The sequence below is a fragment of the Sarcophilus harrisii genome, chromosome 4 (assembly GCF_902635505.1).
Source record: "Sarcophilus harrisii chromosome 4, mSarHar1.11, whole genome shotgun sequence".
Taxonomy (NCBI): Eukaryota; Metazoa; Chordata; class Mammalia; order Dasyuromorphia; family Dasyuridae; genus Sarcophilus; species Sarcophilus harrisii.
This window is the reverse complement of record NC_045429.1, coordinates 422,718,906-422,786,888: the sequence shown is the minus strand read 5'-3', so window position 1 is coordinate 422,786,888 and position 67,983 is coordinate 422,718,906. Positions and strand designations below refer to the sequence as shown.

Genomic DNA, 67,983 nt, shown 5'->3' with positions numbered 1-67,983 from the left:
TGATTTTATCTCTACATGTTACAAAATGAGGAAATTCAGGCCCTGCAGGTGAAATGATTTGCCCATAGCTAAATAGAGATAGGGCTAGAATTTGAAACTCAGTTCTTTTGGCTCTAGAATCAAAAGCACCCTTTGCTTTTTTCACTACATAGTGAGAAATTTTCTCCTTGAAATGAGAATTTCATAAGGCTGTGCAAGTACAGATGTGCTTATGTATTTGGGGAGGAGGTTTGCAATCATTTAATAACCTGACTCCCATTTTCTTTCTTTCATGTCTCAGAATTTGGCCCATTTTACTAACAATTATCTGGTTCTTCTATTAATTAGTTCAGATAATTACCTTAGGTATCTTTCTCAACAACTTAGACTCCCTTTTTCCTGCTTTGCAGTTATGTTTGTAAAGACCAAGTGCTTCCTTTTGTGATGCTCTTTTTAACAAGAATTTCAATAAGAATAGATAGATCAATTAGAAATTAAAATGGAATTTTAAATGACTATGTCAATCTGCCTCTGTTTCTTTTCACCTATTCATTACTTCTGGTACTGCCTTCTGAGACAAATGTGAAATTTAATTTCTTTTCCACATGATTTGTTTGAGTTATTATGTTCATATCCTATTTCTAATGGCTTTGGGGGGTGGGGGAGAGGATTCATGGTTTTTCTCCTTATACCTCAAATAGTCAAGTATAACTGTGTGTTTAAAAAAAAAAAAAACCCAACACTTGGAGAATCTGAATTTTCATGTCAAAGAGTCATAGAACCAAAAAAATCTTTTTGGATCAGCAGAATTGATTCATTTATTCACTCAGTCAACACATATTTACAGAACACTCATCCTTGTGAAATACTGTTTTGAGGGTGAAATGAGGGGAGGTAAATTTTGAGCATCCTAGAAAATAGAATATAAAACCCATCAGTCAATCACTAAGTATTTATTAAGGACTTAATCTGTGCTAAAACCATACTAATAGCTAGGAATGCAAAGAAAAAGTAAAAAGATAGCAAGTGAAAAGCACAGAGAGAGTATATAGAGCATCCTGTGTGAGGAAGAGCAAGTAGATCAATAAGGATAGAGCTTCAGCAGGACAGTAAAGAGTAATATTAAAAAGGTGAGAAGGGCAAAATTGTTAAGAGTTTAAATGATCCTGGATGTAAAAGTGAGGAATTTATTGGCCTCTGAGGGTAATCAATAAATATTTGCTAAACCCTTACTATGTGCTTAAAATGAACATATAAAGATTTTAAATGACATAGCATATATCTTCAAGGCACTAACATCCTGTTACACTATAAGGGAGTAACAAAATGTTATGACAGTTGAGAAGAGACAAGAGCTACCCCAGTTTTAAAAGCTGATAAGAGAAGGGGGAATGGGGTTTGACCTGGAGACAAACTGTCTAAGGAGCTGAAGCAGACAAATGGTGAAGTGGGGGGAGTTTTATTGGATGTAATAGGACTCCAGGAGAGGAGTCAGTGTGTTATAGTTTAGCATGACAAAGCATGGGTTTCCAAGACTGTTTGAAGTACCTTGATTTTCAGGGATCCTAAATCAGTCTATAGGGATTCACCTCTTCCCCATATTGCTCTCCTCTTTCTTACTCATTGGCTAACCATTCACTGAGAGGTTAAAGGAAAGAAAACACAACTTTGGTTCTGAATATACTTCTCATATCTGTTTTCCCTCAATTATGTTCTTGGTAAAGAATCATATTCCCCAGATTCTACATAGCTGCCAAATGTGTCTTGGTGACTCAATACCAGCCAAATTGCACAATTTTCTGGCAAAATCTAAGATGACTTGTCTTGAAAGAAGCATTAACAGTAAGATCGGAAATAAAAATTAGGTTGAAAGTGATGGTTGGGTAATGTGAACATATTTTTGAAATATTAATTTTAAATCCCTAAAAACCACAGGACTTTGGGCTCTGATTGTGGATTTTAGGACCACAGTCATAGACATATTGTAATCATGATATTTTGGATGACATGGGTAAGATTTTTTCCATTTAAAAGAAATTATTTATTTTATTCCGAACTTTGAATGCTTAAAAGCATTATATTATATTATACCATAGTATAATAGAATAGTGGATGATTGCACATGAGATGCCAATCTAGTTTATCTAACTTACTACCTTTTTGATAGTTATATACAGTAATGGCAATACTGTTTTAAGAACAGCTTTGAACTACTAAGTCATTTTGACTATTATAAATACCCTAATTAACTAGAAAGGACCTGGGAAGGAAGATGCTATCTATATCCAGAGAAAGAACTGATAAATGGAAGTATTTATAGAACTATTTACACATATACATACATATAAACACATATTTGTAAAGGAATTGAGGATTTTTTTGATCCCTTTTAGTTTGGTGTTTTTATGTTTCATTTTTACAATATATATATTTACAGATTATTCTCACTTCATTAGAGATCTCTTATAATAAGGTTAAATTATACAATGAATACATCTATATCACAATTTAGTGAACTCACCTGAAAATACAAGTAGTATTCCATATCTGTAACATCTCCCATTTCTATTCTTTTAAAAGAAGAGAAATTTATTTTCTTTCCCTACCATCCCTTAGTACACCGGGGAAAAAAAGAAAAAAAATTCATATAATAAATATGCATAATGAAGCAAAACAAATTCCTTCAACGGCTAAACAAAAAAATACAGATCTCTGTCTCACTCCAGACCTAAATTCATTACCTTACAACCAGAGAATTTTGTAACTGGAAGAAACTTCACAAATATTTAGTCCAGAAAGCTGAGAGAATGAGAGGTCATAATAATGTCACAACAAAGGATGAAAAATTTACAGATTGAATGAAAGAGTGCCCCCTGAAATTCTAATTCTATCCCTGACTCTGACATTAGGAGACTTTGGGTCAGAACCTTTACCTCTCTGAAACTCATTTTTCCAATTTGGAAAAGGAAGTAGGTAGGTGAATTTTTGACCAGAAGACTGAATTTAGAGCAACTGGTTTGGAATGCTGGATCTGCTCCTATTACTTGTGTAACCTTGGGCAAACAGTTTTCTTATTAAGAAAATGAAGAGATGAATGAATGAATGAAACATTTGTTAAGTCCTTGCTATGTTTTAAGTCCTGGGGATACAGAAAGGAAAGTAAACTGCCCAGCTCTCAAGGAGCTACCTTCTAGTTGGGGGGGTTGGGACAACCCATCTAGAAGGTTTCAGCTGTGAGTTGATAAAGAAGGTCCTATGTTCCTTAGGAGGTAAGTGTAAAACTGATTGTGACGCCTCTTTTTTCATGTAAGTTCTACTAATAAAATCACATCTGCTTCTGATGTTGAACTATTTGATAGTGCCAAGGACTCTGGTAACAAAAAACCTTCTTTTCTTTTTTGAGGTATAGTGGATAGAGTCCTGGGCGTGGAGTAGGAAACCCATCTTCCTGAGTTCAAAGCTGGTCTCAGACACTTCCTGGCTATTGTAATGCTGGAGAAACTGAGGCAAGATAGAGATTAGAGAGTTTTTAATATTTTATTAATTGGAGAGTTTAATTGACTGGACAGGACTCTGGTCTCAAAGTATCCAGTGACGAATATGAGAATCCCAAGTCTTTATGAAACAAAGAAAAAAAAGAGTGGGAAGTTTTCAGAACTATTTGATTCTGTCAGGATGGGGGGAGGCTATAAATTCTTACTAGAAGCCAGAGTTCAGGATGTCTGAATAAACAGAAGTAAAGATGTCAATGAGGTATCCGGGATAGTCTTATCCTTTGGAATATTTAGAGGGGGTAGTGCCATAAATTCTTGAGGGCAGAAGGAGTTAGGAGCCAGGAAGTCTGATCTCCCCCTCATCTTGAGTTTCACATTGACAATTTATAACCTTAGAGCAACCGGTCCTCAATCTTAATGAACTGAGGGGGTTTTACAACTAAGGGGATTGAGGCAGAACAGTTAAGGAAACTGAGGTAGAACAATTCAGGGAAACTCAGGACAATTAGGGAAACTAGTGCAGGGAAACTGAGGTAGAATAGTTCAAGGAGACTGTGGTATAACACTATGTGACTCTGGGAAGTTACTTAACCCTGTTTGCCTTAGTTTCCTCACCTATCAAATGAGCAAGAGAAGGAAATGGCAAAGAGCAGTATCTTTGCCAAGAAAATCCCAGGTGAGGTTATGAAGAGTTGGACCTGACTGAGATGACTGAACCACAGCAATATTTGGTCCTGTTGGTAACAGGAAGCCATTAGAGTTTATCGAATAGAAGGAAGTGACAAGATTAGCCCTGGGCTTTAGAAATATCAGCTCAGCAGCTGAGTGGAAAATGGGCTGCAATAGAAAGAGACTTGAGCAGGCAGGCCAACCAGAAAATATTGCAAAAGTCCAAGTGAGGTAAGAAGGACTTATATCAGGGTGATAGAATATCAGAGAAAATGGTTGAATAAGTCATGGCATATGAAATATTATTGTTCCATAAAAATGAGGAACAGGCTGATTTTAGAAAGGCCTGGAAAGATTTACATGAACTGATTCTGAGGGAAATACACAGAACCAGGAATACATTGTATACAGCAACAGCAAGATTTTGTGATGATCCACTATGACAGACTTGGTTCTTCTCAGGTTCAGTGATTCAAGGCAATCCCAACATACTTTGAAAGGAAAACACCATTTGCATCCTGAGGGAGAACTGTGGAGACTGAATGTAAATCTTGACCTTTTTGTATTTTTTCTAGGTCATTAAAATTTTTTGGGAGTCTGATTGGTATAGCACTAAATAAATAGATTAGTTTAGGTAGTATTGTCATCTTTATTATATTCTGAATGTAAATCAACACATGCTATGGCCACTTTTTTTTTTTACCTTTTTCTCCTTTTTTTTTTTTTTCCTCTCATGGTTTTTCCCTTTTGTTCTGATTTTTCTCACCCAATATGATTCATAAGGTAAATATGTGAAAAAATGAATATACATATATAACAAAAGGAGGGTGTTTTTTTTTTTTTACATTTAACTGAGAAAAGCAAATTAAAAAAAAAAGAAAGGAAAAAATCAACTTAAAATGAATAAATGGAGGGAAAAACAAAAGAAAAAAAAAAGAAAATCCTGTCCTTTATACCCTTGATTAAAGAGAAGAAAGAAAGCCTATGCACACATACAATAAATGGTAAACAGTTTTGACATAAAAGACACCTTTTTTCAAAACAGAAGAGACAGACCGGAAGGAGAATGGATCTCAAATGCAAAAGATCTGGACATTTCATCTCTGAAATGAACTAGCTTTGTGACCCTGAGCACACCACGGAACATCTCCATCTTCTAGGCATTTCTCTTAAGATTACAAATTGCAGAGAAGGTGCTATCTGCACTGAGAGAAGCAATTTCCTTCCCAGGTGATTCTCTATACAAGTGAAATTACAGTTCTTGTCCCTATTTTTATACCATATGACTCTTGTCATGTCTTGGAACATTTCTCCTTTTACAAGTTAGACTGTGCTTTTGTAAGAATGGCTGTTTTTTAAAAGAGATTATTGCAGCTCTATTTCAAATTTGTATTCTGCTCAGAATTATGTATCCACTCATTCCTGGTACTTGATTTCCATAGGGCTGCATTTTCCCCAGATTTCCTCTCTTTCTTGTAGCCGAATGATTGGAAGGACTCATATTCCTGATGTGGAGGGAGAGAGAAGAGTTGGATTCTCCACCCTTGTCCTGCTTCTTGCCTCAAATAAAATTATTTGGAAAATAATTTTATTTGACTTTCCCATAGGACTTTATAACTCTCTACCTTTTTTCTTACCTGCAAAATGTACAAAAATATTTTGTCTAGAGTGGGGTGTGGGAATCCAGGGAAATTTCTTCTTCTTCTCTCTCTCTCTCTCTCTCTTTTTTTTTTTTTGAAGCAATTGGGGTTAAAGAGCCCAGGCTCACACAGGTAGGAAGTGCTAAGTGTCGGAAGTCACATTTGAACTCAGGTCTCTTGACTTCAGGGCTAATACTCTATCCACTGCTCCACCCTAGCTAGCCTAATCCAGGAAAATTTCTTAGATTTCAGAGCAAGATTAGGACAATACGGTGAGAAAGGATTAGCTCAGAGGGAAGGACAGAGAACCCAAGAAAGAGAATTGAGTCTGGATGTTTTTATTTTGCTCTGTGCAGGCAGGAACATTTCACTAATTTCTTTGATGCACTTTCATTTGCTTTGACTTTCAGCCCTCCCAATGGAAACAGCCTCGGTGCTGCTGAGTTCACCTGTGGGATAATCATGTATTTCACCAGGTAAGACCAGCAGAAGCAGGTTGTCAGTCCGAAGCACTGAAAAGATCCAGTTAGGGAAATACAGACCTTTCAGTCATTACTGTAATCCTGTTCTGAGGTTCAGGGATTGTGTTGTTTAGTTAATGTTGACTGACTCACACAGAAAATTGTTGTGCCACAGTTCCCTTTTATTGTCCTGACTCAGTTTCCCTAAATTGTTCTGCCTCAGTTTCCCTCCCCCTTTTCTGCTCATTAGAACTGAGATAATTAGGGTTGTGGAGATCTGACATTCCAGAAGATGACTCCAGATGTCCTATCTCAGATAGCTAAGTTTCAGACTTCCTGGCTCTAGTTGAACCCCTCCTTAACTCCCAGTTAGTAAGAATTTATGGTCCTACCTCCAACCTGTCAGAACTGGATTGATGGTCCCTGCCTGGAGATTCCCACTCACCAGAATTTGGACTCCACTCCCTGCTTTTGTTTAGCTACCAGAGCTTGGAGCCAAGGACATATATTTCATAATAAATGGACATTTGCTGCTAGATGCTTTGGACATCAGCCCTGGGGGCATCATGCACCCAGTACAATCTCTCCCTCTCAGAAATCCAAATAAAATATTAAAAACTCTCTAATCTCTATCTTGCCTCAGTTTCTCTGGGATTGCAAAATGTAGGGATGGGTAGAGGGCTATTCTCAGCTTGTTCTTCCCCAAACTAAATTTCAAAAATGTGATAATGAAGTGTACTAGAATATCAAGAATATTGAAGGAAATAATGAAAAATGGTAGAGATAAAAAACAGATAGCAGTTTCAGATTTCAACTACATTTATAAAGCAGCAGTCATCAGATTTACTTGGTATTGATTAAAATATAGAAATGTAGATCAATGGAATAGTATGCAAGAGAGAATCAGAACTCAATAAGTCTGGAAATAGAAATTACTTAGGGAAGAGACCTCTATTAGATAAAAAAAAAAAAAAAGATTGAAGTGAAATCTGGCAGAAATTTGCCTTAGACCACCACCTTACTCCATATTCCACAATATATTCTAAATGGATACATTACCTTAATATTAAAAGTTGCACCATAAAAGGAAGTTCTATATGAAAAGCAAGTCATATTCCTTTCCCAAATTTGGGTAGGTGAGGATACAAGGGACAGAGGCAATTATAAAAGATAAAATGGACATTTGTAATTATATGAAGCTGATCAGCTTCAACACAAACAAAATTAATGCACCTAGATTAAGAAGGGAAGAGGTCTAATAAGAAAATATCTTTGTATATATGCTTATAAGGTTTTGGTATCCAAGATATGTTAACAATTAACATACACATGTGTATATATGCTTATATATGCACATATTTTTCTTATATTATATCCATATTATACATTTTTGTATATTATATATTTATATTTTATAGCAAGTCACTTAACCAACAGTTGGATCTGGGGTTCCTCATCTATAAAATGAAAAGACTGGACTAGAAAATGTTTAAGACCCTTTCTAGCTCTAAATATGATGAAGTTATATTTTTAGTTAAAAAAAAAAAACTGAACAAAGATAATGTGACCAAATCATCATTAGTAGGGAATGTTTACTGCTGTTTTTTTTTTTTTTAGTGATGGTCTTTTTAGGTCTTCTCATGTTCTTACTTTCTCTCCTTTTCCTAGAATTCTAGTCAATTAGAGAGAGAGAAGACAGAATTCATAGCCATTCATCTAGTCTTTCTGCTTCCAAAGAGCACAGGCACATCCATGTCTTTGGAGATGGCCAGGAAAGAGAAGTTGTATAATGGAGGGGATAGAACAGTGATCCAGAGGGTCAGAAGACCTGCTTCTAAGCCCCAGAATTGTCAGTAAAAGAACTGAGCAACTTTTGCCATTGAAGGAGCTAGTGCTGACGTATAGGAATTGGGTGACCATGGATGGGTCAGACCTGCAGGATGAAGGAGAGAGGCCATTGAAAGGGGAACAGGTGGGTACCAAAGACAAACTGTGGGAAGGTCGGTTTGATTGAAGGCACATCCTGCCACTGGCACACAGGATGGCATATTCTTGAATCTATCAGGATCTCTGGGGTGAGATCCCTATGCACAACCCAGCACCACAATGATGCCCTGTACCCAACAGGAATTCAGTGCAGGTTAGTAAACTTATTAAAATATAGAGACAAAATAAGGGACAAGAAAGATAAAAGACTAGAATCAATCCCTTCTTCCTGGAATCCAAAGAAAGAGAAAAGGAGGAATTTTAATAAATAATTTATTAACAATTTTAATAAATACATTTAATTTTCATCATTTTAATATGGTGGTCTCTGAAGCAGTTGATGAAAAGAGGAGGTGAGCATCTTCTCCAGTGTCCTTGCTGCCATGCCCATGAAAGAATACTCCCTCTGTTCCTCCAGTGGTCAACCAGAAGCAATAATGCTGTCTGAGAGCAGCAAGAACCCTACCCGAATATAGTCTTCCCTGGAACCAGGAGATGATGAATTCTTTGGCCCAACAAGCCAGGAAACAAAGAAAATCACACAATGACCCTCAATCCTTCAGTGACTGTGATGAAGTGATAGGAAGTAAAGAGAGAGTGCTAAGGATTATACAGGTTTTTTTTTTTTTTTTTCAATGACCTATAATCACTGATTTAGCCCTTCAGTCAGTCAATAAAGATTTCTTACTTTTACTTTTCATTTATTAAGCCCCCATGATGTGCTAAGTGCAGGGATAAAACCCAAAAAAGAAAGACAATTTCAGCTCTCAAAGAGCTTACAATCTCATGGGGGAAGAAACACAAAAGGAAGTTTAAAAGTGGGGGGAGGGCAAGGGGCAGGTAAATCATTATGGTAGCATGATTGAAAATTTTGAAGTAAGAAATGAAGAGAGAGCTTACTGTTCCTCTCTGCAATCAGAGGGCCTGGGGTCAGTGATGAGATGGGATTTACCAAAGCTGATTTGACACTTTACTGGGTGATGTTACAATGCTATTTTGATGGTGTTAAAACTTGACCAGAATGTTCAAAGGAGTGAGCCACAGGTGGTAAATGAAGAGGGTGGAGATATGGAAGGTCTTAAAGGTCTTGTGAAAAGCAAAATCTGAATTGTGTCAAACTTGCTATTTTCCCTGTGATTGAAATCAAAAGACAAAAGGAAGTTATAGCTGGATGGGAAGGTGGCTCACAAGTTTTCCTTGGGTGAGCATCCTAATATCCACTATCTTACCGAAGTCTCCCGATAATCCTTAGACATGTAGCATTTTGCCTATTTTGAAAATGAAAAAAATTGAAGAACCAAGAAGGGATTTGATATATTCAGTCACATAGATCATTTTGTTGGAACTATGTCTAAAACCCAGGTTTCTCAGCTGGGAGTCCCTAAGTCTTATTCCCTCCCCTGCTTTTTTTGGTGAGGCAATTGGAATTAAGTGATTTAACTGGGATCAAAATAAGTATTAAATGGATGAGGATGAATTTGAACCCAGGTTCTCCTGACTCCAGGATCAGTGCTCTACCCACTGTGCCATCTGGCTGTTCCTACAAGCCCCTTTTAAAATTAAGTTTTCCTGCTTCCTCCCCTGTTCTATTGTAGTTCATGGAAGCTGTATGGGAAAATCCTGGGGATTCTGGGATTGGGGAGAATTGGGAGAGAAGTGGCCATCATATGCAATCCTTTGGGATGAAGGTAATAAACCTACCTTGGGGAAAGAGGAAGAGGGAAGGAATCAAACATTTCTTAAGCTCTTACTGGGTGCCAGACTCTGTGCTAAGACTTTATTTGACTAAACTTTACTAAGGACTTTTGGGTTCTCACTTTTCTGTCTTCTCCCCTCATTATCCCCTCCCTACTCCTGCTCCTTCTGGCTCTGGAGTCCCTAAGCATCCCTTATTTAAGTTTGAGAAGAGGAGAAATCTTCTCCCTTGTTTACTACCCCTTTGGGATTTCTGTCTCTGGTCATATTTCTTGTGACCCTGGACCATCCTCTCACCCTCCCCCTTCCCATTCATTTGTCTCATTGCACAGGAGGAAATTATCAAAGCACATTGGGAAGATTTACAGGCCCTTTTAAAGTGGGCACTTTAGCATTATTTATAGATGTTTGGGTTGGCTCCTAAGCTCAAAGCAAATTTGTTTCCTGGATGGCCTCCAAAGCCCAAATCTATGATCTTATTAGCTTCTTCCTATTTATTAGATACTTATAAAATTGCTGGAGCACTTTATACTTAGAGACATTAATGAAATAGGGAATCCTTATGTGAGGAAGCACCTTTTACTAGTACAGACTGATAATTGCTCTGCAACAAATATATAGTCCAGTATTATTCAGATCTAAAATAAAAATATGCTTTGATGTATACTGTGAGTTCTTCAACTTTCTATTTGGTAGTGTCATCCTGGAGCTGGAGTTGGTCATGGTGTTGATCAGAATTTTTACAATGCTATTGTTAATAGTATAAACTGTTCTAGTACTTCTCACTTCACTCTGCATCAATTCATTCAAGTCTTCCCAAATTTCTCTGAAATCATCACCATCATACTTACAGCACAATAATATTACATGCTATAAATGGTTCAGACATTCTCAAATGATGGCAATCTACTTGATTTCCAATTTTTTGTCACCACAAAAAGAGCTACTATAATTATATTTGTACATATAGGTCCTTTCCCTTTTTAAATCTTTGTACCTTTTGTATCTACTTATAGAATATAAACAACTTGAGGGCACATATGTCTTGCATGATTTTTTTTTCTTTAACCCCAATGCTTAACACTATGCTTTATGCACAATCTTACCCATCCCTTTCCACCCAGTTAAACCTTTTCCTAATAAAGGATCTGATATCAATCACTTACACTCTACTTGTCTCCTAAGTGAAGGTCCTGAATCCAAACTAATGTTACTAACTTATCATCCTCCAACTGTCAAAGGTCTATTTCCTTCTGTGATTTGGTAATAGGGAAAAGTACTGGACTTCTGGGCATTTTTTGTGGTTCCTGCACTGATGCCAGTTGCCTTTTTCTTCCTGTTACATCCTCTCTCAAGCCTGTGCCCTGGGAATCTGGGATAGAAAAGCCCACAGACCTAAAGCAGGTCCAGGGGACCTACATCCATTGCATGGGGTCTTATTCAAATCATAGATTGATTTTCTCTTCAGATGATAACTCAAGGAATGTTTGGAATTGGGATCCATGGAAAATAAGAATGTATAGGAATGTTAGGTCAATCCCAGCCTGTTGGAAGGGAAGTTACCTTTGGTGACTAAGATTTCCTCCTAACGTGGTGTATGCTAGAGCCAACTTTAACCTTCTCATAAGAAGTCATTTGTTCAATTTTCAGTATGAGTATTTACATGTCAGAAATAGATAAATAAGGGATTGATTTATTGTTTTTTGATTATTTAGACTTAAGAAAGTGATGGAGAAAATATTAGGAATGCAGATTAAATTTAAAAGTGTGTCATAGGTACTCTTACTTTTTCTAAAGAACTGGTTATACATATATTAAGTGTGTGAGAGAGAGACGCACATTTACAGATGCAGAGAGAAAGACAGCGGAGAGAGACGCATACATAGGGAGGGAGGTAGAGAGAGGGAGAGACAGAATGTGTGTGTATGTGTGTGTTATGTACTTAGTAGCTTTCTGAATTTAATCATACGTGCTTACTCACATCCTGTTTATGTGTGCCCGATAACAAAGAAATCAGAAATAAAGGCATCCCTATGTTCCCCTGGCAAAAACAAAAACAAAAACAAAGCAAAGAAATTGGGGTTTCAGTAAAGGAAATGCCCATCCTTGGTCACCATAACTGAGCACTTGTTCTAAGTATAGTCTGCTCCCCTGCCTAAAAAGCTCCCATGTGAAAATTATGATTTTAAGCAGATAGGTTAGGGGACAGCTCTACTTTATAGAAGGATTCCTGTGAATTCTTATAATTAGAATGTCAGCCCTGAGGGAAGTCTCTAATGAAGTGCCATGGGTTTTATCTCTGTTAACATATTGGCGACTTGGTTGAAGACACTGATGATTTGCTTATCAGGTCCTACCAAGGTAGAGAGGTTAATAAAGAGTAGTGACTGTAGCTGAATTTGAGGTACAGATAGGCTGCAAGGAGATGGGTTTATTGCTAAGGGCAACTCTGGAAAACTGTCTCCCTTTGCACTGGAGGATTTCCTATAGATAAAAATAATCCCCACTTCAGAATTTCTTGAAGTGTTGATGGACCGATGTCCATGGTTCTGAAATTGTAAGCAGACCCATTATAAGACCCATGGTGTAGAGAGTCTCATTCCTTAGGTATTTAGAGAAATGGATAGGGGATGTGTGTGAGCCCCTTCTCAAGAACCAGAGCAGGGAACCTAGTGACATCTAAGAAGTGGGACTAACTTTTTCCTCTCTGGGAATCACTTAGCTAGATGTTAAAGTCTAATAAGAGATATAGTTTCTAATAAGAGACATAGTTTCAGCTAGATGTTACAGTGGCTTGAATATAGGTCCTCTGTTGTGCCACAGTTCTTTTTAATTATTCTGCCTCAATCCCCTTAGTTGTAATCCACCCCCCCACTCCGGTTCATTAAGAATGAGGACCACTTGCTCTAAGGTTATAAATTGTTAATGTAAGACTCAAGATAAGGAGGAGTTCAGACTTCCTGGCTCCTAACTCCTTCTGCCCTCGAGAGAATTTATGGCACTACCCTCCTCTAAATATTCCAAAAGTTAAGACTATCTGGGATACCTCATTGACATCTTTACTTCTGTTTATTGAGACATCTTGACTTTAGCTTCCTACTTTTCCCCCCTGTCAGAACCAGATTGATAGTCGGTTCCCACTCTCAATGTTCTGACTCCAGCCCTGCCTTGGTCTACCCCTGTAGCTGAGCCATGTGAGTATATATGTCATTGAGAACTCACATTCATCACTGGCTACTTTGAGACAAGAATCCTGTCCAGTCAATCAATTAAACTCTCCAATTAAGAAAATATTAAAAACTCTCCATTCTCTATCTTGCCTCAGTTTCTCCGGCATTACACCTAGAATCAGGAAAATTGGATTTCAAATCAACCTTAGACACTTCTTAGCAGTGTGACCCAGGACAAGGTCTTTAACAATGTTGTCTGCCTCAGTTTCCTTAACTGGGGAGAACATTAGCACTTATCATCCAGGATTAGATAAGATGATATTTGTAAAGTGACTGGCACAGTGACCAGTATGTAATTAAAAAAAAATAAATACTTATTCTTTTCATTTTCTCCCTTTCCCCTCTAAATTCACATAGCTCAGCTAGGGAAGTAACCAGCCTCCCCAAAAGAACAGAACTGTGGCTCAATGGGGTGTGTAGAAAGCAGAGAGTTAAATATGGAACTCAAGAATGTGGAAGCCAAATTTCCCTTGACCCCTTTTCTTTTGGAGAATGGGGGAATAGGGTAATCAATGAGACTGTGAATGAGAACTTTCAGAAGGTGGAGGGAGACGTTTGTTACTATTGTTCCCTTTGTGTTTCAGAAGCAATGGAGTGGAACAATTTCCCTGATATGAATCCTGCTGCTACCAAAATGGGCTGTTTTCATAACGACAGTAACAACAGCAGCTAACATTCTGTGTAGGGCTTCAGGGTTTGCAAAGCATTTTTACAATTATTAGTTCACTTGATGCTCAAAAAGTCATTAGCTTTATTTACAGATGAGGAAAACGAGGCAGATTGAGATTAAGTGACTTGTCCAGCATGATACAGCTAGGAAGTATTTGAAGCAGAATTTGAATTCAGTTTTTCCAACTTCCAAGTCTAGCACTCTGTTATTATAAACCATCTAAATCACTTAACTCCTCTGTGATTTAACAGTGGGTGAAGGACAAAGGTTGGGCTTGAGGGTTAAGGTGGGCTTGCTTTTGGGGAATTGTTGAAAGGACTTGATAGTGAGGAACCTGATCCTGGCTTTGGTGGTGAGAGGGTAATTGATTATATTACTAATCAAGGAACTGGGACATGAAATGAAGTTGATGTGGGTAACCTTGGGCAACATTTGTCCATGTGACATATAGGAGATTAAAAGGATCAGATGGTGAGAAGGCTTATTATGCTTGAATGATAGACATGAAAGCCTCTTTGTGAGTTGTTTTTATCTTATCTTATTCATTCATTCATTTATTTATTTTTTTTGTGGAGGCAATTGGAGTTGAGTAACTTGCCCAGGGTCACACAGATGGAAGTGTTAAGTGTCTGAGGCCAGATTTGAACTCTGGTCCTCCTGACTTCAGGGCTGATGATCTTTCCACTGTGTCACCTTGTTTTTATCTTTTGGGAAGGAGGCATTGCATCCAGTGGAAGCAGGGTTCTGAGATAACACTAGGTTGACTTGGATAGATTAAGGTGATGCTGGGTGGCCATGAGTCTCTAGAATTTACTAATCCCAAGAGAGAGCAGCAGAATCTACTTGGGTTCTGTAAGCTCTGTTTATAAAGGAAGCCTGATGTCAGTTGGGAAAACCACAGTCCTTGAACTTTCTCTCTCTCTCAGCAAACTTTCTCTCTCTCTCTCAGCAAACACCTGGAGAGTCCATCTAAGGTAGAAATTAAGACACCAATGCACCTGGTCTTTGTATTGGGGGAAAAACAGGATCACAGGGATTATTGGGCTAATGAGTTCAGAAGGTTTTTCATGATGCACTTCTCTCTCTAACATATATCTGAGTATCTTACATACATGCATATATATACATACTCATACATAAGTAGGGAAAAGATGTTCAAATATATGTACACATATAATAAGATTATATGTACATATATAAATGTACTTCTATACTAATAATTGTCATAAAAGCTCCAAAAAAACCAGATATTTAATTTTTTTAGATTAAAATTTCATTATTTACTTATTTTTAAGATTTAAAAAAGTTGTTTCAAATTCTCTGCTTCTAGCCCCTTCCCAACTCACTGAGAAGGCAAACGGTATATTGTCATTTATCCATGTGAAATCATACAAAACATTTCCATTCTGGCCTTATCACACATGCAAAAATAAGAAAAGTAAAATTAACTTTAAAAGTAAAGAAATATAAAATTATACTTCAGTTTACACAAAAATAAATATTTTTAAAAGGTGAGCTGAAGATGAAAAAATAATTGGACCCTTTACTCAGTAGGAAGACTTTAAAGTTGAGTGAGTAGAAGAAACGTGGTCAGACCTGGACTTTGGCTGTTGTGTGAAGAATAGAATAGAGTGAGTAGTGACTTAAAATAAAAGGATCAATTAACAAGGCAATAGATGAATTCAGAAGAAAGGTAATGAGGGTCTCAGTATTAATAAGGGAACTTGATGAATGCTGTGCTAAAAATCTAGTTATGTTGTATCTATGATGTCTGCTCCTGTCAAAAATATCTCTTAGGGTGTAGTGCTTTTCATTTAAATTTTCAATTCCCTTTCTCTGCAAAGTTCTCCCCAATCTGATATTCAAGGCCCTCTGAACATCTAGTATTCTGTTGAGAAATTCTCAAATGAATGTATGTGGTATTATACCACAGTTTCAGTTTTGCTCTTATCCACTTGTTAGATTGCCTTTCATGAAAGCAGAAACTATCTATTTTATAAAAATTTTTCATCTTCCAGGAGAGGGGAAATTTAAGAATGATGGTTTTCCCAGCTGGAATCAGGCTTCCTTTATAAGCAGAGCTTGCAGAGAACTCAGCTAAGTGACTGCTGCCCTCTGTTGGAGCTAACAAATTCTAGAGATTCATTGCCACCCAGAACCACCCTAATCAATCCAAATCAACCTTTTTCTTAGACCCCGCCTTCCACTGGATGCAATGTCCAAAAGATAAGGAAGTTGCAAAGGTTTTTCTGGACACAATTCGATATTCACAAATGTTTGTTGAATTAATGATTGTAGGGATATGTGATATTCTTGACAATAATCCTGATTTGGTGAGTTCCTTTTGTGCAGTATGAACACTATCTAAACACCAATGGTCTAGATGGTTCTCTTCCTGAGTCAAAATTTGACTCCTGGTCTTTTGGCCCACTGGTTCTACTCTGGAATCTACACAAAAAAATCTAATTTAATGCAAAATTTATTTCTATACTTGTCATGTTGCAAAAGAAAACACAGACCCTCCCCAAAAAGAAAGGAGAAAATTAAAGTTAAAAAAATATTCTGTATTCAACTCTATCAGTTGCTTTCTTTGGCAATGGATAGTATTTTTCATCATAAGTGCTTCAGAATTGTCTTGGATCATCGTCAGATATACTGTTTAAAAGAGTGAGAGCAGAGATAGATAAAGTAACTTGCAATCTTCTCACTTTGTGAGTGTTTCTCCTGTTTTCTTCTTCCTTCTTCCTTGCCTCTTATGGGTAGAAGTACTCTTAGGGCTTAAAGGTAAACGAAGGGAATCATTTAAATTCCTTCTTCCTCATTTCACATCATCTTCTTTGGACGCCTGACTCTTTCCATACCCAATGCCTCCTTTCCCCAGAACAGTGAATTTCTTGCTTCTTTTCCTCAGGTTTCTTGGCAAAGGCAAGGGCACGACTACTATCCTACCAGACCTCCAACTTGTTGGATGGGGAATCCTGGCATGTGAAGAGCATCCCCCCTTCACTCCTCACCCTTGATACTTGGAAGCAGCATGTGACAGAAGCCTTTCAGTCCATCTTTTAATCTGCTGGGTCTGGGTTTTTCTGAAGCAAGCTGGCAAGATCAGCTCAGCAGCAGAGAGGAAACCCAGCTCATGAGTTGTGGTGTTTTCCCTGGACCCTGGTAGTAGTTTCATCATTGCTCATACTCCCAAATAGAGCCTTCACTGTAGCTTGAAAATAACCATCCAATAAATTATGTCTTAGAAGTTAGCCCAGTGTCCTTGTACTTCATAACATTGGAAAAGGTCACAGGGATGAGTTAGAGCTATAAGGGATAGTCATATAACTCAACGCCCTTCCATACTCACAAAGAAATTGGACAAGAAAGGTAAAAGTAAGTTTTCCAAGGTTCCACAGGTAGTAAATGGTGGAATCTGGATTTGAAATTGGGAACTGTAATTACAAATCCTTTTTCCTTTGAGCCAGCAGTGAGGGAACAGTGTTGGCTTGGCAAGAGAAAGTAGCTGGAGATGTTTTTTATAGTTTTTTACTGACAAAACATAGGATTAAGTAATTTTTCAACATTGATCCTTGTAAAAACTTCTATTCCAACTTTTCCTCTTCTTCCCTCCACCCCCTCCCCTAGATGGCAGGTAGTCCCATGCATGTTAAATATGTTAAGTATATTTTAAATCCAATATATGTTTACATATTTATACAGTTATCTTGCTGCACAAGAAAAATCAGATTTAGAAAGAAGGTAAAAATAACCTGGGAAAAAAAACAAAAATGCAAGCAAACAATAACAGAAAGAATGCAAATGCTATATTGTGGTCCACACTTATTTCCCAGTGTTCTTTCTCTGGGTGTAGCTGGTTCTGTTCATTACTGATCAATTGGAACTGATTTGGGTCCTTTCATTGTTGTGGAGACTTTTATATTTCTTGCCTTCCTGTCTCATCATTTTTATTGTATTCCAGAACAGAAGTTTGTAACCATTTTTGTCAGTCCTAGGTTGAAGACCTATGGATCTCTTCTCCAAATCATGTTAATATATTGATTTTGGTTCTCCTGACTTCTTCTGCTCCTGCTCCCTCCTTTTCCCAGTAATGAGTTTCTTCCTGAACTTTCATTTTGCAGAAGGATCCAAACTAGTCAGCCATTACCGTATGGCCCTCATAGGTACCCCTCACCCATTTTCAGTTTCCTTTTATGTATTATCTTGCTTCACTAAAATGTAAGCTCCTTGAGGACAGATCCTGTCTTTACTTTTGTATCTAGTGCATACTAAGTGCTTAATAAATGCTTATTGCTTACTTGATTAAATGCATAAAATACGTAGGATTACAAAGGAAGCCAATTATATTGAGATAAATGTATATCCTTTTTCCATCCAAGTTTTCAAAAATTTCAGAAATCCATAGACCCCTAAGTCCATGGATTTATGATTTAAGTCACTCCTCTAGGAGTATTATGCTTTAAAGGGACGAACTTTCAGAGATATTATCCCTTGGCACTTCCCATCCGGGAACAGAACTATGCAAAAAATTTTTTTCACAACAATTGTAGTGATATTAGACACTGGTATTTTAAACAAAGAACTTTTGAAAAGAAGAGAATGGGAGAAGAAGGGAGCTGAAGGAAATCTTACAATTGTATTGAGTAGATACATTGCAAATTTATGTTATCTAACTTCAACTGGACTCTCATTGAATCAAATCAGTCCTTTTATTCCTCCCTAAGAGCTGGAGAAGAAAATGGCAAACCCCAGTATCTTCACCAAGAAAACCCCAAATGGGATTTCCAAGAGTTGGATGAGACTGAAACAATTAAACAAGGGATCCCTACTCTGTCCTTCACAAAAGCTTTTTTTTTTTTTTTTGAGGCAATTGCCCAGGGTCACACAGCTAGTATGAGTTAAATATCTGAAGCCAGATTTGGATTTGGTTCTCCTGACTTCAGGACTAGTGCTCTATCCTACTGCTCCCCGAAGCTATTCCTAACCTTCTCTACACATTCATTGTTAAGGTTTGTAGTTTTTGATTACTCTTCCTCCCTATGTCTCCATAGTGATAATGGATTTGCCCTAATTTATCCCCACTTCCCTAACTTGTGAATTTTCCATGCATTAGACTGAGTCAATCAGTCTATTTAGTTGTTTATTATTTATCATGCATTGTGATAAATATGGGGTTTATAAAAAAAAGCAAAAACATTCAAAGAGCTTACTTTCTAACAGTCTTGGGGCTGTGGGAAAGAAAACCTGGAAACTGTGTACATACTATATATATGTACAAACATATACACACACATACACAATGTATACATACTATATGTGTACATATATGTGTGTATGTGTATATATATATATATATATATATATATATATACATGCAAATACGTGCATACAGTTTCCAGGTTGTTTCCCCATATATATGTGTGAATATGTGAATATATGCATGCATGTGTATATATGTATATACATATACACACATATAGTAAATGGGAGTCAATGGGGTCAAGACAGTCAATAGAATTGGGGGAGGACAAAGGAAAGGCCCCTTGCCTTTAAGCAGATTTAAGCAAGGAAGGCAGGGAAGCCAGGAGGAATTGAGGAGGTAGAGCATCCATCCGTGGAGAGCATCTAGGAGACAGAGAGATCAGCAGGAAGACCAGCATAGAAGGGAGGAAGGTGTGAGGAGACTTCAAAGGTAGGAAAGGACCAAATTGTGATGATCTCTGAAAGCCAAGTGGGAATTTTTATGTTTGATCTTGGAGGTAATAGGGAGCTATTAGAGTTTATTGAAGGGGGGATGGATTGGAGTGGGGAAAGACTTGAAAATGGGAGATCAGTTAGAAGATTATTATAATACAAATAAATATCCTTCTCCTTTGATCCAGCTATTCCACCACTAGGCTTGCTATGCCAGAAGATACTGAGAAAGTCTCCGGGTAATACAATATAGCAGCAAATTTTGTGATAGTGAGACTTGAAAATAAAGATGACATTAATTAGGGAATGGCTGAACAAATTGTGGTTCATGAATATAATGGAATATTCCTCTGCGGAAAGGAAGAATGAATGTCATGAATACAGAGAGGAACCTGATATTGGTGAAGTGATTTTGCCTGGATCTCTGACCTAATCATTCATCCCAATTATCTCGGGCTTTCCCCCCCTCACTCAAAATGGCAGGACACCTTACACAAGGATAGGGAATGGGGATGAGGAAGACTTTTCTCAGTATTTGTTGTTTATTAGTTTCAGATGAGTCTGATTCTTTGTGACCCCAGTTGGAGTTTTCTTGCTATTTCCTTCTCTAGCTCACTTTATATATGAGAAAAACATGCTTAAGTGACTTGCTTAGGGTCACACAGCCAGGAAGTATCTGAGACTGGATTTGAATTCAGGTCTTCTGTCTCCAGATCCAATGTTCTGTCCACAGTTCTGAATATACCTGGTTCCTTTGCTTTTTCCTCAAACCAGAGATTTATGACAGGTAATGAGATCTTACTTTAGCACCTTAAAATATTTTTACCCACACTAGCCAGAGTGAAGGGCATGTTAAAACAACGTACCTGTGCTTTCTCTCCTAAGGATGTTCACAAGTCCTCTTCTATAAGAATGTAATAATAGTTTCATTTGCATAGAGCTTTTTTTTTTCAGGCTTGCAAAGTGCTTTATATACATCAACTGATCTGTTTGCCTCCATTATCTAAGATTATATGGTGTAATTCTCATTTGATAGATGGGGAAACTGAGGCAAACAGGGCTAAGTGATTAACTAGGGTCATATAATAAGTAAGTGGGAGGCAAAATTCCAGCTCAGGACTTCTTGGCTCAATTGTCACATGCTACCAGAGAGACCAAAATTATCTGATTTGAGATATTTTACAAAATCAAGTGAAGCTCCCATTGTAATAAAGATTAGAGGATAGCTGTGTTTTTCTTCATAGTTTGGGTCATATTGGAACTAAGTGTACATTGGTCCTGCCATAGAAACAATTATAGATTTGGAAGGAACTTGGAAGACCACATAGGCTAACATGAAATTCCCTCCAAATCACCTCCCAAAAAAGGTCATAACCATTATCTACTTGACTATATCCAAGGCAGACCATTTTGCTTTTGGATTTAGGTGATAGAAAATTTTGCCCTTTTCCTAAACTAAGATTTCATAACTTCTTCTGCCAAGAAACTACTTCTAATTTCATATGATGGCCCTTTGAATATTTTAAGACCAGGTTCCTTCCTGTTCCAAATCCATATACTTGTGTTATCATCCAGTCCATATCTCTCTCAGGGGGTTCCCAAGGGTCCAACCAAAAAGTTCCCTTGTTTGTCATATTGGTCTGGCTTATATGCTTTGTGTACTCACAGTAAATATAGAAGAATGGAAATGTGTAAAAATAACTGAAGAAGTAACAAAAGACTAATTTCCAGTCAGTGTGAGATTTGGGAATAGTCGGGGTTTTGTTACCTCGATTTATGAAGTTGTTCTATTTATTATCAGAGGCCCATGACTATTCCATAAACCCATTTTAGAGAATATTTGCACTCACTGAAGTTCTCTTTGAATTATTCAGGATTACTCTCTTAGTCTGACTTCTAGAGTCTACTTGTTGAGAGTCACTTCAAACAATCTGATGGATGAGTTTGTGATCAAGGGGCAATTGCTGGCTGATGTCTTTAAGGGGCCATAAAATCCTTCTTAGGCTGGAGTTCCAAGTTAATAGACTGAGGTCTTATGGTCAGATACATGGTCCTTAGCTGAACTTTTTTATCCCTTGTTGCTGCCAGTGGGGTAAAACAATGCATGGAATAGACCTCCATGAAGATCTTTCACTCAGGGATCAGGTGAAACTGTAGGCCTAGAATGACCCTTGGAATCCTCAAAGTTTCTTCCCCAGGAAAGAGGGAAAATTATGGGAATTGCTGTACAATCTAGAATGGTGATGAGTGGACTGGTCCCAAAATACTCAGACCCACCCTTCCTTCACCTGTTCAGAGAAAGGAGCAGTGAGGGAAAAAAATAATGTATGAGTTGGAATAAGCTAAATTTTTTTGGCGAAGCAATCAGAATTAAGTGACTTGCTCAAGGTCACACAGAATGAACTAATTTTTGTAAATATTCACAATTCTTGGAATCTCTGTTGTCAAAATATACCCCAACCTGAAGAATTTTCATCTGGAGACATTCAGGAATTTTAGAAGTAGGGGATTGGACTAGATGATCTTGGGTATTTCAGATCTGAAATATTCTGAATGTATGTATTATATGTTTTCTAATAATTAATTTTTTATGATACAATAAGGAAAAAGGAAGCAGGTAGGAGGAGAGGGAAGGAGAGACAGAGGAACAGATGAAGCAAGACATATTTGTGTCATGAGTCCCTAGATCTATTAATTAATTATTCCTGGACCTTGCCTTGGTTTCCCTTGAATCTCTGTCTTTGTACATCTGAATTCCAATGTCTGGAATTTCCTGCCTCCACAGCTTCACTTATTGAAATTCTTCTACTCTTTCAGTGCTTTTCTTCTAGCATTATAGATGTCTTCAAGGATTTTAAGGGATGCCATTTGGGGGAGGAGTTCTTCCCAATGGAAGAACCAAGAGCAATAATGAAATTACAGAGGAGCAAATTTGAGTGGGATCTCAGTCAGTATCACCTACCAATGAGAGATATCCCCAAATGGAATGGGCTGCCTGGGGTATGTGTGTGACAGGGACCCTCTCTTTGGAAGTCTTCATGTAGATAATGAATTCCCAAACTTTCTCTGTTTATAATACCCTATTGTCTTGGTAAATTTTTTTTCATGGCACTTTTTGTCCAAAAAAAAAAAAAAAAAAAAAGCTTATATTTCTATGCATTAAGTAATTAGGTCAGAAATATAAATATTCTTTTGTGCCCCTGTGAGTTCACTTTGACAATCTGGAATGCCACTGGGAACAGTTTGGGAATCCTGGATGTCCAAGACCACTTGTCAACTATAATGTAATGGGAATGTTGATCGACTTTGATAGACTGGGATTTGACTCAGGTCCTTCTGGTTCTAAGTTTCTCTGATTTTCATATACTATTTTAACATTTGGTTTTTTTCTCCTTTTGCTTTTTCCCTATTAGTCTGAATTTTCTGTCCAAACATAATTCATAAGGAAACATATAAAAATGAGTGTACATGTATAATCAAAAAATTGTTTTTTACATGTAACTGGTAAAAATAATAAAAATAAAAATAAAAAAATTCTCTGATTTTGAGAATCCTTTCTTGATCTTGTTCCCCACTCTCTGCCCTTCTATCTCATATTTCTTCTGCTGCTTACTACCTCACATGTTTATTATGAAGAAAGCACTTTGTGAACCTAAAAGTACTATATGTGTTATTATTCTTTGCCAAGACTCGTATTTTGCCCTCATTCTAACTAGTAATGTATTTATTTATATATATATATATATATGTCCTATCTCTCCCTATCAGAGAGTGAGTTCCTTGAGAGCAAGGAATGTTTTTATTTTAGAATCTTTCTGTTCCTAGACTGGTAACCTGGCACATAGTAGGCATTTAATAATGCTTGTTGAATTGAATAGAATACAGTGAAGATTTCACTCATGTTACTCTCTTGGGGATAAATGGTAGATTTCACTTTGTGTCTTCCATCTTTGTCCCCTTCACTAAGGGGTCCTTTGTACTTGGCTTCATAAATGTGCTTCATACACAGGGGGGTGTGTGGGTGCTGGTGGTCTTCAAAGGGAAAAGGCTCTACGAGTCGTTCATGACTGGAATGCATTGCTAGCAAAAGCACCGTGTTGTGTGCTCATGTTGATTTGGTCCAGCCCATGTGGTGCTTTGACAGTTGAGGGCAGATTTTTGCTGCTAGGAGCAGAAATGTGGACTTTCTGCATTGCTCATGATCAGTATCTCCTGAAGCCCACTTCATCCTATGCCTGGATGGGCCTGGAGAAACAGAGGGAGAGAAATTTAGTCTTATGGGCTCCATAATTACCACCCAGGAAGCCCTTGCCTTCTTTGAATTAGGATGACAAAGCTTTGGGACTGACTTTCATCTTGACCTTTCCCAGTCATAGCCTCAGCTTGTGTTTATAGATTTCCACTTTCCTGTTTTTATGTCATATGGGAAGAATATGAAATTGGTGATCTGTTTGATGCATATTCTCCCTCAAAGATGGTCAGAACAGCAGGAAAGCTGCCTTAATATGGATCCATGCAACTATTACTATCTCTGCAGAACAAAACAGGGCAGGATGAGCTTTCATTTGAAATCCATGGTCCTTAAAAATGGATTTGCATAAAAAGTTGCCCAAATTTGGGGGGGCAGAAATAACAGTGGCCAGGTTGGGTGCTTTCGGGTCAATATCAATTCTAACAAAGGCTACAGCCAGAAAGTCCATGAAAATTGAAGTCTTAGGGCCCACACTTTGAAGAGGCTCTAGTTCCCTAATACACCAACTCTAAAATCACTTTATAGCTTTGTTCTCTCAATTCAAAGTTCTATTAATTCAGTCATGGATATCAGGTTACTGGAGACCTCTGAGATATCCTAAAATAACAATTCTCAAACTTTTTTTGAGTTTTAGGACCTCTTTACATTCTTAAAAATTATTGAAGGTACGTTTTATTTATATTATATCTCTATAGATATATTTACATATACAACTATATATAGATCTATCTACATGTCTATATTTACACATATATATCTATATAGAAATGTATTTACATCTATATATGTATATGTTTATAGAGGTATGTATCTATATCTATCTATACTTCTATAAAGATTATGAGATCCTGATTGAGACGTGAGATTCATTTTGGTTTGGATGGGGTCCCTGTTGGGATGAAAGTCATAATAAGGACACAGTGTCCACAAATAACCTTGTGTGAGCTAGGGAACTTATTTAAACTGATCAGTACATGGCCTTGAATGGCTGGACATCTAACCACCTGCTCTGATGCCCGAGTCCTGGGAATCAGTCCAATACCCAGCAGTAAATCAAAACACTAGACAAACCACACTAATAGATGTAATGATGATCTATAGTCTCGCCTCCCTTTGTTTGATTTCTATAATTACCACGAGGCTTTTGCAGGGTCTTTGCAGGCATTGGAAATCCATTAGATTGTCTGATGGCCCCAATGGTAAGTTGTCCATGTGATTATTAAACTACTTATATAATCATCATGAAGTTTTCTTTGGTATCATATTTGCCCCTTTGGGAGAGATGTCCCTTTACTGGGGGAGGTTTGAAACTCCCCTGGGCAGGAATTCTAGACTCAGCAGAAATATATTTACTTATATATCTACATATCTTTATGGACATATATTTCTATTTATATCTACACATCTATATAGATATATTTACATATTGTTCTTCAGAGGTTCAGTCATATTCAACTCTTCATCAACCTATGAACCATAGCAGGCCAAGCTTTTATACATACATGAGCTTTTCTTGAGAAAGATATGGGAATGGGCTGCCATTTCCTTCTCTACTGGCTCTACTATGACCATCTTGGGTATTCCTGCATGGCATAATTCACAGTTTAACTGATCTATGTCAGCCCTTTTGCCATGACAAAGCAATGATCCAGGAGGGGATATCTACCTATCACTATCTATCTATCTATCTATCCATCCATCTATCCATCATCTATATCTATCTATCTATCTATCTGTCTATCTATCTATCTCTATAGATAGATAGACATATAGATATGTATAGATATATTTTACCATCTTAGAAATGAAAATGTCTTAGTATTATTAGTATGAAAATAGTTTTGACCTTCAGGATGTTTTGAAAGCAATTTGGGGAACCCCATTTTGAAAGCCACTGGTCTACACTCTTTCTGAAAGTACACACTTCAGCTAAAAATGCTGACATTCTGATAATCAGTTACTTAGTTCATTAAGAGTCAGTGTTCAACTATTCAGGGACTAGTTGTCCAAATACTCTTTTCTTTCTTCATCGATACCACCCAATCTTTGGATTAAGGCAATTGATTTATCTTGTAATTCACAAAGGATTAGAATAGGACTGAAAATATTTAATATGGGGATAGTTTTAGGTCTTTTTTTTTTTTTTTTTTTTTTTTTTTAGAAATCCTTATATCCTGTTTTGCTTTTTGGATGGAAAACACATTAATTAACTAATGGATTATGGATATCTGGCTCCAATCAGTCTCTAGTACCTTTGTCTCCAAAGTAAATGCAGGCCAGGTTAAACTTGCCTGCTGACAAGAAATTCTCCAATTTTCCTTCAAAAGATGCTTTCATCTTCTCTGTAGTAGACACAGGGCATTGCAAAAATATTGTTGAGTTGTTTTCAGTTGTGCCCAACTCTCAATGACTCCAACTGGTATTCTCTTGGCAAAGACACTGGAGTGGTTCGCCATTTCCTTCTCCATTTCATTTTACAGATGAAGAAACTGAGGCAAACAGGATTAAGTGACTTGCCCAGGGTCACACAACTAGTAAGTGTCTGAGGCTGGGTTTGAACTCAAGAATTTGAGTCTTCCCAACTCCAAGCTCAGTATGCTGTGCACTATGGCGCCACCTAGCTGCCCTTAGCCTTAGCATGTAAATAGAACCATAACTAGGAGTACATATACCTGAGTAGTCTCCACAAACTACAGTGGAGCAAACTGAAAGAAACACATTTTCAGTATGGGTGGATGGGCGACCTATTGAGACACTCTTTAGTGGTGCTGAAGCAGAGTCTCTAGGAACATTGAGATAGAAAAGGAGGGCAGGACAGTGCAGAAAATGTCTTTTTTTTTTTTTGGCCAATTATTGCCAACTAATTTTGGATGGACAGAAAATCCCTCTCCCCAAAATTCAATACACTGTCACAAAGTCCTGGTTACCTCACCCTAGTGATGCCATAATGTACTACATTAGTCAGTCCCATGTTTTCCTAATCCAAGTTTCTGCCTCTGAAAGTGACATCAAGGAATGTGTGATCAAAAAGTCTGGTTATTCTTCACAAAATCAATGTCAAAGGATTTGGATAGAAAGTAAGATTGGATCTGTGATTTCATTTGTGATTCACAAATCACGTGGATGTGTGATTTCACATTTCATGAATTCATGTGATTCACAAAACTCATATGGGAGTTTCAGAGAACTCCAATATGAGGAAATTCTATCCACTATCATAGGTTGTCACGTCCTGTATAACCTATAGTCTTAAAACACTGAGAATGTGTGACTTTATGAGGGTCACACAGCTAGTGTATGGCAGAAACAGAAAAACCTCAAATAGCTTTGTTTCCCTTGTGAATCTGCCACATAGGAACACATTCAAACCCCTTTGGGGAAGCTGTTTTACCCTCTTAGAATAAGGTGCTCCTTAAGTTGGTAATCAGGGAAAGTAGCCTTTCCTTTAGAGCAGATGGGGACCAGCTTGTCCATTCCCTTTGTCAGCTTACAAACTCTGATCTTATCCCTTTTCAGACTTCTTTTTTCCAGGATGAAGAGTCCCAGATTTTCTTCTGTACTTCCATATTTTGCCCATTCCTCTTCTTCAGCCCTACTGTGACATTTTAGGGGCAGTGATTAAAATAGGACATAGCATCCCAGATGGCACTAGACCATAGTTCTGTTCAACAAACCTGATGATTCACCACAGGCGAATGGTCCACCTGTTCCTCCTAGAGAGGCCGCCTTGCATACTTGCGGCGATGCATCCCGTCCACTCGTTCCAGGTACCATGTGCCTGGGAAGAGGCTGTTTACGTCACCAGGAGGAGAGAAATTCACTGGGAGGAGAAAAAAAGAAGAAACATTATACAAAATACTTTGGGGGATTATGGGAATAGGAAGGACTAAGAATTTGTTATAAACCCAAAGTGGAAGCAAAATTACTCAAAAGATTTTCTAGCTTTTTTTTTCTCCATTAGAATGTAAACTCCTTGAGGGTGTGGACAATTTTTTCCATTCTTTTTATCTATAGAACTTGGCATAGAAAGTGCTTAATAAATACTTGTTGACTGACTGACTGAATGACCATTTAATGAAAGAATCAAAGCTGTATCATTGTGTGGTATGGTACAAAGAGCATTATATTTGGATTCAAATCTTGGCCCCTCAATAGTCAATTAGTAAACATTTATTAACATCATAGAAGTTCCAGGACCTCGGGGAAGAACTTTGGAAATTCAATTCAAGTCAACCATCATTTATTAAGTAATATTATACATATAATGTAGTATAATAGATAGGGTACTGGGCCAAGAATCAGGAATTCATTTTCCTGAGTTCAAATTTGACATTCAGACATTCAGACTGTGTGACTCTGGGTACATCCCTTAATCCTGTTTGCCTCAGTTTTCTTATCTGTTAAATAAACTGAAGGGAAAAAATGGCAAACCACTTCAGTATCTCTGCAAGAAAACCCCAAGTAGGGTCATGAAGAGTTGACTGAATCACAAAATCATGCAAGGCATTGTGCTAGGAGTAAATTAATCCTATAGGACTTCAATTTCTTCATTTGTCAAATAAGGGAATTTTAATAATAATTATTATTATGATAATTAACATTTGTAAAGGTCAAAGAAGACATATATTAACTCAATGATCTTTATACCATCCCTCTGAAGTAAGTGCCATTTTTATTCTTGTTTTATAGATGAGGAAAGTGAGGTAGACAGAGGCCTTCTCTAATAGTCACATAATTAGTAAATGCCTGAGGTAGGATTTGAATTCACATCTTCTCAATACTGTCTCTATCTATTGTGCTGCCACCTAGATGATTTGTAAAATCTCTTCAATATTATGATTTTAGATTTTGAAGGCCAAATAGCTATTATTGCTGTTCAGTTGTTTTAGTCATGTCCAACTCTTTGTTATCCCATTTGGTTTTTTTTAATAGCTTTTTATTTTTAAAATATATGCAAAGATAGTTTTCAACATTCACATTTACAAAACCTTGTGTTTCAAATTTTTCTCCCTTCCTTCCTCACCTTATCTCTAGAAAGCAAGTAATCTAATATATGTTAAACATGTACAATTCTTTGAACATATTTCCACATTTATCATGCTGCACAAACAAATAGATCAAAAAGGGGAAAAATGAGAAAAAATTAAAAAAACCCCAAGGAAACAACAATAAAAAGGTGAAAAAATTATGTTGTGATCCACATTCAGTCTACACAGTCCCCTTTTTGGGTGCAGATGGCTCTCTCCATCCCAAGTCTTTTGGAATTGGCCTGAATCACTTCATTGTTGAAAAGAGCCAATTCCATCATAATTAATCATCATATAATCTTACTATTGTAGTGCATAATGTTCTCCTGGTTCTACTCACTTCACTCAGCATCAGTTCCTGTAAGTCTCTCCAGGCCTCTCTAAAATCATCCTACTGATTGTTTCTTATAGAACAATAATATTCTATAACATTCATATACCATCACTTATTCAGCCATTCTCCAAATGATGGGCATCCACTCAGTTTCTAGTTTCTTGCCACTACAAAAAGGACTGCTACAAAGATTTTTACACATGTGGGTCCTTTTCTATTTTTTATGATCTTTTTGGGATACAGGCCCAGTAGAGACACTGCTGGATGAAAGAATATGCACAATTTGATAACCCACTGGGCATAGTTCCACTTTTTGGGGTGTTCTTGGCAAAGTACTGGAGTAGTTCTTCGCCAACTCATTTTACAGATTAGGAAACTGAAAAAGTGTTAAGTGACTTGCCCAGGGGATCACACAACTAAGTGTCTAAGACCAGATTTGAATTCATGAAAATGAGTCTTCCTGATGTTATGCCAGAGTCTCCTTGAACTGTTCTACCTCAGTTTCCCTGCATTAGTTTCCCTAATTATCCTGACTGAATTTCCCCGAATTGTTCTATCTCAGTTTTCTTAACCGTTCTGCCTCAATCCCCTTAGTTGCAAAACCCCTCTCCGGTTCATTAAGACTGAGGATCATTTGCTCTAAGGTTATAAATTGTCAATGTAAGACTCAAGATAAGGGGGAGTTCAGACTTCCTGGCTCCTAATTCCTTCTGCCCTCAAGAATTTATGGCACTACCCCCTCTAAATATTCCAAAGGGTAAGACTATCCCGGATACCTCATTGACATCTTTACTTCTATTTATTCTGACATACTGACTCTGACTTGCTAGAACCAAATTTATGGTTCAGAAACTTCGCACTCTTTTCTTTCTTTGTTTCAAGAGGCCTATAAAAAAACCTGGAATCCTCACATTTGCCACTGGATACTCTGAGATGAGAGTCTTGTCCAGTCAATCAATTAAACTCTCCAATTAATAAAATATTAAAAACTCTCTAATCTCTATCTTGCCTCAGTTTCTCTGGCATTACACTGATTCTATGCCTAGTGTTATATACACTTCCCCATCTCTCTGTCCTGACTTCAGAGAGCCAAGTAGAAGGCTGTTGCTGTTGTGATTTAATTATTTTTAAAAATTCTTGAAATCTGTTTTTTTCCCCCCTCTGATTAAACACACTCTTTCTCCACTAAAAATCTTCTCATTCTTTGCTAGTGTTTTTGGGTTGAGGTTCCTTTGTATTTCCTCTTTTCTCTATATCTCTTTCTTGTACTTTGGTGATTTCATGTGATCCTTGAGAAATTCACCCAGTGGAATAAGTTTTTCCTTCATTTTGAGCATTTCATTTTTTTCCATTATGTTCTAAAATACCCCCTTCCCTAAGTGAGACTGATGTTCTCTGGAAAACTTTCCTACACTTGACTTTCGGTTTCTGTTCTTGGACTTGTCCTGGTTTCAGCCCCTTAGGACAAAGGCTATTAAAACAGAGTCTTGAAGCTGACTTTTATGGGAAGTTCTGCTTTTTCTCTGAACCACATCTGTTCTCACCTTCCATACATCTTCTTTGGGTCCTTCTTTCTCTTATTTATCCCTCCTGTCTTCCTAGACTCCAGAGTTTTCTTTTCAATCACATCCTGTAGATGCTTAAACCCAAACCAACTCTCTAAAACTGAAACATCTCCTTTCCTGACATAGTCACAGTAGTATATGATATAGCTTTCCTCCCAACCACAACATGGAGTAGAAAGAACATTCTTTCTCCTCTCCCCCTGTCTCTTTTCCCTCACCTTCATGGGAATATTTCTCTCTCTGGGTCATGATTTCAGAAAATTCCTCAGGGGACACACGCTTGCGGGAGGCCAGGCGTTTTGGCAAATCTGATACACTAGACATTAATTTTTCCAGAGGGGATCCTGGGAGAAAAAAATGGGAAGAGAAAATGCATTATGAGAAGATGAAATATGCTTCATTTTCATTATCGAACTCCATTATTAGAAAGAAATTTCAATGTTCATGGCAATGAACTGGGTACCAAGGATTCTTCTATACTAGCATAATCACAGATCAAAATTATTTAACATGGTGTGATCACAAATAAATTCACAAACATTATTTACTCATTTGGACCTTACACCAACTCGGAAATAGTTGCAGTTATTATCATCTTTATCTTATAGATAAATAAATAAACTCTCAGAGTTGTTAAATAATCACATAGCTGTTAAGTGATAGAACCAAAATCTAAACCCAGATTGTAATATTTTTGTCAAGGCAAGTCACCAAGAATTTGTTAAGTTTACTGCATTCTAGACACTGAGCTCAGCACTAGGAATACAAATATTAGCAAAAAGAAAGTCCTTGAATTCAAGGAGCTTACATTCTCATCATAGAATCAAAGAATTTAGATCTGTAAGGGACCGTAAAGTTTATCATCCAACTCCCATCCATCTATCCATCCATCCATCCATCTATCATCTATCTATCTATCTATCTATCAATCATCTATTTATGAATTCATCTATCCATTGATCCATCTATCTATCTGTCTGTCTATGTATCTATCTTTCCATCCATTATTCAACTCCTCTCTCTCTCTCTCTCCCTCTCTCTCTCTCTCTCTGTATCTGTGTATCTATCTAATCAATCTAAATCTATATCTATCTCTCTATCCATGTGTATCTATCTATCTGTCTCTCTGTCTGTCAGTCTGTATCTATCTAACTGGTATATACATACATACATACACTTATGTACGTAGCATCTCCCTTTTATCTCTCCTTAATAAAGGCCCTTTTTAATGGGTTATTGTAAGAATCAAATGATATAATTCATGTATGTGAAAGTATTTTGTAAACCCAAAAAGCAAGTCTATAAACATAAAGTACTATTTGTTTGGGCCAGTGTTTGATTTCATCTTGGGGAAAAGTCTTTCTTCCTATGCAGATTGCAAACTCCTTTCTAATTTATAGCTTAAGAGGATCCTGGGGCATCAAATGGTTAAAAGTGATTTTTTCAGGATCACATAACCACTATGTAACAGTGTCAGAATTTGGCCCCAAGTCTTCCTGATTCTTAGGCTGACCCTCTCTCTTTAATGACATGCTATTTTTTAATATGAAATTAAATAATATAGATGCCTCATAGCATCCAGCACATAGTAGCTATTCGGTACTATAGTTAGCTTGGTGATTAAGTCAGACAACTGGAACAAGCACACGGTAAAACATCTCATTTCTCTGACACTCATTTCTTTCATTTTATCTCTTTGAGATAAAAATACTCAGGATAAAGTACTTTGTAGACCTCAAAGGGACAAAAACACAAGAGCTACTATTTTTATTAAAAACTGTGTCTTGCCAAGATATGACTTCAAGGAAAAATGAGACTTACCAGGAGTAGCATCCTGGGAAACTTTGATTGAAAATAAACTTGCTGCCAAGCCAGAGCCATAAGAGAAGGCACCGATTCTGGCCCCGGCCAACTGCTGGGGAGTGTGTCTGCCATGAGACAGAAATCACCTTCATGCAAAGGACTAACATTTAATCCCACGGCCCCCCAAACCCACCTGCTCCTGTACCCCAACCCAAATGCACTTGTCCTTCCTAATTATTAACTTCATGAGGCTTTGCGGCCATTAGAATTGTCTGAGAAATCTTGGAGACAAACCCAAGGACTGGATAGTATTGAGAAGAGCAGCCAATATATTATATCCCTGAGAAACAGGGAACTTGGGACAGTATAAGAATTAGAGACAAAAGACAAAGAAAATCTCTCTTAAGGTCAAAGTAGGGGCTTTTTTTCATGAACATTTACCACATGTCATTCTCCCATTCCAGAATAGGTTCCCTATTGCTTCTGATAGAAACCATTCACAATCTGGTTCCAATTTTCCTTTGAAGCTATTTCACATTATTCTTTCCTTCTCATTTTAATAACATTTCAATTTTTTTTGTTATTTTAAATGTCTTTTTATTTTTACATTTTGAGTTTCAAATTCTTTCCTTTTCTCTCAGTCCCTCCCATACCCACTGAGAAGGTAAGCTACATGATATCAATTATATATATTCCACCTTTTTAAAAAAATCAGTTTATTCTATGTTTAAGTTAAATTTGGACCTGGACTTGGTAGTCCTTCTGCCTCTCTGACTTTGTCCTTGGTCTATATCACTCCTGCCTAGAGTGTGAATGTACTCTGTCCTCATTTGCACTGCTAAAAGTCCCTGGCTTTCTGCAAAGCAGATCCCATATATACTACTTTCAATGGGAATTACCATTCTGCTTGCCCTGGAGTAAGAACTCTCTTCCTCAAAAGTAATCTGTATATATTTATCTGTATCTATATGATGTTTCCACCTGCCTCCTAGTCTGTTAGCTCCTTGATGGTAGTTTTGTTTTTGTAAAAAGCTGCCTAGCTCATTGCTTTACATACAACAGAAACTTAATCAATGCTTTGTGGAATTGAAATGAATTAAATCCTATGTTCCTATGGTCAGACTGAATCTACTTTAGTGCTTAGTGCCATTCCGTTTGCTTGTAATTCACTTCCTTCCCGTAGCTATCTGTCCAAAATCCCAAACTTCCTACATCCTATTGTTCAATCATTTTTCAGTCATGCCTGATTCTTCATGGACCTATTTAGGGTTTTCCTTGGAAAAGATTCTGGAGTGATTTGCCATTTCTTTCTCAATTAGATGAAGAACTGAAGCAAACAGGGTCACAATTCTAATAAATTCTAAGGTCAGATTTGAACTCAGGTCTTAGTCACACAGCTAATAAATGTCTGAGGCCAGAATTGAACTCAAATCTTCCTGGCTCCAACCTTGGAACTTTATCCATTGCACCACTAGTTGTCCAAGTATCCTGTAAGACCCAGTTAAAGTGACACCTCTTCCCTGAAAATGCCCAATACCAGGAAGAGCTGATTCCTTATGTTCTGGACTTTGATAATGTTTGGTTCATATCTTTGTCATGGTATTGGTCACACTCTTATTTGTATGACATTTCTCTTATTCCTCTCAAGATGGAAAGCTGGAAGAGGGAAGATTGAGTGTTTTTCATCTTTACATCCCATCTTGACATATGTACATATAATAGATGCTCAACAAATTTTCATGAACAAAAGGAAAAAAGGAAAGACAAGTATGAAAAGCATCTAAGGAATACTTTAGAGAGAAAGGTAGATAGTGAGAATTACTCTTGACTTATTGTTGTTGTTGATACTTTATATTTGGAATATATTCCCTTCATCCTCTCTGCCTCTTAGAATTCCTAGTATTTTCTAAGATTTAAATCAAGATCTGATTTCTATATAAAATCTTTCCTGATATCCCCAAACATCTAATGCTCCCTTTGACCAAATCATTTTGCATCGATTTTGTATTATGTGCACAATATACATGTGTGTGTATATACCTATATACATACCCAATGTACATACACACATTATATATATATATATGTATATATGCACAGACATGTAACTATGCACATGTTGTCTTCCCTCAAAGAATACAAGAGTCCTTGAAGGAAGGGTCTGTTTCACTTTTGTACTTGTATACCCAGTGCCTAGCACAGTGCATGGTACATAGCAGGAGCATAATAAATGTCTGCTTATTGATAAAATGTTATAGTTATGTGAGCTATCCTTTTTATGAACAATGTCTGTATTACTTTCTGGGTATTTCTTATATGTAAATATTAAATTTATTGGGATTATTGAATTTAATATAATCCTTCCTCTTGTTTCCCAGTTAAAAACCAACAAATATTTATCAGGAACTGTGTTAAACAACAACAATAAAAGATAAAGAATATGGCTCCTACCCTCAGGGAGCTTACAAGCTACTTAAAAATATACACAAATGGCAATCATATTCTTTAAGAGAATCATCTTTAAAGTTAACTATAACCAGGATATACTCTTTGGGTATTCTTTCAAAGACTAGAGATAGAATCAGACCCAGAACGATAGCAATTACGGGAGGAACTTGTTTTCTTAGGGGAAAAAAATACTCACTGAGAGAGGAGGGACGCCAGGCACCCATAGAGGGAAGAGGTGTACATGTTCCCATTTAGAGTGGAGAGGTTGAGTGAGGATTTGGTTTTCTGGTTGAATATATCTTGAGAAGCTTTTTGAAAAGCTTTTTCTACATCTTTGTTGAAGTAGGTATCTTCTAGCTTCAAATCCCTGCAAGATGAATCAGGAAACAAAATGTGAACACTGAAGAGAGACAGAGATCAGGGTGAAGATGCTTCACCTTACAGATGATGCTTTTGTAATATTTGATAAGCTCTAGAAAAGGAGGGAGATGATAATAATAATGGCTACTAATGAAATAATACTTTAATATTTTCAAAATACTTTATAACTATCTCCTCTGATCCTCACAACTCTCATCCTCAACAACCCTGGGAGGTAGGTGCTATGATTATCTCTATTTTACAGATGAGGAAACTGAGACAGAGAGCAGTTAAGTGACTTGCCCAGCATTCCACAATTAGTAGGTTTGAACCCAGATCTTTTTCATCCCAAGTCCAGTGCTTTATCCCTTGCACCACCTGGTGTCCCAGAGATGGCTAGGAAAGTGATATAAGGAATGCTTCCAAAACTTTTAAGCAGATGACTCCTTTATGAAAGATCCTCTTAGCAGAGTGAAGGTTCTTTGGGATTATACTTCTATTTGTAATGCTTTGGGGCCATGACTAAAAGGGAAAGTCAGTCTTGCTTTAAATGTGTGAAGATGGGAGCTCTGTATTATGTCAACAGCTCAGCCCCTCATCTGGGAACAGAAATGTGAGCAATATGGAAGTGATTATGGAGGTGGGAGTCAGCTCTAGATATCTGTCTGCTATGTTTACAGCCCAGAATTACAATAATTAGCTACATCCCCTCTCTCAAGTCTCATCCTCATCTGGCTCTTCTTTCTCTGACCTTTTCTTGCTGAGTATGATTGGGAGCTCTGCTCAGAGAAAGTCTGTTTCCTGTGTTTCAAACCATTTTTGAACACAGTTTGGATTTATTTTGAGACCTCTTTCCTTTTCACTCCTCATTATTCTCTTTCAAAAAGTACCAAAAGGATGGGAAGCTATATGCTCATAAAATAATAATACTGATTAAGATGATAATAACAACAATAACTATATTTTTATAGCACTTTAAGATTTGCAAAGTGTTTTACATATATTATCCAATTTCATCCTTACAACAGCTCTTGTAAGATAGCTGCTATTATTATCGTCTTTTTACAATTGAGGAAATTGAGGCGGACAGATTAAGTGACTTGCACAAGGTCAGCTTGTAAGTGATTGAGTCTGGATTTGAATTGGGTCTTCCTGATAATAGGTCAATTATACCTATAAATGGATCCAGAATCAGAGGCTCCGAGTTCATTCTGCCACGGTGGAACCTTCATATTGACCATTTAAACCTTTAGTTTCTTCAATTGTAAAATGACTTCAAAGGTTCCTTTTATCTCCAAGTCTATGATTCTATACTTCCAAACTCTGATCTTAATAGAGATTAAGGTCTACCATCATCGGGGATTGGAAATTTCTTGCTCTTCTCAGAGGACTTTACTCAGCAATTTTAGTATTGGGAAGAAAATGAGCATCTTAATGTGATGGGGACAAGTTACTATGAGGAAGTTATGGAATAAGTGATTACAACCTTTACTTTACTTTGACTAAATGAAACCAGACTGGTACTAGGCTGATTTTTTGGTGACTAGGAGACAAGTGGAATCTACTCCATTCTGGATCCACAGGTGAAGGATTAAGTGTGGAAGCTTTGGGAGTCTGGCTAGGATTCCGCACGAGTGTACCTGAGTGCCACCTGGTGATTAACATAGAGATTGCATCTTAAGTAGCTATGGATCACTTACCTGCCTTTCCATCTTTTATTTATTTATCTATCTATCTATCTATCTATTTATTTATTTATTCATTCATTCATTTATTTATTTATTTTTATTTTTCAAAATTTTAATAGCCTTTTATTTACAGGTTATACGTATGGATAACTTTACAGCACTGACAATTGCCAAACTTCTTGTTCCAATTTTTCTCTCCTTCCCCCCACTCCCTCTCCCAGATCTGCCTTTCCATCTTAAGATCTCAAGTGAATCTGGTATTCCTATGGGGACGAGGATTCTTATACCTTATCACTGTTGTTTCTAGGCTCAATAGGTTTCTTATAAACGAGAATTTACCTGAAAGCCTCTAGACCCTTGTAGCGGCTATTCTGAACATCAGTCTTGGCTGACAAGAAGTCATTGAACAGCAGACGTGCTACGGACTTCTGGACTAGCTTGCAGAAAGGGGTATGGAAAATCATGTACTGGAAATCGTCCAGGGTGAAAGGTCTTTCGGTGCCAGCTGGTAGGGAAGAAAATGTACAAGTTACTTGAGCCTACTGAGCACCTACTATGTGCAAGCCTCTGCTAAGAACTAGGAGGGATACAAGGATCAATAATTCACGGTTCTTGGCTTATGGTTTTGAAGGAGAAAAATAGTGCATATAAATAATTACAATACAAAGTGGACTGTATCGAGAAGAAGACATCCAAAATGCCATTAGATGTCAGAGGAGCACAATTGTTAATTGAATATGGTTGAGTGAATAAGGAAGGAAAACATAGCATTCAATTCAATTCAATAAATTTTAACTAAGTATCTACTCTTAATAAGGCATTTAGGTATACAAAGACAAAAATGGCTTTGTATACCCTCAAGTATTGAGGGTTGCCTTCAAGAAGCTTATAGATTTTCTGAGAGTTAGGGAAAGATAGATACAATGTGTACAAAGACTTTATATCTATTTTTCAGAGAGTGGATATTTGTACATTTTGTTTTCTCTCATTGGAATGTGCATTCCTAGGGAACAAGGGACATTCTATTTTTGTCTTAAGAAAGTGCTGGATATTTAGTAGGTGTTTAATAAATGGTTATTGATTAGATGAAGAGATAGATGAAGCATTTGTTGGCAAGGGACATTCTATTTTTTCTTGGCCTAGCACTGAGGAAAGTACTGGATACACAGTAGATGTTTAATAAAAGGTGATTGATTAGATAAATAGATAAATGAGGCATTCGTTGGCAAGAGACATTCTATTTTTTTCTTTGTATGTCTAGCATTTAGCAAAGTGCTGGATACATAGTAGGTGTTTAATAAATGGTTATTGATTAGATAAATAGATAATAGATGAAGCATTTGTTGGCAAGGGATATTCTATTTTTTCTTTGTATGTCTACCATTTAGCAAAGTGCTAGATATTTAGTAGGTGTTTAATAAATGGTTATTGATTAGATAAAAAGATGAAGCATTTGTTGGCAAGAGACAGTCTATTTTTTCTTTGTATGTCTAGCACTTAGCAAAGTGCTGGATACATAGTAGGTGTGTAATAAATGGTTATTGATTAGATAAATAAAGCATTTGTTAAGTGCTTATTATGGGCCACTGTCTGCTTTATTATGGGCCAGGACTTTAAGTGCTAGGAACATAAACAAAGGAGACTGTTTTTTCCCAGAAGGAATCTACATTAGAATTAGGCTAATTCTACCCTTTGGGACAGGGACTGGCTATCTAATGAGAGGTGAAGATTCAGGTTGTGTAACTTCTATAACCTTCAATTAATGGGGAATCAGGGGAGTGACTTGTACTTCAGATTAGGAAATAAAATGCTGCCTTTGGAGTTTCAAAGGTGTGCCTCCTCATCTAGGCGCCCATCCTTGCAAGAAGGTAAAATAAATTTTTCCTGCACTCTTCAGTGAGTCAGTGGAGTTCTTGGTAAGATATTTTGTTTCTTACATAGAGAAATCCAGAGATTCAAGAGAGAAAAAATTAAGGAGAGAACATAGGGGCACAGATCAGGAAAATACAGAAAAAACTGTACATAATCTAGGATTATTTACTCTGACCAATTTGTACTCAGGAAAGTTTATCTGTAAGTTCTACTATGTATCACCCAGCCCATTAGCACTCGTATAAATTCAAGAACACTGGAAGAACAAGGGATCTCGCTAAGAGAGACTGATGCGAGAAATAGAGCTTTTTCACAATATAATTAGAAGTAATCTAGCTTCCAATTGCATTGATGCAAAGACATCTTGCGATACTCAAATGGATGTGGGGACTTGCATTCTGTTCATGGTCTTTTTGGGTGTTTCCAACGATGCGCACAGTACTCAGGACCAGAAGAAACCTTACAGGTCCAAAGGACTATGCTACAAACAGAATTGATCCTTGAAGAACTTGCTATTCATCTAAGGTCTTGCAAAGTATAATTTATCTCTGAAATAATTCCTATCCTGCAGTCAATCTCACAAAGATAAATCTGAGTTGTAGATTGCTATCCATCTAAGGTCTTACAAAGTGTAATTCCTCTCTGAAATAATTCGTATCCTGCAATCAAACTCACAAGGATTCATCTGAGCTATAGTTTGCTTTCACCTTTTGATGGTGGTAATGTTTGCTGCATCTGTATTCACTTAGTGATTTAGAAGCTAATCACTAAATGAATAAAGATTGGAATTGGTGGAAGAGCCAGATCATCTCTCCAATTCTTAGAATTATCTTTATTAATATAGAACAAATATAAAGTCCTTGTATTGGCGTGATATGAAATAAATATGAACAGGTAAGAGAGACAGAGCAGGAGTTCCATTTTAAAGGGGCCAGGAGTTGTAGTAGATGGCTGTCATGGGCTGAGCCTGACCTGGTCCTCTGGTAGGTTAAGTCAGATATTGCAACAAAACGGGACACCTATAGGTTATTCAAGAGTTAAAAGTCTTAGTTGCAACACAGAAAGTATGCTAAACAAGAATATAGCTCTCCTTTTCTCTATATAGAAAGGTTAGCAAAGTAGATTGTGATGACTTGGACAGCCTTGGAGCATCTTTCAAGTCTGAAGATTCCTACTCCACCTGAGTAGAACTTTCTTTTCTTTAGGTGATCAGGAAGGTGAATCAACATGAATTCAGTGGCTAGTCCTGTTCTGTGCTGTTCTGGTCATATCCCAAATGGAGTATCGTGATCAGGTCTGAATGTTAAACTTTAGGAAGTGCATTGACAAGTTAGAGAATGATGAAGGACCTTAATACAAGCATTATTAGCATTGATTTAAAGAATTGGGCATGTTGATCCTGGAGAAGATAAAATTTAGAGTCATGATGTTATAGATTGGATCCCATACCTTGTTTCCATTGATTCTGGATTTTCTTTCGATAAAATGCATAGCATCGATCTAAGGCTCGAAGGTAGCACTGAATTGAGAGCTTTCCATCTACCACAGGGTACTCTGAGGCCAGGTCAGGTTTATAGAAGTCATATACATTCTCCATGTGGGTTCCCCTAAGTCCTGGAAATGTTTTGGGAAGGAAGATAGGACAGTGTGATGGACACATAGGGCAGAGATGGAGAGAAGGGATGTAAGGATTCAGATAGTAAGGCTATATATTGGCTGCCATTTACCCCTAAACCCAACTCACTCAATTATCCCCCATATTCTAAAGGGATTGGATATTTTCTTCCCTGTAGTCATTATAGGGGCTCTTCCTTGTCCCTCAGTGAAGTCTCAAATAAGAGGTGCAAATTTTGAAAGTTCATTATCTGTTTAGAGAATTACTTCCCTCTGATTTTAACTGCTTAGTTTCCTGGGCATTTCCAAAAGCATGTATTCTGTTCAATTCTCATTTCATTATCCTTCATCATAATACTGGATTTGGAGTCAGAAATGTTGACTTCAAAATGAACCTCTCTAAGCTTTAGTTTCTTTGAGCCAGGATCCAGCTTCATCAGCCCTCATCTCTTTTGTTCTCTGCTTGCCTGTTCAGGCAGATTCATGGACAGATTATATGTTTTCTCTAAGTCAGAGAAGAACCCTAATTTACCCCTCACCAATATGCTGTTTAGTTACTCACCTCGTTCTAGGACTAGGGGAGAATTGGGCCCAATCAGCATAGCCACAGCCCCTGCCCCACCAGTTGACCGAGCATTCCCACTGGCATAGACAGCAATGTCACCACACACTACCATAGCATAGCGACCTGTAAGAAGAGAGAAAAAGGTACATGTAAATGCTGGAGGTCACTGGTAAGGACCACATGACCATCCAGAACCCCAGCATCTCTTCCATTATTTTGGGGCAACTTGGTGGGATAGAAGACAAGAGTTCTGGATGGGAGTCAGGAAGAGTTGAATTCAAATCTCTATTCAGACACTTACTAGCTGTGTGACCCTGGGCAAATGACAATCTCCATCTGCTATAGTTTCTTCAACTGAAAATAAGGATAATAAGAGCAACTACCTCGCAGAGCTATCACGAAGGTAAAATGACATCATAGAAGTACTTAAATACTAGCTACATTCTGATTGTTCTTATAAGTAGATATCTCATTTATAAGATTTTAAAAGAGTAGCCAAATATTATTTATTTGTGATTGTAATATCTATGACATCTTACTGTAACGCTTCATCATGACAGGAAGGTGGCTGTGGGTAAAAAGAATAATGATAACTAAAAGCAAAACTGCTCCCTCCTTCCAGATTTGAATTTTATTTGAAATCTTTTTGGATGCATCACATTCTTTGAACAAACTGATATTTTCAGATTGGCCCTGATAAGCTCTTGGTATTTATTATCTTCTGCAATATTATATTATATTATATCACATTATATTATATTATAGATATTATATTTATCTATTATTGTGATATTATATTATATTATTATATTATATTATAGATAATTTTATTATTATTATAGATATAGATATCTATATTATCTGTGTGTATATATTATTGATACGTGTGTGTATATTTAAGTATATCTGTGGGTATATATCTATAGAGAGAGATATATTATAGATATTATATTATATTATTATTAGATATTATGGATATTATAGATATTATTATTATAATATTATAGATATTATATATATCTATATTATAGATATATTATAGATATTATATTATATTATAGATAATATTATAGATAAAACATAGAACTGCTTATATTTTGCTTTTATTTTTTCTATCAAGGGAAATCATCTTCTTGATTGGGAGATACAAAGCAAAAAATAGGTCAAAAAGGAATTAAATCCTGAGAGATCAATGAAAAAACCTCTTTCAAGGATTCAGATTGGCAACTATTCTGAACCTTACACTCTTAGATCATTGGCAGTCATCTTGGGCTGGACTCTGGAGGAGAAAATGAAGCACTGACTCAAACTGGTCCTCTGGTAGGTTAAGTCAGATGTTGCAATAAAATGGGACACTTATAGGGTAGTTATTTGATAGTTAACAAAAGACTACTTAGCCACAAAACAGATTCTTAACAAGAATATAGCTTTGCTCTGGTTAACAGTGTCCTCATAATGAAAACCCTATGCTGTCTTATTAAATGATGATGATTAGGGTAAGAGAATCCTTCATTCCCTCCTTCCTTCCTCCATCCCTCCCTTCCTTCATCCCTCCTTTCTCCTCTTCTTCCCCCTCTCCTTTCCTTTTCTTCCTTCCTTCCTTCCTCCCTTCCTTCTCCTTCTTTTCTCTAATTTCTCTCTGTCTCTGTGTCTGTATGTTTGCCTCTCATTTCCTCTTTATTTGTAATCACTGACAAGGAGGGATCCTATTGGATGACTTCACAGATTATTTGGCTCAACTACTTTTTCATAGGTAAGAAAATTGATTTTAAAACAGGGAAAGAGATTCTCTTGAGAATCTCAATAGTAAGTAACAGATCCAGGATGTCTATCAGTACCTACCATCCCAGGAGCTCGACTCCATCCAGTTGGCAGCATTGAAGAGAGATGCGGTACCTCCATAGCAGGCATTGGTAGTATCAATGCCCTCTATGTCTGTGTTCCCTGAATCTTGGAAGAGTTCCATGAGCACCGTCTTGACGGCTTTGGACTTATCAATGATGGTCTCTGTGCCCACCTCCAGCCGCCCTACATTATCCCAAGGGAGCTTGGTGCGTTCCATCAGCCGTTGCACCACTGTCAAACACAGGGAGTTAATGTCCTCTTGAACAGAGCAGAAGCCCATTTGGGTCTGGCCTAAGCCCACTGTGTATTTGCCAGCTTCCACACTGTCATACTTCTCCAGCTCAGTCTGGTCCACATACTGGGCAGGAAAGTAGACCTCCAGGGCAAGGATGCCCACATCTTTTGGCCAAGCATCTGTTTTTGCCAGGGGAACAGCAGAGGCTGTGGAAAATCTGATGTAATAGAAATAAAAATTATTTAGCAAGCTAATTTAAACAATAAAAGATAGTATTTGTGTTCACTTTATTAAATTTCACAATGCTTGTCCTGGAGAGGAAGATAGGGAATGTAGTGGAGGATAGAGGGAAAGGAAATAAGTATTTACCTAGCTCTTCCCCTGTGCCAGGCACTGTGCTAAGTGTTTTACAAATATTATCTCATTTTATCCTCACCGTAACCCTGAGTGGTAAGTTTACAGTTGAGTAAATTGAGGCAGACATCAGAAAAGTGACTTGTTAAGAATCACACAAATAGTGCCTGAGGTCAAATTTGAATTCAGGTCTTCATGACTCCAGGTGCAGCATTCTATCCAAAGAGCCAACTAGCCTATTCATAGAGAGGTAGGTGAGTTAGTTTTCACTCATCTTGGTTTGTCTCCCAGATCTAATGGGAGGAAGAAGGAATATACCGAAATAAATCTGTTACCAGGTAGACTGATAACTAAAATGAGTTGGCTGAATACGATAGTCAAAAGACATGAATAGACAATTTTCAGATGAAGAAATTAAAACTTTTTCAAGTCATTTGGAAAAAAAATGCTCTGAATCACTATTGATCAGAGAAATGCAAACTACACACTTCTCAGATTGGCTAAAGTGACGGAAAAGATAATGACTAATGTTGGAGGGGATGTGGGAAAACTGAAACACTACTAGATTGTTGGTGGAGTTGTGAACTGATCCAACCATTCTGAAGAGCAATTTGGAACTATGCTCAAAAAGTTATCAAACTGTACATACCCTTTGATCCAGCAGTGTTTCTACTGGGCTTCTATCCCAAAGAGATCATAAAAGAGGGAAAAGGACCCATATGTGCAAAAATATTTGTAGCAGCCCTTTCTTTAGTGGCAAGGAGCTAGAAACTGAATGGATGCCCATCCATTGGGGAATGGCTGAATAAATTGTGATATAGGAATATTATGGAATATTATTGTTCTATAAGAAATGATCAGCAGGATGATTTCAGAAAGCCTGGAGAGACTTACAGGAACTGATGCTGAATGAAGTGAATATAATCAAGAGAATATTGTACACAGCAACAACAAGATTATGTGATGATCAGCTCTGATGGACTCAACTCTTTTCAACAATGAGGTGATTCAGACTAATTCCAATAGAACTGTAATTGAGAGAGCCATCGGTATCTAGAGAGGACTCTGGGGACTAAATGTGGATATAATATTTTTACCTTTTTTGTTGTTGTTTGCTTGCATTTTCTTTTCTTTCTCATTTTTTCCCTTTTTGATTTTATTTTTTCTTGTGCAGCATGATAATTGTGGAAATATATTTAAAAGAATTGCACATGTTTAACATCTATTAAATTATTTGCTGTCTGGGGGAGATTGTGAGGGGAAGGAAGGGAGAAAAAATTTGGAACACAAGGTTTTGCAAGAGTGAATGTTGAAAACTAATCTTTGCATAGGTTTCAAAAATTAAAAGCTATTATTAAAAATAAATAAAAGTCTTTAGGTTGCCACCTTCCAAACTTCAGATTAATTTTAATGATCTATGATGTAAATAATTCATGGTTGGGGAATAGTTCAATAAGTTATGGTATACGAATGTGATGGAATATTATTGTAATATAAGAAATGATAGATTTGGGATTATTTAAGAGAACCTGGAAGGATTTGTATGAATTCATGCAAAGTGAAATGAGAAGGCCTAAGAGAACAATTTATGTAACAGCAGTAGTATTGTAAAGACAAACAACTTTGAAAAACTTAAGAATTCAGATAAATACAAGAATAAATTACAAATTTAGAAGACTCATGATGAAAGATGCTACTCACCTCCAGATAAAGAGGTGATGGACTTAGAATGCAGATTGAGGTATATATATTTTTTTAAAAATATGGTTGATGGGGGGATTTATTTGGCTTGATTATACTCTGCTTATAACAATTTCTTTCTTTCTTTTTTTTTTTTTTTTGCTTTCTGAATAAGGGGAGAAGATGGGAGGGAGAGAATTTGGAGCTAAAATTAAAATTAAAAATGAATTTAAAAAATAAAATGAGATGGCTGGAGACAGGCTCACTTAAGTTCACTTAAAAATGTAACTAAGGCAGGTTGGCTGGTGCTATACTTTGGGGCACTAAAATTTAGATGGGTACCGACATGTATAGAAACAACTGAGTTTTAAAAGCCTTTAATTATCTCGAGTTTAAGTATTTGACTAATGAGGGCACTAGGTGGCACCATAGTGCACAGAATGCTGGGTCTGGAGTCAGAAGGACTTGACTTCAAATGGGACTTCCAGTATCTTTGCCAAGAAAACTCCAAATGGGGTCAAAGGATTGGACATGACTAAACACAACAATCTGATTAATTAAAACTGATCTCCAAAATCCTAAGATTTTATGATAAGGTATAAAAGAGAGGTCTAGGCAAAGTTTGAAAAATTTTAGGAGATAGAAAGTATCTATTTCAACCAACATGGGGAAGATGGCACCTGAATAGGGTCATGAAAAAAAGAAGGGAGTTTAGAAGTTGTAAATGGAACTGGGAAGTCCACTCCAGGCAAGAGGAATGGGTGTTCAGAACTGTGCAGAAGCAAAACAAATGGTCTGGATTAATTGGAAGATAGATTATATGAAACAGAGGTGGAAAGGAAGAAACAAGCTTCTTTATTTATTAAGCTTTTACTGCTAAGCACTTTTCAAATATTATCTCACTTGAACCTCAGAACAACCCTGGGAAATAGACTCCATTACTCACTCCATTTTACAGATAAGAAAATTGAGGCAAAAAAATTAATGACTTGCCCATTGTCTGAGGCAGCATTTAAACTCAAGACTTCCTGCCCTATCCCCTACACTACTTGAACTCCTAGACAAGTATAATTTGTTTATAAAAGGTCCAATTGGAGTCAGACTAGAGAAAAATTCTTAACTCTCATTTAAAGAACTTAAATGTTATTTGATATGCAATATGGAACCCCTGCAGATTTTTGGGTGGAAGGATATGTTCAGAACCACAGCTTTCATTGATTCTCCTCCTCCTTTCCCTTTCTCTTTCTTTTCTTGCTTCATGTTGTTCAATTGTTACAGTTATGTAACCCGTGTGGGGTTTTCTTGACAGATGCTAGCATGATTTGCCATTTCCTTCTTCAGCTTATTTCACAGAGAAGCAAATGAGGCAAACAGGGTTTGGGACTTGCTCAGGGTCACACAGCTGGGAAATGTCTGAAGTCTGATTTAAACTCAGAGAGATGAGATTTCCTCAATTTAAGCCTGCTTCTCTATCTAGCTGCCCCTTTTCTTGCTTATTGAGATTCATATTTATTGGGTTAATTCCAGCCATTACAATTCAACTTTCTAGGACAGTTTTGTATTTGTCTTATTTTCCTCCCCTTGTTCATACCTAATTCCTCTCAGGAATACTTTTCTCAGGCTGCATCCTGCTTTAAGGACCTTCTCCTTCATGCTCAAATTTTATAAAGTTTGTCTTCCTCTACACTGGTTTGTGAAATAGGATCTGTTTAATCATACCTGTTTATTTGGGGAAATAAAGGTACACATTGACAAATGGTGCTATATGCAACCGAATTGGGGGGTGTATTGCACCTGGAGGTGGGATTGAAACTGGGGACAGAAAATTTAGAAATAGCCCCAGCTCTAATCCAACAGATGGTAGGGGAGGTAAGTGGGGGGGGGGGGAAACAATATATACAATGGCTACAATTATGTAAAGAAGAAACAAAAAAGATCATGTAATTGTAAACATGATAAAATTCTGGGAAAGAAGTGAGGAAATGTTCATCCTTATAAGGTCAGCCACATTAATGTGTATGTAGCCTTCTTGCTGGTTCTTCCCCCTGTCATTCCATCCCCTGTTTTTTGCCCTGACTGTGCTCCACACCTAGCAGGGACCTCTTCTTCCCCTTTGTTTCATAGAATACCCTTTGTCCTTTAAGACTCATACAAGTGACCTTCAGGGTAAGGCTTCTCTTCGTCCCTCCCTCTGCTAATGAATTCTCCTCCAGGATTATCTTGTATCTCTTTTGAACATATCTTGAACATACCTAGAAATACATCATCTCAACCCATTACAGGGGTCCTCAAACTACGGCCCACAGGTCAGATGCAGCAGCTGAGGACGTTTTCCCCCCTCACTCAGGGCTATGAAGTTTCTTTATTTAAAGGCCCACAAAACAAAGTTTTTGTTTTTACTATAGTCCGGCCCTCCAACCATCTGAGGGACAGTGAACTGGGCCCCTATTTAAAAAGTTTGAGGACCCCTGCGAAATGTAAGCCACTTGAGAGTAAGGTCCATTTGATTTTTGTATTGTCAGAGCTGACACATACATAGTAGGTGCGAATGCTTGTTGATGGGTTGGTTAATTTTACTGAACTGCTTTCCTGATCTCCCTCTTTTTCAGTGAGTTGGGAAACAAAACATTTATTAAGCACTATGTGCCAGGCACTGGGCTAACCCCTAGCTATACCAAGAAAGACAAAAATATGGTCCCTGTCTCAGGAGTCTACTTTCTAATGGAGGAAACATCTGGAAAAAAAATCTGGGCATTTAAGATATAGTATAAATGGAAATTTATCTCATAGGGAAGGTACTAGGAGTGAGCTGCTGTGGAGGGGAGGGATGGAAAAGGCTTCCTGCATAAGAGGGATTTGAATTGACTCTTTAGGGAAGCCAGAAGGGAGAAGTGAGGAGGAAGAGCATTCCAGGCATGGGAGGGCAGGCAGTTGAGAGATGAAGTGTCATTTTATGGGCAGGGAAAGAGGGAGGAACAGAAAAGAAAAACAAAATAAGTTCAAAATTCATTGCAAATGAAACCCAGTTCCCCTGACTCCAAATTTAACACACTTTGCATTGTGCTGCACCCCTTGAGGTGACTGTCTTTTTCTCCTGTCTGTATGATAGGAAGAGCATAAAAATGATTGAAAAATTGTGGAAGTCCTGGCCAGGGGTGGGGATGATGTTTTTTGAAGCTGGAATTTGCAATCTCCGATGTTTAAAGAGAATTTATATATCTCTCTCTATAGATATATACCCACAGATATACTTAAATATACACACACGTATCAATAATATATACACACATATAGCATAACTTAAATATATACATACATGTAGCAATATGTGTATATATTCACACATATATTTGCACATATATGTTTATATATGTATATGTGTGTATATACAATTATCCTTTCCACATTATGACTTTCCCCAATAAGATTTTGATATATTGCAGGTTGGCATAAGAAATTAAATGGAAAGTTTGGGGAATTTTACAGAAGTTGCGGAATATACACAAAGGCCAACAAATGACCCAGAGCCTGTGACTAACCCAATTTTACAATAAATAAAATTTACAAAATAACAATAAAGTTAACACCCCATAAAAATAAAAAAAAAATTCAGATTTCTTCTTTGGTATAAAAGGAGGGCCAAAAATTTTTGTTTGGATTTTTCAGATTGTGGAGGCGACCCTCAGCCCTTCAATGAAGAGATTTGGAAAGGATAATTGTGTGTGTATGTGAATATATGTGTGTATGTATATATGTATATATTATACATAATTTATGACTATGTATATATATGTATATACACATATATGCATATATACATGCACACTTATCAACAAACCAATGGCTAGCCAAAATATGATTTTTTTAGTTCCGTCTAGGTCTTCTAATTACTCATTCCCCAAGACCCAATGTCTCTGTATATTCTTTCTCATGCATTCTCTTTTTTGGAACTCTGGTGATAAGTTCAAGGTTGTAGGGAGAGACTTTAAGGCTGGATGGTAGGGAGTATCATAATTGTTATATTCTGTAAGGAAATGGCTGTTTAACAAAACCCAGGAAGGGGGGTTGGGAGAAATAAGAGAAACTTAATAGGACAGACAACATCCAATCATATGGCCCTATCTGCTGGACCACTAGACTTGTTTAAAATCTCATTCTGTCAATAGCATCCTTGGTAAATAATAACAGCTGATCTCTATATACCCCTTTAAAGTTTGCATCTCATGTTATGCTTAAATCAGCCTTGTTTTGCAAGTAGCAGCAGCATGGTTTTATGGAAGGCAGAGAACTCAGGTTCAAGTTCAACCTTAGTGTGTTGTTGAGCACAGTTATATCATCTTCTAGGTGGTCTCTGAGGTCCCTTACAAGACTAAAATGATCCCCTGATCCCATTTTATGGATGAGGAAACTGAGACTTAGTGATTTGCTGAAGATCATTTAGCCTCCTTGACTTCAAGGCAAAGCCCCATGTACTATTCAACATGATCTGTGTTTTTTCCCCCTATTAATAGTAATTACCATCCTTTTTACTGGTGCTTTTTGCAACAGTAATTCTAATTCAGATCTCTGTGATATATTATAATTTATAGAACACAACCATTTATTTTATCACAACCATTCTCTCAGGTAATTAGTATATGGATCATTTTCCTCTCTCCTCTTCAAATTTAACAAATGGTGAAACTGAGGCTCACATATCTTAGTGAATAAAAAGTGGGGACAAAATTCCAATCCTCCTCACTCCCTTAAGTATTTTTTCTATGCATCACTCTGCCTTTGGAAACACATTTAGATGGTACCCATAACTGACCTGACTTAAAAAAAATTTATTTTTCATATTAAAATGTTTTTTTGAATTCCAAATTCTCTCTTTGCTCCTTCCCTACCCATTGAGAAGGCTAGCAATGTGATATCAATTATATATGTGAAGTCATGCAAAACATTTCTATATGCCATATTGTATAAAATAATAATAAACTAGAAACATAAAGAAAACAAAAAAAATCTTTTTCTATGTGCACTCAATTTGTCAGTCTCTCTGGAGATGGATAATATTTTTCATCATGGGCTGACCTGATTTGCTGATGCATATACAACATACTACATTATATGATATGTAATCTTACACTGGCAATTAAGACCCAAACTATGTCAAAGACAGCATCCTATAGATGCCTGGCTCAGGGATCCCGGCTCAGCAGCTGCCCTGTTATCGCACTGGGGTCAGTGTGTGGGCACCATTCTGTAGCAAGAGAACCTTGAACCGCTCCCTACTTCCATCCCCCCAGATGACATAAACCTAGTTCAAAGATTAAAGAACCAGTGTCATTAAAAATGACGTTATTGATTCTTCTGTAGCAGTTTTCTAGAATATTGAATCCAAAAGAATACAATTGTGCTTATAGAGTGAATAGCTCAAAAAGAGAAGAAAATGCCCTCTAAGGCAGCAGCTCCTTGTCCCCTTCTCTGTGTCCCATAACCCATGTCTAGTGAAGTCAATAGAACCCTTCTCAGAATTATATTTTAAAGTCATAGGATAAAAATACAAAGGATGACAAGAGACCATTATATTGCAATATTTTGTTCAATTGTTTAAAAATGTTTCTGAACTTGGATAGGAAATGATATTGTTTTTGTTCAGTTTTTTCAGTCACATCCAATTCTTCCTGACCCTATTTGGGGTTTTCTTGGCAAAGATACAGGAGCGGTTTGCCATTTCCTTCTTCAGCTCCTTTTACAGATGAGGAAACTGAGACAGAGTTAAGTGACTTGCCCAGAGTCACACAACTAGTAAATTTCTGAGATTGGATTTGAACTAAATAAGAAGAGTTTCTGACTACAGGCCAGTACTTTATCCACTATCCCACCATATTAAAATATAATTTTCTTCTTTCTTTCTTTCTTTCTTTCTTTCTTTCTTTCTTTCTTTCTTTCTTTCTTTCTTTCTTTCTTTCTTTCTTTCTTTCTTTCTTTCTTTCTTCTCCTTCCTTCCTTCCTTCTTTCCTTCCTTCCTTCCTTCCTTCCTTCCTTCCTTCCTTCCTTCCTTCCTTCCTTCCTTCCTTCCTTCCTATCTATCTATTTATCTATCTAATTTTAAGCCAAGTTCACTAACTTTAGGTTAAAAACTTCAGTTCTATCAAGATATATTATAGATTTGATTTAGAATCGCAGACTGTTTCACAAATTGATTTTTTTTTTTACAATCCCTAAGAAAGAGCCCTTATGGATTCCCTCATTTTGCAAATAGGGCAACTAAAGCTAGTGACTAACCCAAAGGTGCACACACAGCTAGTGCACAACAGGGAATCAATCTGGGGCTTCTTGAACCAAGATGGCAGGGAGTCAGTATTTTAAGCAGGGGGAAGGGGTAGTCCAGGAGATTCTTTCAGGGGGTCTGACTCACCTTTCGTGGGCTGTGGGAAGGAGAGATGATGGGATGAAGGACTTCTTGGGTCTCTGAAGCACTGATTTCACGTGCAAGGCCTTCATGGCATGGAATAAGCGAATCATTTTCCAAAGGAGGGAGGAAAGTTTTCAGCTCACAGGACAGCTGGAGGATGCTCCTGTTTCTTGCAGATGGGTCTTTAATATAGACTCTCAGACTGGGAGGCTCCACCCCATGTTTATCAAGAGTAACAGCCCTTCATTTTCTAAAACTGGACCAAAGGTCTCACTATACAGCAGCCAAAATGAGACGTCAGTAGAAGACATTGCCTCTGTTAGGCAATCAAGGTGCTGTTCTTTTGTTTGTCTGGTGGGATGGGGATGGGAGACAAGAAAGAACGGTCTCTATCACATTCTACAGTTTACCCACCTCCATGGGCCCTGGATGACCTTTCTTGGCTTCCTTATTTTTTCTTTCACAATACAGCCATAGAGAAAAAAAAGAGACTGAAATTGTAGATTAGGAAAGACTCTGAGGAAACAGTGGGGCAAGAGGAACATCCTCCCATCTCCTTTGTCATCTAGTTCCTAGAGGAGTGAGAAACTTAATCCAAAGGAATCTCTAATAGAATTCTCTAATAGAGAATCTCCTTCAGACAGGAGGTGGGCAGGGAACCTTGTGGGCCATAGGTCACATCATTAAGTCAGGGAGGTGTATGGCCCTGTAGCAAACTTTTTTTCTGTTCTCCTGGATACATAGCTCTAGGTAGAATAACGTGGCAAGAAACACAGGTCTCTGCCTCTCTCCTAGTCTGTGAGTGAACTTCTAGCCGGGACTTGTCTTTCCTATTACATATGATAAACTACCTTGCCTCATAGGCACTCAGGAGGAAAGTCAACCCAATTCATAAACCTTGGCTTAGTACCTACTATGTGTGTAGTGCTAGGGATTGAGATCCAAAAGCAACTTAGAGCCCAGCCCAAGACTTAAAGGAGCTTTTAATCTCCTAGAGCAGGAGTCCTCAAACTTTTTAAATAGGGGGCCAGTTCACTGTCCTTCAGACTGTTGGAGGGTCGGACTATAGTAAAAACAAAAACTATGAACAAATTCCTATGCATATTGCTTATATCTTATTTTGAAGTGAAGAAACAAATACAATATTTAAAATGCAGTAAAGTTAAATCAACAAACTTACCAGTATTTCAATGGGAACTATGGGCCTGCTTTTGGCTAATGAGATGGTAAATGTCTGGTTCCATATTTGTCACTGCTAGTCATAACAAGTGATGCAAGTGTGCATCTGTTAGTCTTGATCTGGTTGGAGATTTCAAATGTTTCACTCTAGAAAAAGTCTGTTCACAGACATAAGTGCTGCCAAAGATAGTTGCCATTTTGAGTGCATGGTTCCTGAGATGAGGCTATGTCTCAGAAGGGAGAGATGCATAGAAATTATGAAGGTTGCTTGACTTGAATGCATCTTTTAGAGAGTCACAATTCTGCAGTTCAGCGGGTTCCATTTGGTAAATTGTATCCACATTTTCAATGTCAATAGAAAATGAGTTACAGAAAAGCTGTATGTCCTGTTCATGGAGATGAAGCTCTTTAAATCTAAATTGGAACTCCTTTTGCAATTTCTCCAGTGAATCCACACATGTTTTGTTTGGGAATGCAATCAGTGGTTTTTCTGCTAACAGATTTTGAGTTGTGGGGAGATGGAAGAAGTTTTGCTCCTTCACTTGTTTGATGAGGAGACCTAATTTTACTTCAAATGCTTTGACATGTGATTGCATATCACAGATGAGCTTCCCCTTTTCTTGAAGTTGCATATGGAAATTGTTGAGTAGCTCTGTTACATCTGTCAGAAAGGCAAGGTGCCATTTCCATTCTGCATCACTGAGCTCTGGTACTTCTTTGTTTTTTGAAAGCAGAAAAGTTGTAATCTGTGGAAGTAAGTCATAGAAACTTTTCAAAACTCTCCCTCGACTCAGCCAATGGACTTCTGTGTGATACAGAACATGTTAATACTCAACATTTAGTTCAGACAGAAATTCCTGAAATTGTCTGTGATTTAATGCATCAGCTCTAATGAAGTTAATACAAGACACCACAGTTTTCATAACAGGGTCCCACTTCAGTGATTTACTACACAGCGCTTGTTGGTGGATGAGGCAGTGTATGGCTATTGAATGAGAATGGTTATGTTTGTCCATCTCTTGGTTAATGCGAGAAATTATTCCTTTCTTAGACCCCACCAAGCTAGGAGCACCATCAGTTGTCATGCTGGCTAGTTTAAACCAGTCCAGCTCCAACCAGTCATAGTTTGGCAAACCTTTTCATAGATATCCTCTCCTGTAATTGTTTCTTTGATGCTTTGCAGTGCAGCAAGCTCTTCTATGACTTCAAAAGAATCATTTGTCCCACAAATAAAAATTAGAAGTTGTGCAGAATCACGAACATCATTGCTTTCGTCGAGTGCCAAGGAAAAATATGAAATTTTTTTAATGGAGTTTTGCAAATGCTGATGCAGATTGTCTCCCATTTCTTCAATCCTCCATGTAATTGTAGACTCACTGGACTAAATAAGTCGGCCTTCTCTGGATACATCTCTTTGGCAAAAGAAAGAAGGCATTCTTTAACAAATTCTCCCTCCACAAATGGTCTGCCAGTGCGTGCTATTAGCTTGGCAACTTGAAAACTTGCTCGCAGTGATGAAATATTTAGCTGCTTCTGCTTCACAAAAGTATTTTGCTGAGTTGTCAATGTATTTTTCAGTTTTAATATTTTATCTTTTCTCACTTCTCCAATCATATTTATCTTTATGTTGAGTTTCATAGTGTTGACGCAAATTATATTCTTTGAACACAGACACTATATTCTGGTATATCAGACATACAGCTCTTTCCTTGTACTTCATGAAAAAGTAATCATAAGTCCACTGTTCTTTGAATATAAATAAATATAATATATTCAAAATATAATATGTTTTTAAACGTTTCTATGACTTCCTTTGAATATCCTACACTCCGAGTCAATTTTTCTTTTTCTTGACATCATTATTTCCTAGAGTTCAAATTTATTATAAAATACATATATATATATATATATATATATATATATATATATATATATATACAGTGCTACAAAAACAATATACCAGCAATAACTTTGCCCACACAGAGACATACAGACTGCAATGCCCAACTTCCTCCAAGCTGCCTCTGCGCTGTGATGCCTGTTTCCCACATTCTCTCTCCTGCTCTTCACATTCCCGCTTCCGACCTTCACTGCAGTGAAGTCATAGAAGAGCTATCTATCCATCTCTCTCTCTCTCTCTCTCTCTCTCTCTGCCTGTCTACTCTTTCTGTAGGGACTAAGAGTTGAATATTAAGGGAGTACCCATCAGCTGGGAAATGAATGAATAAATTATGGCATATGAGTCTAATGGAATGGCATAAGAAATAATGAAAGGGATATCTTTAGAGATATCTGGGAAAACTTTTGTGAGCTGATATAGAGTGAAGTGAGCAGAATAAGGAAAAAAAATTATATGTTAGAGGCAAGACTTGAATCCAGTTTTCCTGGTTTGCAAGTTATTTCTTGGAAAAATAGCTCCATTAATGTATTGTGAATTGGTTCAGCCATTCTAGAAAGTAATTTTGAGCTAACCCTGAAAAAATATTAAGCTTTTCCTTTATCTCAGTGATATCACTACTAGGCCTCTACCCTTAAAAAGATCAGAGAAAGAAGAAAATAAATTATTTCTAAAGTATATACATGTGGCAGAGCCAAGATGGCGGAGAAGACACACGCGACTTTCTAAGCTCTTCTCTTACCCTCTTTATCAATATTATATCGAGCCTCAAAAATAGTCTTGACTGCTACAATTCGTAAAGATAAGAAGTAGAACAACTCACCAATCTGCAGTCTCGCCAAAACAGGTTGGTTCCGGGGCCAGGGGTAGATCGGCGCAGGACGGGAGAGAAATTAGGTTCCGAGGAGATTCTCAAACCGAGGGTGAAGAGGCACAGATCTCAGCGAGCCCCAACCCGCATAGGGCTTTTCCTTGGGCAGTTGTGATCCTGCACGGCAGGAGGACGAGTCGGTTAGCCTCCAATCCCTCAGTGGGAGCTGGCTTGGGGCCATAGAGCTTTTCCAGGGCCGATTTGCATCAGGCAGAGACGCTGGGCAGAGTTAGTGGCGGTCTGCGGTCTGCGGTCTGTGGTCTGCGGTCAGCTGCTAATACTCACAGTCCCACAAGAGGCTCCGGGCTGGGGCAGTGACACTTTCACCCCTTAGTCTCTAGCCGAGGGCCATGCTAATCCTCCAGCCCTACTAAGCAGTTTGATAACTCAGCCAGTGCTGAATCCACTTCCTGTTAGGGGAAGGGAAAACTCTCACTCAGAGCACTCCCATACCTCGGAGTCGGAAATCGGTTTAAATCTTTCCCTGCTCAGCAGAGGAAGCTGGTAACCCCCTTGCCTAGGAGACTTACCCTAAAGGCTTTAAAACATGAATAAAAAGATGAAAAGAATGATCGACAGCTTCTATGCAGAAAAAGAGCAGGTCAGCAAACCTGAAGAGACCTCAAACAGCAAAAATGCATCAGACTGTCCTCCTTTACATAATGCTCTCATAGAAGAGACCATTAAAAGTCTCAAAAGAGAGTTAGAATAATGGGGAAAGGAAAGAAGCCTTACAAGAGAGCAACAACTTCCTGAAATACGAATTGGAAAAAATAAAGAATTCACTAGAAAGTAGGATTTGTGAATTGGAAAAGACAAAGAACACAAAGAAAGTAGGATCTGTGAATTGGAAAAAGAAATAATTCACTAAAAAAATTAGTGAAATGGAAAAAAATTCACAGACCAAAACAATACATTCAAAACTCAATTGGACATATACAGAAAGAAGTAAAAAAGCTAATGAAGAAAATAATTTTAAAAATTAGAACTGAACAAATTGAAACTAATGATTCATTGAGACAGAATCAGTCACAAAACAAAAAATGACAAACTGTAAAAAACCATGAATTATCTACTTGCAAAAACGACAGACTTGGAAAATAGATCTAGGAGAGATAATCTGAGTATTATTGGACTTTCTGAAAACTATGATGAAAAAAAGAGCCTAGATACTATTTTACAAGAAATCATCAAAGAGAACTGCCCAGATGTAATAGAATCAGAAGGTAAAATAGGCATTGAAAGAATTCATCGAACACCTTCTGAAAGAAACCAAAAATAAAACCCCAAGGAATATTGTGGCAAAATTTCAGAACTATCAGATTAAGGAAAAAATTTTACAAGCAGCCAAAAAAAAACCATTTAAATACCAAGGTGCCACAATAAGGATCACCCAAGATCTGGCTGCCTCTACATTAAAGGAAAGAAGGACCTGGAATATGATATTCCGAAAGGCACAAGAACTTGAGATAGCATAAGAATAAACTACCAGCTAAGCTGAGCATTTTCTTCCAGGGAAGAAGATGACATTTAATGAAACAAATGAATTCCATGTTTCTGAAGAAAACCAAATTAAACAAAAATTTGATCTCCAAGAATAGAACTCAAGAGATGCAGAAAAGGTAAAAACAACTCTTGAGGAATTGTATTTCGTTGTGGATATACAAAAAGAATACATGTAAAAATTTGATTGTACTGATATAACATAAAAAGGGAAGTAGATATGGAAAAGGGATGATGGCAGAACAAGGTGGGAAGGAGGTATAAAAGAGGGAAACCACATCCCACAAAGAGGCTAAGGAAACTTATCATATCTGAGGGAATTTGTAGAGGGAGGAACCTTGTGTGAATCTTACTCTCATCAGAGTTGGCTCAAAGAAAAAATAATTGACATTTGTTTGAGAAAATTCTCTCTCGCCTCATTAAAAACGGGAGAGGAAAAGGGAAAAGAAAAGAGTAATAAGGGAAGGAAGGGAAAGACTCAAAGGGGAGGGAGGGATTATAAAGAGGATAAGTATCGTGATACAAGAGGGGTACATAAGTTTAAAAGGGGAAAGAGGGTTGGGGAGGCAAGAATAAGTAAAGCACAATCTGGGGTTATTAGGATGGCAGGAAATACAGATTTAGTAATTCTAACCGTAAATGTGAATGGATGAACTCCCCATAAAGAGGGAGGCAGATAGTAGACTGGATCAAAAGTCAGAACCCTACAATATGTTGTTTACAAGAAACACATTTAAAGCAGGGGGATACATAAGAGTAAAGATAAAGGCTGGAGCAAAATCTATTATGCTTCAGGTGAAGTCAAAAAGCAGGGGTAGCCATCCTTATCTCAGACCAAGCAAAAGTAAAAATTGATCTAATTAAAAGAGATAAGGAAGGAAACTACATCCTGCTAAAGGGTAGCATAAACAACGAAGCAATATCAATATTAACATATATGCACCAAGTGGTATGGCACTAACTTCCTAAAGGAGAGTTAAGAGAGTTGCAAGAAGAAATAGACAACAAACTCTAATAGTAGGAGATCTCAACCTTGCACTCTCAGAATTAGACAACAAACCACAAAACAAATAAGAAAGAAATTAAAGAAGTAAATAGAATATTAGAAAAATTAGGTATGTTGGATCTTTGGAGAAAATTGAATGGAGATAGAAGGAATATACTTTCTTCTCAGCAGTTCATGGAACCTATTCAAAAATTGACCATATATTAGGACATAAAGACCTCAAATTAAATGCAAGAAAGCAGAAATAGTAAATGCTTTCTTTTCAGATCATGATGCAAAAAAAAACTACATTCAACAAAAAGTTAGGGGAAATAGACCAAAAAGTAATTGGAAACTAAACAATCTCATCTTAAAGAATGATTGGGTGAAGCAGCAAATTATAGATACAATTAATAATTTCACTCAAGATAATGACAATGATGAGACATCATACCAAAATTTGTGGGATGCAGCCAAAGCGGTAATAAGAGGGAATTTTATATCCTTAGAGGCTTACTTGAATAAAACAGAGAAAGAAAAGATTAATGAATTGGCTTGCAACTAAAAAACTAAAAAGACCAAATTAAAAAACCCCAATCAAATACTAAATTGGAAATTCTAAAATTAAAAGGAGAAATTAAAAAATATTGAAAGTAAAAACTATTGAACTAATGAATAAAACTAAGAGTTGGTTCTATGAAAAGCCAATAAAATAGATAAGCCTTTGGTAAATCTGATTAGAAAAAGGAGGGAGGAAAATGAAATTAGTAGTCTTAAAAATGAAAAGGAGAACTTTCCACCAATGAAGAGGAAATTAGGAAATAATAAGGAGTTATTTTGCTCAACTTTATGCCAATAAATTTGATAACCTAAGTGAAATGGATGACTACCTCCAAAAATACAGACTTCCCAGACTAACAGAGGAGGAAGTAAATTGTTGAATAGTCCCATTTCAGAAAAAGAAATAGAACAGGCAATTAAACAACTCCCTAAGAAAAAATCTCAGGACCAGATGGATTTACATGTGAATTTTACCAAACATTTAAAGAACAATTGGCCCCTAATGCTATATAAATTATTTGATAAAATAGGGAATGAAGGAGTCCTACAAATTCCTTCTATGACACAGACATGGTACTGATACCTAAACCAGGTAGGATGAAAACAGAGAAAGAAAATTATAGACCAATCTCCCTAATGAATATTGATGCTAAAATCTTAAATAAGATATTAGCAAAAAGACTACAGAAAATTATCTCCAAGATAATACACTATGATCAAGTAGGATTTATACCAGGAATGCAGGGCTGGTTCAATATTAGGAAAACTATCATATAATTGGCCATGTTAATAACCAAATTAACAAAACCATATGATCATCTCAATAGATGCAGAAAAAGCATTTGATAAAATCAACATCCATTCCTATTAAAACACTTGAGAGTATAGGAATAAATGGACTTTTCCTTAAAATAATCAGCAGCATCTATTTAAAACCATCAGTAAGCATCATATGTAATGGAGACAAACTGCAACCATTCCAATAAGATCTGAGTGAAACAAGGTTGCCCACTATCACCATTACTATTTAATATTGTATTAGAAAGCTAGCTATAGCAATAACAGCTGAGAAAGAGATTAAAGGAATAAGAATAGGCAATGAGGAAGCCAAATTCTCACTCTTTGCTCGATGACATGATGGTATACTAGAGAACCCCGAGATTCTCTAAAAGTTATTAGAAATAATCCAAACTTTAGAAAGTTGCTTTATAAAATAAACCCACATAAGTCATCAGCATTCTTATATCATAACAAATCCAACAGTCAGAGTTACAAAGAGAAATTCCATTTAAAGTAACTACTGATAATATAAAATATTTAGGAATCTATCTGCCAAGGGAAAATCAGAAACTTTATGAGCAAAATTACAGACCACTTTTCACACAAATTAAGTCTGATCTAACCAATTGGAAAAATATTAAATGCTCTTGGATAGGGCGAGCAAATATTAAAAAGATGGCAATAGTACCTAAACTAATTTATTTGTTTAGTGCTATACCAATCAGACTCCAAATAACTATTTTAATGACTTAGAAAAAATAACAACAAAGTTCATATGCAAAAACAAAATGTCAAGAATTTCAAGAGAATTAATGGGAAAAAAATCAAATGAAGATGGCTTAGCTGTACCAGATCTAAAATTATATTATAGAGCAGCAGTTACCAAAACTATTTGGTATTGGCTAAGGAATAGATTAGTTGATCAGTGGAATAGATTAGGTTCAAGGGATAAAACAGTCAACAAATATAGCAACCTAGTCTTTGACTAAACCCAAAGATCCCAGCTTTTGGGATAAGAACTTACTGTTTGATAAAAATTGCTGGGAAAATTGGAAACTAATATGGCAGAAACTAGGCATTGATCCATACTTAACGCCGTACACCAAGATAAGGTCAAAATGGGTTCATGACCTAGGCATAAAAAATGAAATTATTAATAAATTAGAGGAACACAGGATAGTTTACCTCTCAGACCTGTGGAAGGGGAAGGTCTTTATGACCAAAGCAGAACTAGAGATCATTACTGATCACAAAATAGAAAATTTCTGATTATACCAAACTGAAAAGTTTTTGTACAAACAAAACTAATGCAGACAAGATTAGAAGGGAAGCAATAAACTGGGAAAATATTTTTACAGTCAAGGTTCTGATAAAGGCCTCATTTCCAAAATATATAGAGAATTAACTCTAATTTATAAAAAATCAAGCCATTCTCCAATTGAAAAATGGTCAAAGGATATGAACAGACATTCTCAGATGAAGAAATTGAAACTATTTCTAGTCATATGAAAAGATGCTCCAAGTCATTATTAATCAGAGAAATGCAAATTAAGACAACTCTAAGATACCACTACACACCTGTCAGATTGGCTAAGATGACAGGAAAAAATAATGATGATTGTTGAGGGGATGTGGGAAAACTGGGACATTGATGCATTGTTGGTGGAGTTGTGAATGAATCCAACCATTTTGAGAGTAGTTTGGAACTATGCTCAAAAAGTTATCAAACTGTGCATACCCTTTGATCCAGCAGTGTTACTACTGGATTATATCCCAAGAGATTATAAAGAAGGAAAGGGACCTGTATGTGCACGAATGTTTGTGGCAGCCCTTTTGTAGTGGCTAGAAACTGGAAACTGAATGGATGTCCATCAGTTGAGAATGGCTGAATAAATTGTGGTATATGAAATTATGGAATATTACTGTTCTGTAAGAAATGACCAACAGGATGATTTCAGAAAGGCCTGGAGAGAGACTTACAGAACTGATGCTGAGTGAAATGAGCAGGACCAGGAGATCATTATATACTAACAACAATACTAGATGATGACCAGTTCTGATGGATCAGGCCATCCTCAGCAACGAGATCAACCAAATCATTTCTAATGGAGCAGTAATGAACTGAACTAGCTATACCCAGAAAAAGAACTCTGGGAGATGACTAAAACCATTACATTGAATTCTAATCCCTATATTTATGCACATGCATTTTGATTTCCTTCACAAGCTAATTGTACAATAATTCAGAGTCTGATTCTTTTTGTACAGCAAAATAATGTTTTGGTCAGGTATACTTATTGTGTATCTAAGTTATATTTTAATATATTTAACATCTACTGGTCATCCTGCCATTTAGGGGAGGGGGTGGGGGGGGTAAGAGGTGAAAAATTGGAACAAGAGGTTTGGCAATTGTTAATGCTGTAAAGTTACCCATGTATATATCCTGTAAATAAAAGGCTATAAAATTAAAAAAAAATAAAGTATATACATGTGTGTATATTTATATACATGCACATATATGTGTTTATATATGTACACAATACATATATGTATTGTATGTATGTATCTATCCATCCATCTCTCTCTCTCTCTTTCTCTCTCTGCCTGTCTACTCTTTCTGAAGGGACAAAGAATTGAATATTAAGGGAGTACCCATCAGCTGGGAAATGAATGAACAAATTATGGCATATGAGTCTAATGGAATGACATAAGAAATAATGAAAGGGATATCTTTAGAGATATCTGGGAAGACTTTTGTCAGCTGATATAGAGTGAAATGAGCAGAATAAGGGAAAAAAGCTTATACAATAATGACAATATTGTAAAGAAAAATAATTTTCAAAGACTTAGGAACTATGATCAATGCAATAACCAGCCCTGATACCAAAGGGCTCATGAAGAAGCATCTTACTCTTGTTCCTCCAGACAGAAAGGGAATGAACTCAGAATGAGATACATTGTCTGGATATCACCAATGTGTGAATTTTTGTCTCTGACTATGCACATTTGTTACATTGGGTTTTGTTTTTCTTCTTCTTTTCAATAGGGAAGGCAGGTGGGGGAAGCAACGAAATAGGCTTTTGCTAATTGAAAAAAAATTAAATTAAAAAAATCAATTTCTCCTTTGTTCTGTGTGAAGATCGTGTATTTTTAAATCAGCAGGAGTCAGGAATTCAGGTTAGGGGAAAACCATCAGTCTTTATTCTCAGTGAAGAAGGATCGGAGGTGGAAGAGAATCGGTGATAGCAATGTGTGCAGCTGAGTCAAGAAGCTAGCTCGACCAGCAGCCACACAACCAGCAGCTCGGAGTCTCGAACCCAGGCCCAATCTCTCTCAGCTTCTCTTCCTCTCTCTCTCTCTGCCTCCACCCACCAAAATCTTCATTTCCTATACAACACATCAGGACTTGCAGGGAGAGTGGGCAGGGATCATTCTTTATCCAATCATGTATATTAATAGAATATAGCCCAATTACTATTTAGCCTCACGTACTTGGGACCTCAGTGCATCAACTCAAACCTCAGCCCATTACAGTTCTGCTCTCTTCTGCTCCCATAGCTACAGAATCCACCTGTCTATTCCTTTAGGAAATCTCCCAGCTTTATAGATTACCTGACCATTTCATTTTAGATTGTGTCTTCTATTTTGGAAGCTAACTTTTTTTTAACCATCCTAAATATCAAAGTGCACTTTTCCATCACATCACACTCCTGAGCTAATAGACAAATAGAAGATATCAGAATGTAGTACTGTTATTTGTAGTGGAAGAACAAACACTACTTAGACAGATAGTATAATATTAACAACCAACAAAAAGAATTTGGAAATCTTATTTCCTATCAAGGATTTGATCTTTAGACTTAAAAGTATAGGTCAGATAGGGTTGAGAGGAAATTAAAATCAGAGATTCATAAGGAGATAGTAAGAGTCACCCTGCTACTTTTAATGAGCTTAAGACCCTAAATCCAAAAATATTATATTTCAAGATATGAAAATATCTTGCAGTTATAAAGTAATACTTCGATCATTTATTCAATCAATAAGATTGTGTGGCACACACTGTGCTAAGTTCTGGGGATGTAAAGCAAAAGCAAAAACAGACCCTACTCTCAAAGAGCTTACATTCTAACAGAGGAGAAGAATGTAAATAGATGGGAATATGTAAGTAAATAGAAGGAAACTCTAGAAGGAAAGGAAGAGCAGAAAGGGAAGGAAGAAGAAAGATCAGAAAAAACTTCATGTAGAAAATGGTATTTGATCTGAGTCTGGAAGGAATTCAGGGGATCCAAAGAGGAAGAAATGAGGAAGAAGAGCATTGCAAGCTTGGAGAAACTGCTGCTGAAAGATCTTAGATGTTAAGATGGAGAGTTACCTCTAAGGACCAGAAAATAGGTCAAGATGACTGAATTATGGAGTTTATGGAGGGGAACAGAAGACTGCGAAGATAGGAAGATGTCAGGCTTTAAATTCCAGACAGAGAGATAATTTTGGGTCCTAAAGATAATCCTTCTGATGTCATGTATTACACTAAGAAGGCAATACCTACTGCTCATAATTGAGTTTGTTTAAGCAATTTATTTATTTTTCTTTTCTTTCTCTTTACTTATTTTTTTTTAATTAAAGCTTTTTATTTACAAAACATATGCATGGGTAATTTTTCAATAGTGACCCTTCCAAAACTTTCTGTTCCAAATTTTCTCCTTCGTCTCCCCACCCATACCCTTAGATGGCTGATAATCCAATATATTAAATATGTTAAAATATATGACTTAAGCGATTTATTGCACCTTTCCACAGAGAAATGTCATGTTTCCACCTCTGCACTCCTTTCTCCTTTGTTCTGCTCTCTTCTGCTCCCATAGCTACAGAATCCACCTTTAGGAAATCTCCCAGCTTTATAGATTACCTACATACACTATACCAAAAATTGATCAGACTGAGAAGTCCTAAGTTTCTTAAATTGTGGGTCACAACCTCATATGGGGTCTTATAACTGAATTATGAGGGTTATAAAATTATGATTTATTATCAGTAAATGATTTCTATGCCAATTTTATAGACTTATATACCAAGGGTCATGTCAATTTTTCTTGGATGAAAAATGGTTGAGAGTGGAAAAAGTTCAAGAAGTCCTGCTATAACCCACCCCAGATGATTTCAAAACTGCTTCTGGGAGAGATGACAAGTGCTTGCAGAGCACTTGCTGAGGAGGGCTGGAGGCCTCCTCGTGCCTTTGGTAAGAGCCACTCTTTCTAACACTAACAGGTAGGGTCTTTGTACCTTTTCTGGTTTCACAGGTAGCAATGTCTGGTAGCTTTCCAATAAGACCTCTTGATATTAATAAACATTCAGCTGGTATTTCATCAATTCTTACTTCCAAAGGCTCAGAAGGAAAAAAAAATAAGAAAAAACATAACTAATCTATCCATTGAAAAAGTCTGAAAATAAATGCAATATACAATTCTTGCGGACCTTCCATTTCTGAAAAAAGAGTGAGGTGGGAAAATCTTTAACCAAGTCTTTCAAGTCATTCTTGTTCTTTATAATTTTGTAATATTCCCTTTTGATTGTGCTGTGTGTATGTATATGTGTGAATTCTGTTTATACAGTGATAGTTACTGCATTTGTTATTTTGTTGTAAAGTAAGCACTTTACTCTGAATCAGGTCATGTAGATCTTGGCATATTTCTCTAGATTTAAGCTACTGAAGCTTAAATCTGTGCTAAGATTCTTGAGCCACTTTATATTTGTCATTTTCATAGAACAATAATATTCTATTGTATTCATGCATTCTTGTTTGGTCATTTCAATGATGTCTGACTCTTTGTGACTCCATTTGGGGTTTTCTTGGCAAAGATACTGGAATGGTTTGCTATTTCCTTCCCCAACTCATTTTACAATTGAGGAAATGAAGGAAAACAGAATGAAGTGACTTGGCCAGGGTCACATAATAAGTATCCGAGGCTGGATCTAAGCACAGGAAGTTGAGTTTTCCTGACTCTAGGATCTATACTCTATCCTCTGTGCAACCTAGCTGTTCCCAATTTATTTAGCCATTCCTCAGTTGAGGGATATATACTTTGTTTCTAATTCATGCTAAAAAACATTTTGCTGTATTTATGGGAACTTTGTATTTGTTTTATTTGTGGAAACTTTGTTTTTACCAATGGCTCTTATCCTTTTTATCAAATGCTCATTCTGGGTTTTAGAGCTTCAGGTTGTGCATATTCATCCTTAACGATATGCTCCTTCTACCATCTCTTGTATATGACTTTTAGAACATGAATATATTTGAGAGTTCCCTGTGCAACCACATTTTTTCAATCACTAGCATTTCTTTTTCTTCCTTATCTAAATAAATCCTAATTCTATTGCCAGAATTTCATTTTTGAGAACTTCAATTTGTCTTCAGCCATATTCACTCTATACTGCTTCATCATGGGATTATCTTTTGTTTGGATTTTTGAAAAGCTGCTTTTCTGAAATCTACAATAAATGTCTGATCAGGAACTTTAAGATTAAAGTATTTCTTTCTCCAAGGTTTCTTATAATTTCCATTTTATCAATTCCTCCTGGATTCAAAGGTTAATTATTTTTTATTCTTTTTTTTTTGCTTATTCCCAAGAGCATTTACTTTGTAAAAAATTGGGTATGGGGAAAGGGCTAGAAGAAGAGGGATAGACATTTCTCTGGGTAAGGTCAGGCTTCCAGGCAAATTTCCATTTATTCAAAGATGAACCCTCTTTATTTATCTGTAAGTTGGCTGTGGTCCTGTGGGTGGAGAGAGCTAATATTATACATTGATGTCTTGGTGTCAGAGCAAAACTTCTCTTGTTAGTTCATGTTTTTGTGATTGTTTCATGAGATATACCAAATTTTAATTCCCAAGAGCTCAGAATTGTCAGGGAAGGATTGTCAGTGAGTCTATCCCTTTATTCCCCTCTTCCCACTCCCCAAACCCAAAATCTATAGATTATTTTTTAACTAGGTGAGAGGTTTCAGAGCAAACTAAGAGAAAGGGCAAATAGTCATCCTGAAAGCTTCATGAAAAAACAAACTGTTCTGTTTTCCTAGTGTTTCACAAGCTACACCTTATCAGCAATTACTCTAAGGCTTTTATTTAAGCTCAATTTAATTGGCAACTGGATAGAAATAGAAGGTGATAGAATTCTTTTACATAGGATATTCTTGGTGATATGGGACACATACTGTTAACCACGAGTCATACCTTTTTTTGCGCTATCCACTGACAAGTATTTATTTTTTGTTTTTTTATTATAGCTTTTTATTTGCAAGATATATGCATGGGTAATTTTTCAGCATTGACAATTGCAAAACCTTTTGTTCCAACTTTTCCCCTCTTTCCCCCCATCCTCTCCTCTAGATGGCAGGTAGACCAATACATAAATATGTTAAAGTATAAGTTAACAATATATGTATACATGGCCAAACAGTTATTTTGCTGTACAAAAAGAATCGGACCCTGAAATAGTGTACAATTAGCCCATGAAGGAAATAAAAAAATGCAGGTGGACAAAAATAGAGGGATCGGGAATTCTATGTAGTGGTTCATACTCATTTCCCAGAGTTCTTTTGCTGAGTGTAGCTGGTTCTATTCATTAGAACCTGCTCATTTCACTCAGCATCAGTTCATGTAAGTCTCTCGAGGCCTTTCTGAAATCATCTTGCTGGTCATTTCTTACCGAACAATAATATTCCATAATATTCATATGTCACAATTTATTCATCCATTCTCCAATTGATGGGCATCCCTTCAATTTCCAATTTCTAGTCACTACAAAGAGGGCTGCCACAAACATTCTTGCACATACAGGTCCCTTTCCCTTCTTAGTATCTCTTTGGGATATAAGCCCAGTAGAAACACTGCTGGATCAAAGGGTATGCTCAGTTTGATAACTTTTTGAGCATAGTTCCAAATTGCTCTCCAGAATGGCTGGATGTGTTCACAATTCTACCAACAATGTATCAGTGTCCCTGTTTTCTCACTCCAACATTCCGCATTATCTTTCCCTGTCATTCTAGCCACTCTGACAGGTGTGTAGTGGTATCTCAAAGTTGACTTAATTTACATTTCTCTGATTAATAATGACTTGGAGCATCTTTTCATATGGCTAGAAATAGTTTCAATTTCTTTGTCTGAGAATTGTCTGTTCATATCCTTTGACCATTTATCAATTAGAGAATGGCTTGATTTCTTATAAATTAGAGTCAATTCTCTATATATTTTGGAAATGAGGCCTTTATCAGAACCTTTGACTGTAAAAATGTCTTCCCAGTTTATTGCTTCCCTTCTAATCTTGTCTGCATTAGTTTTGTTTGTACAAAAACCTTTCAATTTGATATAACCAAATTTTCCATTTTGTGATCAGTAATCATCTCTAGTTCTTCTTTGGTTATAAATTCCTTCTTCTTCTACAGGTCTGAGAGGTAAACTATCCTATGTTGCTCCAATTTATTTATAATCTCATTCTTTATGCCTAGGTCATGAACCCATTTTGACCTTATCTTGATGTGCGGTGTTAAGTGTGGGTCAATGTCTAGTTTCTGCCATACTAATTTCTAATTTTTCCAACAATTTTTGTCAAACAGTGAGTTCTTATCTCAAAAGCTGGGGTCTTTGGGT

General features: G+C 36.9%; 1 protein-coding gene across 1 annotated transcript; it reads right to left on the bottom strand.

Moving 5' to 3' along the window:
* Window positions 1-23,304: 23,304 nt before the first annotated feature.
* On the bottom strand, window positions 23,305-51,902 carry HMGCS2 (3-hydroxy-3-methylglutaryl-CoA synthase 2). The gene is made up of 10 exons (XM_003769851.4): window positions 51,567-51,902; window positions 42,892-43,346; window positions 41,047-41,172; window positions 40,320-40,484; window positions 37,338-37,503; window positions 35,147-35,317; window positions 32,521-32,627; window positions 30,918-31,043; window positions 27,448-27,593; window positions 23,305-23,766 (listed from the first exon to the last, which is right to left on the bottom strand). Exons 1-9 carry the CDS (start codon window positions 51,671-51,673, stop codon window positions 27,487-27,489), a joined length of 1,530 nt encoding a protein of 509 aa, XP_003769899.3. The 5' UTR covers window positions 51,674-51,902; the 3' UTR covers window positions 23,305-23,766; window positions 27,448-27,486.
* Window positions 51,903-67,983: the final 16,081 nt, after the last annotated feature.

What these genes read in the sequence shown, in the direction of transcription:
- HMGCS2 (XM_003769851.4), bottom strand. Translation starts at nt 51,673, where the DNA reads ATGATTCGCTTATTCCATGCCATGAAGGCCTTGCACGTGAAATCAGTG. An exon ending in AAGGGTCTAGAGGCTTTCAG is followed by an intron (nt 35,318 to 37,337) that starts GTAAATTCTCGT and finishes TTCATCTTGCAG; the next exon opens with GGATTTGAAGCTAGAAGATA. An exon ending in CTGGCGTCCCTCCTCTCTCA is followed by an intron (nt 32,628 to 35,146) that starts GTGAGTATTTTT and finishes GTCTCATGGCAG; the next exon opens with ACACACTCCCCAGCAGTTGG.